The sequence below is a fragment of the Thalassophryne amazonica genome, chromosome 13, assembly GCF_902500255.1.
Source record: "Thalassophryne amazonica chromosome 13, fThaAma1.1, whole genome shotgun sequence".
Lineage (NCBI taxonomy): Eukaryota > Metazoa > Chordata > Actinopteri > Batrachoidiformes > Batrachoididae > Thalassophryne > Thalassophryne amazonica.
Window position 1 is genome coordinate 69821849 of NC_047115.1, and position 72089 is coordinate 69893937.

Here is a 72089-nt window from a genome sequence, read left to right on the forward strand (position 1 = left end):
AACCACACAGTGCAACACAGTGGATCATCCACTTCTGGGTTTTTGATCTTGAGAATTTGTCATGATGCTTGATGAGGTGTAGCACTACTTGAGGTAAGCATTACATGCCAATGTAAATCTTGTGTTCTGATGGTGCAATAGAAGCAAGCCCACTTCAGTTTAGTATAGTGATGGGACAACTGAAAGATGAAGTTAGCCACCATGGATGATAATGTATGCAGATGATGTTGGACCGGCACTTGAGAGAAGTGAACAAGTGGAAATGGTCCGAGGATACAGTAACTGAGTAAGAGACTCCACTACAGATGCAGTGTTTGCTCTAACAGTGCTGATGGGGAAGTATAGAGAAGGCCAGAAGGAGATGCAATGTGTGTTTGTAAATTGAGAGAAAACTTATAACAGGGTGCCAAGACACGAGTTATTGTAATTAATTTCAACAATCATAAAATGAAAGAGACACACACACACACACTGTCAGCATGCTGTAGGTCTGTCATATGAAGTGATGCTTACACCCACAGTCAGTCATCACAGGAACCCTGAAACAAAGGGAACATTGCTTAAATCAGTAAGCTTTAAATTAAAAAAACCCTCTAATAATATGAAGAGTTCAGATGCAAAACCCAGTACATATCTCCAAAACCATAACTTTTTAGTTGAGGCCAACATGTACTTGACTGTCAAGGGGACCATCAGTGTGCAAAATATGAAATAATTTGAACAAACTGCTTTCATGTTATTGATGAAAGTCTATGCATTTCCGCTTAGGGTTTCCTTTTAATCTCCATTTTCAACTGCATTTTTCTCCATTTGAAAAAAAAGGACTTACTGGGTTTTGCATCTCAACTCTTCATATGTTTCACTGCTGCTGAAAGGCGGCCTGCTGTGAGAACCAGTGACAGACTGATATCTACCCAGGTGTCTCGATCATGATCATGTGATGACGTGGTGTGTCCTGTGTATACAAACCTCGCCGAGTCAGTTTGGAGTTAAGTCTTCATATGTTTTAAAAAATATGATGTGCATCTGGAGATTGTGCTTGGACGATGAGTAACCACAAGAGCTTCAATTGGTTCTAATATAAGTGATAAAAATGATAAAATTCTTTTTCTATTATTCTGGATTTCTATTAAAGCCTGGATCTTAGTCTTGATCCAGGACAATCACGAACCCAGATGCTCTGACTCCACACTCGACTTCTCAAGTGCTTCAATCAAGCCAGCTGCCGATTCCACGAAGATCACACGATTGTCTGCAAAGTTGAGATCAGCAAACTTTTCCAAACTAGCAGAGCCACCCACGCCGCTGAACTCCACAACTGTGCCTAGAATCCAGCCCACGTAAGCACTGAACAAAGTCGTAGGCAAAACACATCCACTCTCAGTACCTGTGTGTAGACCAGCTACGATGCCTAGCAGTTTATTGGAGATCCCACAAATTGTCAGGAGAGCAGCCAAATTAATCCAATCAAACCTTTTGGGAAAAACAAAAACATAAAATGCCACAAAAAAAAAGCCCTGTTAATATTGTTGCTTGCGTTCAGTGAGTACTCACAGAGTTAGGTTGATAATTGATTTCTAAGGAGTGAAACCAGACTGTTGCCGTCTGTGAGCAGAGCAGCTGTCCTGTGAACAATGACCCTTGTCTGGCACAGAGAGCAGTGTCACCATTTCCTTCTCAATTTTGGGACAACAAGTCCTTTCTGCCAGTCTGCTGGGATGATACCAGTCTCGCAGATGGATGGAAAGATCACTTTCAGTGAAAGAAGAACAGCATCTCCACCTACACGAGATCCCTGCAGCTTTTACCAACCTTTTCACCACCTTTATCATTTCACTGAGAGTCAGTAGTTTGCAGCTGACTGGGAGATCAGCCACCACAACCCTGGCTCCAGAGATATCCAACATTCATTCATTTTCTGTTCCTGCTTATTCCATTTAAGGGTACTGCAGAAACAGAAATACTAAAAATAAGCCAAACATTCTTAAATTTGATTTATTTATTTATTTTTTTGAATTCAAGTCAAGTTTGAGAAAAAAAGCAAGAAGGTCATGGGGTTGCTTCCTATTTGGTTCTTTCTGTGCTGAGTTTTCCTGGTCTTCCTGTGTGTGCTTGTGTAGGTTCCCTCTGGGTGCTCCGGCTTACATTTCCAAAGACATGCAGGTGAATTAGAAGCTTTAAATTGACCATAGGTGTGCATGTGAATCTGTCTGTCTGTCTATATGTGTCTGTCTACATAGGGAGCAAGCGGTTATACAAAATGATTTGATTAGTTTTAAATGTATCTTAAATTATTTTGTAGCTTTGTTGTTTTTATGGCGTTTTTTATGTTCTTTTATATCTTTTATTGTTTGTGTATGTCTTGCTAGTGCACTTTTGAGCTCCTTGCACCCTTTTTCCAATGTGGTTTTAATACTGCAAATGGCAAATAAACTTGAACTTGAGTCTTAGTCCCCTTCTGGGATTTCATGCAAACTTCTGCTGTAACATGAAATTAGTGCAATCTAACTCAATATTAGCAGTATTATCTTAAGACACAGTTAGATATTAGGGTTAGCTAAACAAAGGAAAAAAGTCCCAAACTCACAAATCATTGAGAAAAAGTGGATGAATGAGCCTGGACTTCTCCCATTACCGAAAAGTCTGCGAGTGCAGCGCATATAAAAGACTGAAATGAAACCGAAACTAGCAAAAGAAAAACGAAGCAAACGGCAACCCTGACGCTTTAAAACAAAATCAAAAAGAAGCACCACTGTGTGACCATTTCTGCAGCGAGCCTGTGCTGTCCACAGACTCGCTGCAGCTGTGTTGTCTTAACATGTGCGCACACGCACTTCAGAGCCAGAGACGAGAGGCTGGAGGTTGGATGAAATTGGACAACAATCAAACGGAACCCTGACGGTACATGAACTATGCAAAGCAAACGATGAGGAACCGTCAATACAGAAAGCAAAATGGAATACGGACATATTGGGGTTGTCGTTGGGATTTGTTCACATTTTTCAACAGTTTGAAAATTCTGACGATGCGCCAACTACAGAAATGAAGCTGGATGATGGTTAAATAATGTCTCCGAAAGTCAACGTAAGTCCGGATTTTTTGTTTTGTTTTGACTTCGGTGTCCTGTGTTAGTGCCGTGTGACCGGGGCTTCAGTTATTTGAGATTATTTTACAAGTGTAAAACTTGGTTGCTAAGATTAAAACAAGGCTTTTTTTTACTTTATTGAACATCCTTTTCTTAGAGTGGGAACAGTCTGAGAAAGTGAGCAGATTGTGGACCTTCAGCTGAATCTTTAGTAAAGCCTGTTGTCATAGTTCACAGACTAGGACACCTCTGAGGTGGTCGTCAGTCACCATGTTGTGTTTATGAAGCAGTATTGTGCATGTTATCTTATGAATGAGAATGCACATACATACATCTTCAACTGCTTATCCAGAATCGGGTTGCGGGGGTAACAGCTCCAGCAGGGAACCCCAAACTTCCCTTTCTTGGAACATATAAACCACCTCTGACTGGGGGATATCAAGGTGTTCCCAGGCTAGTGTGGAGACATAATCTCTCCACCTAGTCCTGGGTCTTCCCTGGGGTCTCCTCCCAGCTCGATGTGCCTGGAACACCTCCCTATGGAGGCGCCCATAGGGCATCCTTACCAGATGCCCAAACCACCTCTGCTGGGTCCTTTCAATGTGAAGGAGCAGCGGCTCTACTCCGAACCCTCATGAATGACCGAGCTTCTCACCCTATCTCTAAGAGAGACACCCATTTTGTACCCACAATCTAGTTCTTTTGGTCATGACCCAACTTTCATGACCATAGGTAAGAGCAGGAACAAAGAATGAACAGTAGATTGAGAGCTTCATCTTTGGCTCAACTCCCTTTTTGTCACAATACGGTAAAGCGAATGCAACACGACCCCTGCTGTACCGAATCTCCTGGCAATCTCATGCTTCATTTCCCCCTCACTTGTGAACAAGACCCTGACGTACTTGAACTCCTTTACTTGGGGCAAGACTTCATTCCCTACCCGGAGTTGAATGAGGATGTATATTAAGACATTTCACAGCAGACTAATGATCAATATATTAGTCAAACTGCTCCTCTCTGTTTGCATTTGAATTTACAGGAAGTCAAGAGAAAAGCAGGAAATGGGGTGTGGGCAGAATGGAGTTCATAAGTCTCTTCATGAAGTTGGCCGTCACTGACAGAAGTCTAGGTGGCTTCGACACAGCAATAACAATACCACCAACAACAACACGTTGCGCCACATATGCCAAACAGAACGAGACAGAATGCTTAGTCTGTTTGGAAGGGTGCTGGGATTGAGGTCAGGGGTGAGCCGCAGGGAGTGTTTGTGTTATGGGAAGGTCTGGTTGGGGTCAAAGGGTAAACCGCAGGCTAAAGACAGAGGGTTCAACCAGCACTAGGTGTTGTTTGATGTCTGACGATATGTGTATTTTAGGGCATGGGTTTTCAGGGATACTGATACTCAAATCCCAGACAAAAGCAGTAGGTGTACTGTGGCAGAACAAAAAGCACATAGATCACCAAAGCAGCACGACACCCATTTGTATTCAAGACCTGTTTCACTCATACCGAGAAAGATCAGAAATTCAGTGACCCCTTTTCCTCACATTGTTAATAAATTTTAAACGACAATCATAAACTCACAGATTAAGCTATGACCCACAGACACAATCAGAGGTGGTGTGTGCACACACACACGCCAGGAACGAGTTCACAAAATGCAAAGCACATACTATATTTTGTGGAGTATGTTGTGTTTTTGTTTATGTATTTATTTATTTTTGCTTGCTTGAGAGCTCCTGCAACTTATAGACTGATGCAACTTATACACTGAAAACTCACAATTCCATACATTTTCATTTCAGTGGAAACAAGAAACAACATTAAACTGCCTTTTTTTTGTTTTAAATAAATGAGAGAGAGAAATCTAGGGTCCCTTTATTCAGAGAGTAGCATCAACTGAGAACATGGCGGCATTTTGGTTCCAACTGTGCTGAAATACAATGAACCTTTTATGTTTTCAACTTTTTATCAGTTAACCATATACAGCAACACATCCAGGTACAGGTGCTATCAAAATAAATATAAAAATAGTTAAGATATCAAATTTACAATTTATGAAGATTTATTTACAACCCCAATTCCAATGAAGTTAGGACATTGTGTAAAATATAAATAAAAACAGAATACAATAATTTGTAAATCCTCTTCAACCTATATTCAATTGAATACACCACAAAGACAAGATATTTAATGTTCAAACTGATCAACTTTTTTGTATATATATATATATATATATATATATATATATATATATATATATATATATATATATACATATATATATATATATATATATATATATATATACATATATATATATATATATATATATATATATATATATATATATATATATATATTATTGTTAAAGAAATATTTATAATGTAAAGAAAACACTAAAAGAAGATATGATAATCTCACTGGGGTAGCAATCCACAGTTTGAAGATGTATTTAAGAATTTAAGAAAGTATAAAGAATTTAATGTGGATTATTCTTTTCTACGCCACATTGTACTGCCCTCAGTGACGCTTTAACTATGTACATGTGGCAGTAGACCCCATATTTAACTACAAGCAATATATAGAAGTAGGGAACAATGATATGACCAAATGAGTCACGAGAATACTGGACAAACTTTTGTTAAAATACAAGACTGGGGCGGGCAACAGTGGGCCATGAAAGGTGAGAGATGTTGCAAGTTTCCCTTTGCAAGTGATGGCCTCAGCATGTGGTTTTCCAGATGAGCTCCTCCCCTCAACTTAAAGTCCTTCATCTGTGAAACCACCTGCTGAGGTGATCATAGCACAGAATACCTGTAGTGTCTTGGCCCTTCATGTTCACTGCTGCTCCAGACCAAATATCCTCCCAACAAAATTTGGTGATTTTGCTTAACTTAGCCACTATGAAGCTTGGTACTTTTCTAAACCTGCCAGTATTAGGCAGAACACAACGTTCCACACTGCAAAATCGCCAGTGTTAAAGTAACACCAGTGCTAAATGTTTACTATTTTTACTGTTAAATTAACATTTTTGAAGTGTGATAGTGTAAAATTAATGCTGTCAGTGTTATATGCAGACTGTCACTGTTAATTTAACACTGTAAACGTGCCCTGACACTTTCACGCATTTTGAGTTCGCCCTCTCACGCACTTCGTCATGACAATCCCTCCCACTGTGTTCCGCTGGCTGCCATGATTTGTGCACTGGACATTGCATATATAACATAATTTTTTCATAACGAATTAATCATTTTCTCTCAGAGTTGGATGTTGAAAATGCTTGTAATTGCTTCCAGAATAACAGAGGACCATTTCAGCTGGAGCTTTTTTTTTCTCTCTCTCTCTCTGTCTCTTTCTCCTGTGCTTCATGAGGTGGAGAACGCATTTGGAAGAGTCTAAAAGGTAATTATTTGTAATGTTTATATTGTAATGGCTTGATACAACAGTTGCATGTTCATTCCTTCTTATTAGTAGCTGTAAAAGTACGTTTATGAGAGATTTACACCTCATTATAATTGTTCAGATGAGCTGCACTGTGATGTGGTGTGCTGACACACACATCAGCCCAATGTTCACGTGTAGTTCATGTAAATAATGCATGACGGAGGTTTTGAACATTTCAAAACTTTCTTTGCGCACTTGCACAAAGCCACACACAACGTGGCTTTGTGCAACAGCTTATGAATTTACTCTCCTGCACAACAGAGTGCATGCAAGTGCGCGGATCAAAGTCGTGCAAGTGTCAGGGTGCATGCAACACTGACAATTTAACTGCAAAAGTGTTAATTTAACACTGAAAAGAATAGACAGATATAGAAACTTTCTAGTTTAAATTTAACACGGGTGATTTTGCTGTGCACCCTTTCACAATAAAAGTGTAATCTGCAGCTTCTACCAATGCTGATATGCTTTTATTGTGAAGCGTTCAGACAAAAATCAGGAGTAGCATTGCACATTTTTTTTTCCTGCTTGCAGCAGGGAAACAGGAGCTCTGATCATCAAATTCATGCTGGATATGCCAAAGTCATAGTACTCATCAGTTCTGCAAAATAAAAAACTTCAGTGACATCAGCAATATTGCACAAAATGTGTGTACACAATAACAAAAACACACATGGTCTGTTTGTCACTTGCAGGAGGTCGGTGACATATTGTGTGTCCTCCTGTCAGACCCCGCTGAGTGTATGACCTGTCACTCTGACCTGCAGGCCCCGCCTACCCCTATCAGTGCCACAGGCTTAGCGTGTTGAGTTGTCAGGCATCTGGACAATATCACCCACACCTACATCAAACCCTGCCTCTCCACAGGGATCCTGCTGGTCCAAAGGTACCACACTGCATTTTCATAGAGGGAAACAGCCACTGCATGCTTTTTTTTCCCCTCAGCAGACGTTAACCTGGAACATTTTAGTCACCAAGCACTCAGACATCACATCCAAATGTGAATCAGGATCAGCTTTATTCCAGCTCTTTATCCTCCTCAGATATCACGTGTGTTTTTGATTAGATCCTGCGCACTTCTTTGACGTCAGCCTCCCTCAGAATACACTAAAGCACCTGTTGGATATCCAGGACACATATTTCTCTGCAGATGGCTCATAAATCAGCTCCACGGGAGGATCTGTGGAGCTTAGTGCTTTGCTCAATAGAACCTTGTCATGCTGGGTGGGTGCCAGGCACCCGAAGCAGCTGGACCTGCAATGCAGACTCCCAGACTAGGCTTAGGTGTAAAAGAAATCGTAGTCTTTAATCCAGTCTCAGGTAGTGTACACAGGTGGTCAATCAGTGGAGTAGAGGTACAAACAGGGTGTGGCAAAAACGCAGTCATAATAAAGCAGGGTTCAGTGGAATGAGCAAACACAGTATTCAGGGATGAGGCAAAAGGCGCAGTCAAAAAACATAGAGCAGGTATTGGAAACATGGCAAGGCAAAAACAAGACAGAATTCAACAGCTGGAATGTGTACAAAGACAACAAACTGGCAGAGGTGTGGTGGCTGGGAGGAGTTTAAATAGACTGGAGTTAACTAAGTGCATGTGCAGGTGAATGATCTAGAAAGAGTCGTGGCTGAGGACAAAGGTTGTGCACTGTGCAAGATGGTTAGGTGGAGACAACACAACATGGAGTGATGAAAAGACAAAGATACGTGAACAGGTGCCAAGAGCGTGAGTGAATAGAAACACAAAGCAGAAAGAATCAGCGTGAGAGACGAAGACACAATGGCAGGTGCAGGGGCGTGGAGTGAAAATAGACAATTGGAATGAGACTAAAGAGAACACAGAAATCAAAACCCAAGGAGAACTATGACCCGGAACTAACCTGGAACTGACTAAGAAATAAACTATAAGTAGACCTGAGACTAAGTGATTAACATAACCCGATACTAAAGCACAACAGATAATATCAGAAAAGAGAACAGCAAAATAAACAAATGATAACTAAATGATAAACAATGAAAACACAGACTGACGGCATAAAACAAGAATGGAACTGAACCACTGCCAAAGTATGAAAAGTAACAAAGAAATAAAGTCGCAAAGCAAAACAGAACAGAGAATAAACAACTGATAAATCAACGCTGGGGCAGAGAGTGAGAAAAAGAAAGAGAGAAAAACAGAATCGAAGCCCTGATCAGGGCCAAAACCAGCCCAGTCTCACTTTTTTTTTGTGCTCCCTTGACGAAATGAGTCAAATTTTCGTGATGGGGCTTTTTTTTTTTAACTCACTATTACTAACCCTACACCTACCCCCAACCCTAACCTTAACCATAATCTAATCCTACTCCTTCCCCCCACTCTAACCATAACCACCCCCAACTCATCCCCCGCTTCACTTTTAATTTCGTGCAGCCATCACGGAATGAATTAGAATGAATTTGTGCTGCCGTGACGAAAATGAGGCACTTTTTGTCACAATAGATTAATAGATTAACATATATTTTGTGCTGCTTAATCACGACTTGCTGTGAGACTGGGTTGGCCAAATTCTGACACAAGTAGTTGGGAGGTGGTATCCTGAGGTGTGAGCTTTAACTCAGGGTTTCCTTTAATTGTCACTCCAGTGGGATCACATTTTGTCTTGATGCTTGACATCAGCTTTCTGACTGTTTGTTTTTATGTAAAGAGAGTTTATGTGATTATGGAACCAGTGACTGTGGAGGAAGCCTACACAGGCCCGGGGAAGGAAGCAGGGGATGAGGCCTCCACATACCTGCTGTCAGATGTTTTCATGCTGAACTCCTCTAATACATACACACACACACACACACACACACACACACACACACACACACACACACACACACACACACACACACACACACACACACACACACACACACACACACACACACACACTGACAGGCTTTGGCTGAGGACTTTTTGTATGAGAAACGTATTTTCTTTTGCTTCTGTTAACGTCATCACCTACAAAATATCCTCCAGTCTGACACAGTAAAGGCTGCCTCTGTGTGTTTGGTTCAGTTTCTTCTTGGGTCACAAAGGTAAACTAGGGATGTGAAACAACTAGGTGACAGGACAAAATCCCAACAGACAAAATCCCAATGGATATAATCCCAGCGGACATAATCCCAACTCCTTGTTACAAAAGAGGACAAACTCCTAGTCTGATGAATAAATATAAATATAAAATATATTAGGGTTAGGGTTCAAGTGAGATGGGACTTTGGAATGAGACTGGGATTTTGTCCATTTTTGTAATAAGGGATTGGGATTCTGTCCACTGGGATATTGTCTGTTGGGATTTTGTCATGGATCCATGAAACTGATGGATTTCAGGTTTTCATTCAAAACAAATTGATGCTCAACAGTGAAATTATCTGATGTTCAACTGGAACAAAAACCTACAGCTACTGCTGACCCTTCACACTTTCTGTTTGTTCCCCTACTCCATTCCCAGCATTCTATCTATCACATAGTCTGAGCCACCATAGAGTGAACACTATTACTGCCATATTTTTCTGAGATTTACAGTCAGTCATATTTGCGGTTGCAGTGTCACTGGTGCGAATACATCAAATAAGTGTAAACCAGACTGGACAAATCAAATAAATAATAAATACATACCTTGCAACACAACCGCATCCCACTGATGTGACTGCTCCTGAAGCAGCACACAGTACTCACGGAGGATATCATCCTGCTGTCTGACAATGCTTCTGGCTTCACAGGGGTTCATATGCATTGATATATCCAAGTTCCACAAGTTCTACATGCTGGTCATTAAACGTCCGATTTCCATCCTCACATTTGTGTTTCTTGATTTTTTTTTTTTCATTTTTTTCATTGGAGGCGTCAGCGCAGTTCCACTGGCACGGCTTTACCGTGGCCCGAGGCGTCAGCGCAGTTCCACCGGTGCGGCTTTACCGAGGCCCGAGGCGTCAGCGCACATCCACCGGCGCGGCTCCACCTGAAGCCCGAGGCATCAGCGCAGTTCCACCGGCGCGGCTTTACCGAGGCCCGAGGCGTCGGCACAGTTCCACCGGCGCGGCTTTACCGAGGCCCGAGGCGTCGGCACAGTTCCACCGGCGCGGCTTTACCGAGGCCCGAGGCATCAGCGCACATCCACCGGCGCGGCTCCACCTGAAGCCCGAGGCGTCAGCGCACATCCACCGGCGCGGCTGCACCTGGGGCCCGAGGCGTCAGCGCACATCCACCGGCACGGCTCCACCTGAAGCCCGAGGCGTCAGCGCACATCCACCGGCGCGGCTACACCTGAAGCCCGAGGCGTCAGCGCAGTTCCACCGGCGCGGCTTTACCGAGGCCCGAGGTGCCAGCGCGGAGTTATCTGACCATGGGTCCGAAGAAGGCACTGACGGCGGAGGAGGGAGACGATATCAAAAAGTCCCTGGACTTTTTGTCTGAGGAAATCTCTGTTGTTAAAATGCAGCAGAAATCCATTATGGAGCTGGTGGAAGAAGTGAAGGCTCTCCGGATCCAGAATGCCGAGAAAGACCGGCGTCTGGTGTACCTGGAGAACCGTGTTGCGGAGTTGGAACAGTACACAAGAATGAACGACGTTATTATTACAGGAATTCATATTAAACCTCGATCCTACGCACGGGCGGTGTCAGAAGACAGCGGAGGGGAGGGCAGTGAGCAGGAGGCCAGCTCAGTGGAACAACAGGTGGCTGACTTCCTGCAATCTAAAGGTATTCAAATGGACTGTAATAACATTGAAGCGTGCCACCCCCTGCCCAGGAGAGAGGATGGAGACAAGCGAGCAGTTATAATCAATCAATCAATCAATCAACTTTTTTCTTATATAGCGCCAAATCACAACAAACAGTTGCCCCAAGGCGCTCCACATTGCAAGGCAAGGCCATACAATAATTATGAAAAACCCCAACGGTCAAAACGACCCCCTATGAGCAAGCACTTGGCCACAGTGGGAAGGAAAAACTCCCTTTTAACAGGAAGAAACCTCCAGCAGAACCAGGCTCAGGGAGGGGCAGTCTTCTGCTGAGACTGGTTGGGGCTGAGGGAAAGAACCAGGAAAAAGAGATCGATCACTAATGATTAAATGCAGAGTGATGCATACGGAGCAAAAAGAGAAAGAAACAGTGCATCATGGGAACCCCCCCACAGTCTACGTCTAAAGCAACATAACCAAGGGATGGTCCAGGGTCACCCGATCCAGCCCTAACTATAAGCCTTAGCGAAAAGGAAAGTTTTAAGCCTAATCTTAAAAGTAGAGAGGGTATCTGTCTCCCTGATCTGAATTGGGAGCTGGTTCCACAGGAGAGGAGCCTGAAAGCTGAAGGCTCTGCCTCCCATTCTACTCTTACAAACCCTAGGAACTACAAGTAAGCCCGCAGTCTGAGAGCGAAGCGCTCTAATGGGGTAATATGGTACTACGAGGTCCCTAAGATAAGATGGGACCTGATTATTCAAAACCTTATAAGTAAGAAGAAGAATTTTAAATTCTATTCTAGCATTAACAGGAAGCCAATGAAGGGAGGCCAACACGGGTGAGATATACTCTCTCCTGCTAGTCCCCGTCAGTACTCTAGCTGCAGCATTCTGAACCAATTGAAGGCTTTTTAGGGAACTTTTAGGACAACCTGATAATAATGAATTACAATAGTCCAGCCTAGAGGAAATAAATGCATGAATTAGTTTTTCAGCATCACTCTGAGACAAGACCTTTCTGATTTTAGAGATATTGCGTAAATGCAAAAGGCAGTCCTACATATTTGTTTAATATGCGCTTTGAATGACATATCCTGATCAAAAATAACTCCAAGATTTCTCACAGTATTACTAGAGATCAGGGAAATGCCATCCAGAGTAACGATCTGGTTAGACACCATGCTTCTAAGATTTGTGGGGCCAAGTACAATAACTTCAGTTTTATCTGAGTTTAAAAGCAGGAAATTAGAGGTCATCCATGTCTTTATGTCTGTAAGACAATCCTGCAGTTTAGCTAATTGGTGTGTATCCTCTGGCTTCATGGATAGATAAAGCTGGGTATCATCTGCGTAACAATGAAAATTTAAGCAATACCGTCTAATAATACTGCCCAAGGGAAGCATGTATAAAGTGAATAAAATTGGTCCTAGCCCAGAACCTTGTGGAACTCCATAATTAACTTTAGTCTGTGAAGAAGATTCCCCATTTACATGAACAAACTGTAATCTATTAGACAAATATGATTCAAACCACCGCAGCGCAATGCCTTTAATACCTATGACATGCTCTAATCTCTGTAATAAAATTTTATGGTCAACAGTATCAAAAGCAGCACTGAGGTCCAACAGAACAAGCACAGAGATAAGTCCACTGTCCGAAGCCATAAGAAGATCATTTGTAACCTTCACTAATGCTGTTTCTGTACTATGATGAATTCTAAAACCTGACTGAAACTCTTCAAATAGACCATTCCTCTGCAGGTGATCAGTTAGCTGTTTTACAACTACCCTCTCAAGAATCTTTGAGAGAAAAGGAAGGTTGGAGATTGGCCTATAATTAGCTAAGATAGCTGGGTCAAGTGATGGCTTTTTAAGTAATGGTTTAATTACTGCCACCTTAAAGGCCTGTGGTACATAACCAACTAACAAAGATAGATTGATCATATTTAAGATTGAAGCATTAAATAATGGTAGGACTTCCTTGAGCAGCCTGGCAGGAATGGGGTCTAATAAGCATGTTGATGGTTTGGATGAAGTAACTAATGAAAATAACTCAGACAGAACAATCGGAGAGAAAGAGTCTAACCAAATACCGGCATCACTGAAAGCAGCCAAAGATAACGATACATCTTTGGGATGGTTATGACTAATTTTTTCTCTAATAGTCAAAATTTTGTTAGCAAAGAAAGTCATGAAGTCATTACTAGTTAAAGTTAATGGAATACTCAGCTCAATAGAGCTCTGACTCTTTGTCAGCCTGGCTACAGTGCTGAAAAGAAACCTGGGGTTGTTCTTATTTTCTTCAATTAGTGATGAGTAGAAAGACGTCCTAGCTTCACGAAGGGCTTTCTTATAGAGCAACAAACTCTTTTTCCAGGCTAAGTGAAGATCTTCTAAATTAGTGAGACGCCATTTCCTCTCCAACTTACGGGTTATCTGCTTTAAGCTACAAGTTTGTGAGTTATACCACGGAGTCAGACACTTCTGATTTAAAGCTCTCTTTTTCAGAGGAGCTACAGCATCCAAAGTTGTCTTCAATGAGGATGTAAAACTATTGACAAGATACTCTAACTCCCTTACAGAGTTTAGGTAGCTACTCTGCTCTGTGTTGGTATATGACATTAGAGAACATAAAGAAGGAATCATATCCTTAAACCTAGTTACAGCACTTTCTGAAAGACTTCTAGTGTAATGAAACTTATTCCCCACTGCAGGGTAGTCCATCAGGGTAAATGTAAATGTTATTAAAAAATGATCAGACAAAAGGGAGTTTTCAGGGAATACTGTTAAGTCTTCTATTTCCATACCATAAGTCAGAACAAGATCTAAAATATGATTAAAGTGGTGGGTGGACTCATTTACTTTTTGAGCAAAGCCGATAGAGTCTAATAATAGATTAAATGCAGTGTTGAGGCTGTCATTCTCAGCATCTGTGTGGATGTTAAAATCGCCCACTATAATTATCTTATCTGAGCTAAGCACTAAGTCAGACAAAAGGTCTGAAAATTCACAGAGAAACTCACAGTAACGACCAGGTGGACGATAGATAATAACAAATAAACTGGTTTTTGGGACTTCCAATTTGGATGGATAAGACTAAGAGACAAGCTTTCAAATGAATTAAAGCTCTGTCTAGGTTTTGATTAATTAATAAGCTGGAATGGAAGATTGCTGCTAATCCTCCGCCCCGGCCCGTGCTACGAGCATTCTGACAGTTAGTGTGACTCGGGGGTGTTGACTCATTTAAACTAACATATTCATCCTGCTGTAACCAAGTTTCTGTTAGGCAGAATAAATCAATACGTTGATCAATTATTATATCATTTACCAACAGGGACTTAGAAGAAAGAGACCTAATGTTTAATAGACCACATTTAACTGTTTTAGTCTGTGGTGCAATTGAAGGTGCTATATTATTTTTTCTTTTTGAATTTTATGCTTAAATAGATTTTTGCTAGTTATTGGTGGTCTGGGAGCAGGCACCGTCTCTACGGGGATGGGGTAATAAGGGGATGGCAGGGGGAGAGAAGCTGCAGAGAGGTGTATAAGACCACAGCTCTGCCTCCTGGTCCCAACGCTAGACAGTCACAGTTTGGAGGATCCCAAAAAATTGGCCAGATTTCTAGAAATGAGAGCTGCTCCCTCTAAAGTGGGATGGATGCCGTCTCTCCTAACAAGACCAGGTTTTCCCCAGAAGCTTTGCCAATTATCAATGAAGCCCACCTCATTTTTTGGACACCACTCAGACAGCCAGCAATTCAAGGAGAACATGCGGCTAAACATGTCACTCCCGGTCCGATTGGGGAGGGGCCCAGAGAAAACTACAGAGTCCGACATTGTTTTTGCAAAGTTACACACTGATTCAATGTTAATTTTAGTGACCTCCGATTGGCGTAACCGAGTGTCATTACTGCCGACGTGAATTACAATCTTACCAAATTTACGCTTAGCCTTAGCCAGCAATTTCAAATGTCCTTCGATGTCGCCTACTCTGGCCCCCGGAAGACAATTGACAATGGTTGCTGGTGTCGCTAACTTCACATTTCTCAAAACAGAGTCGCCAATAACCAGAGTTTGATCCTCGGCGAGTGTATCGTCGAGTGGGGAAAACGGTTAGAGATGTGAACGGGTTGACGGTGTACACGGGGCTTCTGTTTAGGGCTACGCTTCCTCCTCACAGTCACCCAGTCAGCCTGCCTTCCCGACTGCACGGGGTCTGCCAGGGGGGAACTAACGGCGGCTAAGCTACCTTGGTCCGCACCGACTACAGGGGCCTGGCTAGCTGTAGAATTTTCCACGGTGCGGAGCCGAGCCTCCAATTCGCCCAGCCTGGCCTCCAAAGCTACGAATAAGCTGCACTTATTACAAGTACCGTTAGTGCTAAAAGAGGCCGAGGAATAACTAAACATTTCACACCCAGAGCAGAAAAGTACGGGAGAGACAGGAGAAGCCGCCATGCTAAAACGGCTAAGAGCTAGTAGCTACGCTAAGCTAGCGGATTCCCAAACAGGGAATCCGACACTAGACAGGCTGTGGAGCAGCACAGGTAACGCACGACAACAGTGCTAAAATAAAATAAAAATCCACTAGACAGGCTGTGGAGCAGCACAGGTAACGCACAACAACAGTGCTAAATAAAAATCCACTGGACAGGCTGTGGAGCAGCACAGGTAACGCACGACAACAGTGCTAAAAAAAATAAAATAAAAATCAAAATCCACTGGACAGGCTGTGGAGCAGCACAGGTAACGCACGACAACAGTGGTAAAAAATAAAATAAAAATCCACTGGACAGGCTGTGGAGCAGCACAGGTAACGCACGACAACAGTGCTAAAAAAAATAAAATAAAAATCCACTGGACAGGCTGTGGAGCAGCACAGGTAACACACGACAACAGTGGTAAAAAATAAAATAGAAATCCACTGGACAGGCTGTGGAGCAGCACAGATAACACACGACAACAGTGCTAAAAAATAAAATAAAAATCCACTGGACAGGCTGTGGAGCAGCACAGGTAACACACGACAACAGTGGTAAAAAATAAAATAAAAATCCACTGGACAGGCTGTGGAACAGCACAGACACACGACAACAGTGGTAAAAAATAAAAATCCACTAGACAGGCTGTGGAGCAGCACAGGTAACACACGACAACAGTGCTAAAAAAATAAAATCAAAATCCACTGGACAGGCTGTGGAGCAGCACAGGTAAAAATCCACTGAACAGGCTGTGGAGCAGCACAGGTAACACACGACAACAGTGCTAAAAAATAAAATAAAAATCCACTGGACAGGCTGTGGAGCAGCACAGGTAACACACGACAACAGTGCCAAAAAACAACAAAAATCCACTGAACAGGCTGTGGAGCAGCACAGGTAACGCACGACAACAGTGCTAAAAAATAAAATAAAAATCCACTGAACAGGCTGTGGAGCAGCACAGGTAACGCACGACAACAGTGCTAAAAAATAAAATAAAAATCCACTGAACAGGCTGTGGAGCAGCACAGGTAACGCACGACAACAGTGCTAAAAAATAAAATAAAAATCCACTGGACAGGCTGTGGAGCAGCACAGGTAACACACGACAACAGTGCTAAAATAAAATAAAAATCCACTAGGCAGGCTGTGGAGCAGCACGACAACAGTGCTAAAAAATAAAATAAAAATAAAAACGAAAGCGTTAGCAAGCTAGTTAGCTTGCCAACGCTGATGAAGGTTAGCTGATAAAAGTGCTCCATCGCGATGCTTCGACCGTTAGAGGTCTTCTTTAGGCGGGACGGAAACTTAAAGGAACAAACGTATTCATCAATGAACATCTGACCAAAAGAAATGCAGACATCGCCAGGAAAGCTCGTTTCTTAAAAAAGCAGGGAAAAATTCAACAGATATGGACATCCAACTGCAAAACATTTATCAAATTGAATGGAACACCAGAACAAGCAAAGGTTATGGTAATCAGGAACATCGAGGATCTGGACAAATATGACCAATAAGGTATGAGGACACAAACACATCACAACACCATGACACAGACCAGAGGAACCTATTCATCTACTGCATCATCTACATTGAGAGACAAGAAGGATATAACTCAAAGGATTGCTGATCATGGAAAAGTAGAACTGAGAACATTTAAATACACAGACCACAATGTACTGGACTTGGAGCACGAGATAGACCCGGACAATAATTTCTTCTCAAATATCATTGACAGTTGTTGCTATTATACAGATGAACAGTTTAATCGGATCATTAAAACGGATAACAAATTATCAATAATCCATTTCAACAGCAGAAGTCTGTATGCAAACTTTAACAACATTAAAGAATATTTAAGTCAATTTAAAAAAAATATTTAACATAATTGCTATATCAGAAACATGGATCAATGAAGATAAAGGAATGGATTTTGAACTGGATGGATATGAATTTAATTGTGTAAACAGAAAGAATAAGAGTGGAGGAGGAGTGGCTGTGTATGTGGATAAGAACATGGATTATAAAATAGTAGACAATATGACAACTGTGATTGATAACTTATTAGAATGCATAACTATTGAAATATGTGAAGAAAAAAGCAAAAATGTATTAGTCAGCTGTATATATAGAGCACCAGGATCTAGTATTGAAACATTCACTGACTGTATGGGAAAAATGTTCTCAAAAACTAATCAAAAAACTGTGTTCATTTGTGGTGACTTAAATATTGATCTGCTCAATCCAAATAAGCATAAAATAACAGATGAATTTATCAGTATAATGTACAGTATGAGTTTATATCCAAAAATCACCAGGCCAAGCAGAATTACATCCCATAGTGCCACCTTAATTGATAATATATTCAGCAATGATATTGAGAATAACACTGTGAGTGGATTATTAATCAATGACATTAGTGATCATCTACCAGTTTTCATCGTTTATAATAGAAACCATCGGCGGAATCAGCCAGAGGAGAAAATAAAATACAGGCGAGTGCGGACAGAGGAAAACATGAACACACTAAAGAAGGATTTACAGGAGCAAAACTGGGAAAAGGTATACAGTGAAAGTGATGTTGATAGTGCATATGAAACTTTTTTACAAATATTTACATCATTATATGATAAAAATTGTCCAATTAAACAAGACTACAGAAAACAAAAAATCCAAGATCGACCATGGGTGACGAAAGGGTTACGAAATGCATGTAATAAGAAAAATACACTGTATAGAGAATTCATAAAACTAAAGACTAAAGAGGCAGAAAATAGATATAAGAAATACAAAAATAGATTAACTAATATTATACGGGTATGTAGGAAGGAATATTATAGTAACATATTATATAATAACAAAAACAATATTAAAGGAATATGGGATATATTAAATAGCATTATCAAAAATGGTAATAAAAAACAGAGTTACCCTCAGTATTTCATTGATAATAATGTCAAGAAGGAAAATAAGGATGAGGTAGTCAACGGTTTTTTTGTAAATATTTTGTAAATATTTTGTAAATATTGGACCAAGCTTGGCAGAAAAAATTCCCGATTCCCAACCTGAGGATTGGGATAATAATCTCATAGAAAGAAATCCCTGTTCAATGTTCCTCACAGCAGTGGATGGAAAAGAAATTATAGACATTGTGAATAATTGTAAATATAAAACATCTACCGATTTAAATGAAATTGATATGGTGGTGGTAAAACAGGTCACTGAATGGATTGTAGAACCATTAACATACATCTGTAACTTATCATTTCAAACCGGTAAATTTCCCAATCAAATGAAAATAGCTAAGGTTGTGCCGCTGTATAAGACTGGGGATAGACACCACTTCACAAATTATAGACCTGTTTCTTTGCTTCCACAATTTTCCAAATTATTAGAAAAGTTATTCAATAATAGATTAGACAAATTCATAAATAAACATAAATTACTTACTGATAGTCAATATGGATTCAGAGCACATAGTTCAACATCACTTGCATTAATAGAATCAGTTGAGGAGATTACAAACGCCATAGACCACAAATTACATTCAGTTGGAATATTTATAGACCTTAAAAAGGCTTTTGATACAATCAATCATGACATATTAATCAGTAAACTTGAACAGTATGGGATTATGGGGTTGGTGTTGCACTGGGTGAGAAGCTACTTAAGTAACAGAAAACAGTTTGTGAAGTTGGGGGAATATACATCATCATGCTTGGACAATGCTTGTGGCGTCCCACAGGGGTCAGTATTGGGTCCAAAACTGTTTCTAATTTATATAAATGATATTGTCAATGTTTCCAAAATATTAAAATTAGTATTATTTGCAGATGACACAAGCATTTTTTGTTCAGGGGGGGATTTGCAGGAGTTACTGAGGAGGATCAGTATAGAAATGGGAAAATTGAAAATATGGTTTGACAGAAACAAATTATCATTAAACTTAAGTTGTTGTGTGTTGGGGGGTGTGGCTGGACATTTTGGTGTTCTTTTCTTTTCTTTGCTCTCCAGGTGGCATGAAAACTGATTTGTCTGTGGAGAAGGTGCTGGCTGAAGAGTCCTTCACCCTCATCAACATCATGTGCAGCACCTGTGAATGGTGCTCACGTGCAGCCTTAAAGACTTTCAGCTGAAGCAGATAATTGGATGGCGTTCTGCATTTAAGTCATGTGTGATTCAAGCAGAATTGCCGGGAACTCAACCTTGTGATGTTCGTTTGTGAGACACTGAGGACCGCGCCTGGGTTTGACACATCGAGCCTGTGAAGCAGGAAGGGTGAGGGACACATGCTGTCAGCACACATCAGAGGTGATTAATTGTTTGACTACTTGTTGATAGTAACTTGGTATTTTGTTACGCAGTATATTTGAATTGTGATGAGAATTGTGCAGCTTGCTTCTCACTGCTGTGGCGTGCGGACAAGTGATCCTCCACCTGTTGTGAGAAGCTGCTCATTCATTTGCATAAAGCTTAAAATACAGACCTGAATGTGTTGCTGATAGTGTGTGTTTTTTAAAGGATATTAGTTGTAACTGCTGACTTACCTCACCTCTTCTATCCTTCGCAGAGAGTCGGTTTGTCGTGTCCACCTGGGGGGTGTTTGGTGGTAATAGTGAGTCCAGAAGCGCCGGGCTTCGATCCTTTTGGGCGCTGGAGAGCGTGCCAGCCTTCACTCCACCAGAATGACGCTGTTTAGTTTCTACACTTTATTATGCACCAGAGGGTGAAAAATAAATTGTTTTTGTTATTAGAACCGCTTTCTGGTTATTTTAGCGCTGGGTTCCGTCAGACGCAGGTTCGCTCCTCAACCCGCGTCGACTCATAACATAAGTAAAACAAAATACATGTTATTTGGCTATTGTAATACAGACATACAGGTTCAGTTACAAGTCGAGGGGGTAGATATCGAAAGGGTACATGAAAATAAGTTTCTGGGGATGATAATAGATGATAAGATAAACTGGAAGACTCATATAAAACATATACAAAGTAAACTGTCAAGAAGCATTTCAGTTCTAAACTAAGCAAAACATATTCTGGACCACAACTCACTCCGCATTCTTTACTGCTCACTGGTTTTACCATATTTACAGTACTGTGCAGAGGTATGGGGTAATACTTATAAAGGTACAACACAATCACTATCAGTAATGCAGAAAAGAGCTATAAGAATTATTCATAATACTGGCTATAGAGATTATACAAATCCACTATTTTTACGATCCAAATTCTTAAAATTCACAGACTTGGTTCATTTTCAAACAGTACAAATCGTGTATAAAGCAATAAACAATTTACTTCCAGCAAATATTAAAAATATGTTTTTTAACAGATCAGGGGATTGCAGTCTGAGGGGGAAATTTAATTTAAAGCATCAGTGGGCACGAACAACATTAAAAGGTTTCTGTATTTCTGTCTGTGGGGTGAGGATGTGGAACAGATTGGGAGTGGGGCTCAAGCAATGTCCAAGCATGAACCAGTTCAAACAGCGGTACAAAAATATGTTTTTTTCTAGGTATAGGGAGGAGGAAGGGTAATGAGGGTTAGGGTGTTTTTGTTTTTTGCTCCGGCTTGTAAATATATAGTATTTTGTATGTAAGTAGGTATGTGTAGGTGTATATTTATGTTTGTGTATATATGTGTGTATATGTGTATATATATATATATATATATATATATATGTGTATGTATAAATATGTATATGTGTGTGTATATGTGTGTATATATGTATATATATGTGTATGTATGTTGATATATATATATATATATATATATATATATATATATATATATATATATATATATATATATATATATATATATATATTGATATCGGTTTAGGTGTGTAGGAATCTATGTGTATATGTGGCAAAGGGTATTACTGGTTGTGGGGAAGAAGGGGTAGGGATAAATAAGCTGATGCTTCACCCTACCCCTTTTCGGACATGTTGGGTACACAGTAGGAACTTTTTTGTTGTTGTCTTTACTGATCTATCTTGTAATTGTTGTTGTATCAAATGTTCGAAATAAATAGTTTTCATTCATTCATTCATTCATTCATTCATTCATTCATTCATTCATTCATTCATTCATTTGTCCAAATGCTGTCCCACAATAGAAGGTACATACAGTACTTATACTCCACCTTTTGCATTTTACAGCATGGCTGGAAAAGCAAAGAGGAGGAATCAATGGTTGTTCCCTTAGAAGAAGAGGCTCATACAATCAGGAAACAAACCCGGATTGCCGGCGTCACAGTCCAGCATGCAAACCATTACACCATCACCTCCCTGTAGCTATCTGCTGGTTTATAATACAGGTTAACAAGTTTGAGAACCCTCCTTTTGGCAAAATGGAGGTTCATACACCTTTCTTGTAACACGCATGAGTGTCCGTGTCAATAAAGAAACAAAATTGTGACTGGTGACAGTGAAATACAATCTGCACTCTCACCACTGGATGATAATTAATCCTACAAACTAAAGCTTTAATACAGTTAGTACTTTCTTGAATGCAATAGATACTTGTGTGTTTTCTTCTTCCTTTTCTTTGGTCTTTATAAGCACTACTCATCCATGTCTTTATGGCAGAACATTCTGCAGGAGGTTGAGGCTCCTTTCACAGTGGAGCAGATATCACAGGCGCTGGATTTCTCAGTATGGGTGCTGAAAACAGTGCAATTTGATTTGATCTGGCCTTGTGCTACCACATCAAGTGATTAAAGCAACAAACTTTCTTATCTTGTCCTTCTGCATATTAGGTTTTTGTTCCACAGAGGCAGCCAGCTGTGGTTTGGTCAGTAACCCTTCTGGATACAAGGCCAGTGTTACCTGTGTTTGCTGAGCACTTAGAGCCATCGGCGGCTTGCAGACACGCTTATCTTTGGAGTGAGTGATGTGTGTTTCTGTGTGACTGTGGCTGCAACATGGCCCTGGCTGAAGTCATCAGTCACCACAGCCCTGGGACTCATTGCCTCACCGTGGCCTGGGATCACTGACGGTCCTTGGTCGTACACTATGTGTTACAGAGATACACGCAACATTAGGAATGTGTCTCTGAGATGTAGAGATGAAGTCAGGGGAGTCTGCCTCATTTGTTTCGCCAATGTTGTGGCTGAACTCCACTTAGTGTTCAAACTGGCTGAGATTTGCAATAATGTAACTGCTGACAACAGTGATTGTCCAGTACAACAACAAGCAAACAGAGCAGATGGAAGGTCCTCAAACGCACCTTGATCTGATGATTTTTGTGTAAGTATTCTCTCTGTGATCAACAACCATGCTGCTTTTCTGGTATAAGAACTGTAACATGTCAACAATAATGAACAAGTCTGAAGTGGAAAATAAAGTCATGTAAATTTTGTTTTTTAGCTGTGGAAAAGAGAGTAGCACAGTGACACAAGGAGAAGGTCCCTAGTTTGACCCCACCCCTGTCTCACTCTAAAAATGCACTGACACTAGCTGCACGGATGTCATTGTGACAATCCCACCCGCTGTGTTCCCAGCTGGACGCCGTGCTTTGCTCCACCATCTGCCACGTTCTCTGTGCTGGACGTTGCGTATATAAAATAATTATTTTGTAGCAGATTAATCATTTTCTCTGCAAGTTGTCTGTTGAAAACAGCTCTAATCACTTCCTGAATCACAGAGGACCGCTCCAGCAGCGGCATTCACACGCTGTAGAACGCATTTGGAGCTGTCTAAAAAGGTACAATAATTATTTGTGTTTACATTGTCATGGCTCGGTAAAACAGTTGCATGTTCTTTCCTTCTTGTCTGCAGCTGTTAAAGTATTTTTATGACAGATTCAACATCTCGTTATAATCATTCAGACGAGCTGCGCTCTGATGCGATCCGCTGACACAACCACTTGCTCTGTTCACTTCTTCTTTATTCCACTTGACGAGCTGCATGTCTTGTTGGCGAGCAGATCGCACCACGTAGCACGACATTTATGTGTGAAGGATTTTTTTTTTCAAAATTATCTTTGCGCGATTGCACGTGCTGGCGCCCCTCTCCAGTCTACACAGTTAAAGACGAGTTTACTCTCCTGCACAACACAGGTTGTGCAAGTGCATGATCAGCGTCAGTACACCTTAACTGTACATCGAGAGTTGTGTTCAGAAGGGTATCTGGTGTAAAACCTGTGTCAAGCCAACATGTGGATCCATACCAGAAATTAGAGTAAATGGTCCAATTTACTGTCCTTCAATTTCCAATATTTACATCAAAACAGTGGGTGATGATGGTCTGGATGTTAAGGTAGTGGGCTTAAAGCCGGAGGATCCTTGATTCAATTCACTATAAGACACTAAAATCAAAAACACATTAATGTGCTTTCTGTGCATTTATGCATGGGTTTTATTTACCCAAACATTGTTTGTATAAAATAGTAATTTCCTTTACTGTACATACATGTAATTTCTCCCCAATTCTTTTATGTAATTTACTGCCCCTTTCAAAGAATGAAACCATTATTTTCCTCATTTTTAGTTTATTAAAGGTTAAGATAAAACCAGGCCTGGGCCCCTCACAGACAGCATCCATCTTATGAAGAGATCACAAAGTAGCTTGTACAACACTTTTATACTATGTGGGCGTTACCGTGGGTGTGGTTTAGTCTCACATTTCTAATGTTACTAGCTCTCACCAACAGGGGGACGTCTCCTTGTTTCTGAAACTTGCACCTGTCTGCTGGAAGTGAAACTTAACTCTTCAACAGATAACACAGACAAACACTTGATAACTAACATAAAATAAGGAATTAGCACAGATATTTTCCAACATAAATACATACAACAAAATTTGTTATCTGCATTTAACCCATTCTAATTAGACACAAAGCACCCAGTTGCACCACTGAGCTCCAGTGGCATAATCGTTAGTGCACCATACTTATATGACAGTACTCTGCAATGCTGAGGGTGTGAGTTGAAGCCCCACCTGGGGCAGACTTTTGGTGGCACGGTGGCTTAGTGGTTAGCATTGGTGTCTCACAGCAAGAAGGTTGTGTGATCGCTTCCTGCCATTTCTGTGTGGAGTCTGCATGTTCTCCCCGTGTCTTTGTGGGTTTCCTCCCACAATCAAAAACATGCTTATTTAGGTTCTGCTCCTTTCTCTGCACCTGACCAAGGCAGCGTCTCTACATCTGGAGCTGGGCGCCAGACTGTGGCTGCTCACTGCTCCTAGTGGTTGGATTGTGTCTAACTGTAATTAGGATGGGTTAAATGCAGAGGACAAATTTCATTGTATGTATTATGTACAATGACAACAAAGGCTCCATTCTATTCTGTTCTTTTCTAGGACCATGTGGGCAGCCAGAGTCCAGCGCCCGGGGACCAACTCCAGACAGAGACACTGCCTCGATCAGGGACAGAGAAAGGAGCAGACCCTAATTAGAGACCTTCTTGCTGTGAGGCACCAGTGCTAACCACTAAGCCAACATTCTTGTTGTTATTACTCCATAACTCCAAAACATTTTGTCACAGATACTCCAATCTATACTTTTTTGGAATATATATGATCAGACAAATAATGTAGTATAGTTTTCAATATGATTGGAGCATCTTTTAATTTTGACCCTTGTGTAATTCTTCAATTGACCCCCACCTGGCTGCCTATTGAAAAGTGAAGTGGCTATTTGTTTTTGTTTTTTTTTTTTTCAAAAACATAATGTTTAAGGGGTATATGTGCCAAATTTGGTGCTTCTAGAGGTGGGAGCAAGTCACCATCAAGTCAGTCTCAAGTCATGAATCAGCATGTCCCAATTCAAGTCTCAAGTTATAATGACCACCAATTGTTTGCTGACTTGAGACTTGACTTGGGACCAGCAGATTGATGACTTGGATATGACTTGACAGTGACTTCGTCCCACCTCTGGGTGCTTCTATCACCATTTGCAGGATTCCTCTGTAAATATTCTGTTTTCTGCTGCTCTACAAGTCCAGTCATTGAATTTACTCTGTTGTGAAAGTGTAGTGACACGGACCCACAACAGGGGGCGGTAATGAACGGACAGTGGATTAAGCCAAAAAGTAACAATTTAATGTTGTGAATTGCACAACAGAATACAGACAATTGCAGTTGAGGAGTAGGGCGCCCTGCTTGAAGCCCGCACTTCAAGCAGGGCGCCCTCTGGTGGTGGTGGGCCAGCAGTACCTCCTCTTCAGCGGCCCACACAACATACTCAATGAAGCTGTAGAAACATCTCAAGGATGATCAGTGGAAACAGGATGCACCTGAGCTCAAAATAAAATAACATTTTAAAAAACTAAGAAATCAAATGTACATATACGAACGTGCGATTTTTTTTTTTTACATCTGCCAAGGACATAATAAAATCATTGGCATTTCTTTATTTATTTGTCTGACTGTTTGCAGGATTACGTTTAAATTACTGCACGGATTAAGTTTCACTTGATATAGGCTTTGAAGGATTATGTAAGAATTACTTCACAGACTCTCACCAAATTTTCACCACAGTCCACGGACACATATTAGTGCATGAAGACTCCAATGAATTTTGGAGATGATCCAGATCTGGATTGGTGGACATGAGAAAGCTCGAATGCCCTTGTTTTGTTTGTCATTTTTAATAATTTGCAAAAAATCTGAAAAAAAAAAAAAAAGAAAAAAAATTCATCCATTTTGGAATAAGGCTGTAGCATAACAAAATGTGGGAGAAGTGAAGCTGTGAATACTTTCTGGATGCACCGTAACTATGGCTTTCACAAGAGTTGATACTTGGAGCAGACCTCTTGGACTGTGAACTTGGAGTATATGAACAATTTGTTGAGCTGGAATTCCGACTTCATTGGGGAGCATTACTGTTAAATTCCCAGCTCCGAGTACATCTGGAACACACCATCCCAGACATACAGCTTCATGGTGAAGTGAAAGAGAGAAGGACTTCCTGAAAAAGATGATGTGGGAAAAATATCACCTACAGCTTTCCAGAAGGCACATGAGAGACTCAAGCTAAGACGATGTGTTTTCTTATTTTCAAATACTTCTCTGCTCCACTCCACCATGAAACTGTGACATGTGGTGCAGCAGACAAAAGTTGGACTATTTTCTTAATATCCTTTTTTTTTCCCTGAAAAAGTGCATCAGATTTTTCTTTTTTCAAACAAGATGACAGGTTTCTTTCATTAAAGTCTGTGGTATTAAATGTTCTTTCACCAAGGGATCAACAGTTTTTGGAGCTCCTCCACCCAATCACCATCCCTCACATCTCCTTCATCCCCTCCCTGCACAACAGACCTGAGCGCACTGATGAAAGAAGTGTCCACAGCAGGCTCTGGCTCCAGCCCCCCTCCATCCATCACAATCAACGCCAGCAGTCAGCCCAATTAACCCCCCCGGAACACTCAGAGCCACGGTTTGATTGTTAACACTGTGAAAACACCGAAAGGAGAAGGGTGGCTGTGGAGGTGATGACGAGATGCTGAGAGCTGAGGGGGAGAGGGGGAGGGAGGGGAGGAAGGTCAGATAGCTGTCGGTCCCATTTCCTCCCTAATGGCCTCCAAATGAGGGAATGTCACCTAGTAAAGGAGGTGACCCAGGGAAAAGGGGAGGGGAGGACAGCCACGCCCACCTCACAATGTACATTTGACTTGGACAGTGCACACACACACACACATAAATCACACACAGGGAATGCACAAGCCCGGACATAGTGCACAAAAGGGTCCAAAGGAATGGCTGATTCAAAAGAATACGCTGGAAAACACATGCACGCAAACATGGGTGTCATTTCCAGGTAATCCCACACTTCTTGTCAGACTCGTTCCACACACGCCCCCACGACCACTAATCGCCGATCCGCCTCAGTTCCTTCACTGAAAAGCTATTTAAGAGCAGCGGTGAAGTCCGCTGCTCACGTCAGTGTGATCAACTTTCCGACACTCGCTGTAAACAGCACCTGAAGCTGCCGTGGCTACAAGAACCACTCAGACCCACAGCTCACATCTTCAGGATTATAATGTCTGAGCATTATTCCAAACTAGTGAAGCAGATAAAAGAATATTTCAGGGGAATCTTCAGATGTGGTGCAAGCACATAATTTACTCTGTTGAGGTCAATCAAATTTTCCAAATGGAAGCCATTTTGGAACATGGTCAACATGTTTGATACTGAATTTTTTCTTTCTGTGATAAATATGTGTAGACTTTCCCAATATTGAAACAGCTTAGCATCAAATCTATTCTATAGATATTCGCAATGTACATGCTTTTCACTAGGGCTTTCAGGCGATTAACAAATAATGAACTTCATTACATGCTTTCACAGCACGGTGGTTTAGTGGTTAGCACTGTTTCAAGAAGGTTCTGGGATCACTTCCCACATGGTCCATTTTGTATAGAGTTTGCATGGGGTTCCATCTGGGTGCTCCGGTTTCCTCCCACATTTAAAGATGTGCAGGTTATGTGAATTGGAAGCTCTATAATTGTCCGGTCTCCCTTGCAAAAGAGGTCTCGATCTTAATGAGACTAAGCTGATTAAATAAAGGTTAAATTAAATATGGAGCCATTTGAGAGTTGGTGAGTTCGGTTTTTGGATTAGGAGTTGGACTACCAACATGTAATTCTGTGTTCAAACCCGGTCACACGGCTTGTCTGGGTCCTTGAAAAAAAAACAAACACTTCATCTGCATCACTGCAGTCCAACCACCTGTGAATGGGTACTGATCTTGGCTGGGAAGTAACCTATGGATGGACTGCTGTCCCATTTATGACATGATTTGGGGATAAGCAGCAGCCCAGTGAGGTTAAAGGCCTGTATTGGACTTACAACTTGATGTTGAAAAACCTACTTTTGGTCACCAAAGTAACACAACTGTATCCATGTGGCAGGGTCCTGTACACTTCAATATGCCAGAGTGGCGGCCATTTTTCAAGATCAAGGCTTTTTTCAAAAGAAAAGTCTCAGGAGGGTTTTTTGTTCTTTTAAACAAATGTGGTGCTGTACCACCATTTGAAATATTATATTGGTTACCACTGCACCCCAGAACTGTAGCCAACAGCTAAAACTCATAGAGTTAAAAAAAACAATAACTGAGTCAGGCACTTAACTCTCATAAAAACACATGTAGCGTGACTTTTTCTTTCAGCCCATTGTGCGGCAGCTCTTGCAGATTAGGATGATTGTGAAGAAATGGAGTGTCTGAGTTGTGACACGCTGTTCTCTGGTTTAGCTCATTGACTGAGTCAAGGTCTGTTTGAACAGTTTTTCTCCGCCGTCCTTGCTGAGCGCGCCAAGCTCTAAGCAAAACCTGCTGTTCTACCATTTCTGGTAATATAATCTCACTTCATTTGGCTTAATAAGTGAAGACCAACTGCAATTCTATTCTCTCTTTCTTTCTTTGCTGCTTTGTGTGGGTGAGTCAGTGCCTAAAGCACAAAGACCAAAAATAAATAAATAAATCCTCTGCGTGTTTGCGGTGATTTGTTGTGTTCGCATGCAAGAACTTCTCACGACTGAATACCCAACGAGGGGCTCCCCGTTTCAAGAGCAGCCAACCCGCGTAAAAGAACCTTTTAACTTGGATTTAACTGAGGAGTATCAGTGGTTCCATGATGGTCCAAATGCTGTTTTAAGGCTTTTCCAAAGCTCTGGAAGAAACGTGACATGAATGGTTTATGTGTCCCTGCGTGTGCGTGCGTGTTGTGAATATGCCAGTGTGGTTATTAAGTAATAAATGCCAAGCAGATGTCCTATTTTTAGCTGGCTTTGTTTTTTTTCCAGGTCCGGAAGAGGGGTGGTGGAATTGGACCGCATTTGGTTTGTGTGTAACCTAAATCCCTGTCTCTGCGTTGGTCTCTTCCTCTGTAACTCACCGCCCCTCCGTCCTCTTCTGCGGCTGAAAGTCCTGTTTTCTTCTCCGATGGGGGAATAGGGTTTGGGCCTGTGTCTTGAGAAGGGTGGTACGGATGAAAGAGAGCATGTTTGGTGGAATGGTGAATGGACGTGCAGGTGTAGATTATACCCCTGATCCCCTACACAATGCCCTGTAATCGGGCCCTGCCCTGCCTGTATCTACAGACAGCGTGTCTGATGTGCCTGACAACACTAAAGGTGTGGAATTGCAATTGTGCAGGGGGTTTTCTGTGCCTTCGTGCTTTTCTTGCACAATCTGGCGGCCAGCAGTCTGTACGTGTTCAAAACAAATGTTAGAAAGCCCACATGTGTCCTCACATGTGATTTAATGGGACCTCAGAGAGGAATCTGCACTTAAAGGTTTGTGCATGTTGTACAATTAAACAGATGTATGAGTCTATTTGGCTGCATGCCATACAATTATGGGAACCCCTTCCACCAATCCACCACATGCACAACACTGTACTGTGTTCTGTGCACTTAAAACAATGACACTGGATTAAGTGGGGCAAACGTTTGTATTCCTGGTTGTAACTACATGAATTCCTTAACATTTGCAAGGATCCATGGAAGCCAAGTACAAGCTGTTTTCAGCTGGCTGTTTAGGTCAAAGATGAGATAAAATCCACTTTCAAACATTAAAGTGGGAGTTGATAAATATTGTAGCTTTCCAATAGCTGAGTCTGCAGTAGCATCAGTGGGAAGTTTCATATTGAATGTGCAGTTCGTCTGTCAGTGTAAGCATGCATGAGACACCCATACATTGCATCCTGAAAGTATTCACAGCGCTTCACTTTTACCACATTTTATTATGTTACAGCCTTATTCCAAAATAGGTGAATTCATTGTTTCCTCAAAATTCTACACAGAACATCCCATAATGACAAGGTAGAAAAAATCCACCTGGGGTAAATGCTCCCCATCCAACCTGATGGAGCTTGAGAGGTGCTGCAAGAGGATGGGCAAAACTTCCCAAAGATAGGTGCTTCACAATTCCAAACCTTATTAAAAAATTGGCTAGTTTTAAGTATTTTATGTAAATAGTTTTTGAGTAATGTTGAATAATGATGTTGTTCATGTACTTGACATTCAGCAAGGTGGCCTACTTGTTTTGCATAGTTAATTTTTTGTAAATTCATGATTTTTCATTGTTTTTATGAGGTCTCCTCTTTATGCCATGTCTAAAATTAATATATAACTAGCGCATTGCCTTAGGGATCCATGGGCTCTCGATTGGGCAGTGTTTATAAACAAGTAACTGACATTTTTCAAAGGGTAGCATAACTATGCAAAGTTTCTATAGTGAGTTGGAATGGCGTGTGATGTTTTAGAACCTTAGACCCTCAAATTTTTAGAATTCATCCTTTAATTTCCTGTTGATTACGTCTTTTTATTGTTAATTTACTCTGTTTAGGTTCATGTTATCATATACACGCTATCATTATTATATTATTATTATTATTATTATTATTTTATGTCACTTGATTTTAAATGAACCACAATGGAAATAGGTGTTTACACTTTCTTGTGTCATCCATGTATTTTTATTGTATTTACAATTATCTTACTAGTACTTACATCGAACTTACTGAATAAAATTCACACATGCACGCATGCTTTTAAAATATAGATGATTTACTGCCCCCTGGTGGAATAGCGTGTGAGTCCAGATGTAATGATCAACTTCTGTTGTTCAGTATTGTTAGATAATATCTGTAGTTTCACCAAAAATATTAGTCCTATCAATGTTCCATTTTGGCAGTGTTCATCCTTGACCCAAAATACATAAGCATACCAACAACAAATAGCAGCTCTCCCCAGGTTGTCTGTGATTGAAGTTATACACAAGCATGCACCACACACAAGTATGCATGTGCACAGAAGGCCACTTCACTTTAATATATTTTGGCAAGTTCACAGAAGACTGAATACCTAGCCATAGCTTTGTCTTTTTTGCGTTTCTATTGCAAGCTGGGTGTTTTAATTTTAAACACACCCACAAACAGAAGTGGCATCAAATGCACAACACGTCCCACTCATGGTAACGGCAACATGACACTTAACTAAAACGGACTAAACCAAATGAACTACAAAAACACAATTATTCAATACACAAAACTGTTAAACTAACATGAACCACAATAACATTTATAACTCCAAAACCCTGAACTCCCATGGTGCATTGCAGCACAATGTCCACTGTTCACTGCTGTTAGCTAGTATGGCCAATTTCTCCAACATATTAGTCTTATCAACTTTCCATTTTGCAGCATTCATCCTTGACCCAAATGCATAAGAATGCCAAATGCCAAATGTCAGCTCTTCCCAGAAGCCACACACACACACACACCCACACACACACACACACACACACACACACACACACACAAACACACACACACACACACACACACACACACACACACACACACCACACCACCACACAATGCATGCATACCACGCACACATAGGCCACTTGGATATTATAATATTTATAATGCACTTGTATCGAAAGCATACTAAGCTGTGTGAAACCCAGACATGGCTTCAGACAGCAGGACTGTTTCCTCTGGGACTGCTGTGTTGCTGCTTCAGGAGAAGTAACGTGCAGCATGGTAGCTTAGTGGTTAGCAAACTGGGGGGGTTGTCCTCTTTGGCTGGGAGTGGTTAGCACCGTTGCCTCACAGCAAGAAGGACATGGGTTTTGATTTCATTCCACCTGTGGCCTTGCGGTGTGGAGTTTGCATGTTCTACCCCTGTTGTTGCATGGGTTCCGGGTGCTCTAGGTGTTCCACATTTAAAGACATGCAGGTTAGGTGGATTGTAAACTTTATAATTTTGTCTCACCTTGCACTGGTTCTAGCTATTTGTAACTTGGATTGGTAAATAAAGGTTATATTAAAAGTAAAACCAGCGGGGTGTGGTAAGGGTATGTACAGTATTTATTATTTTTACTGAGATGGTCCAATATTGGTTTATTTATGTAGTTTTCAAAGGCAAATAATAATAGTGTGCCCCTACGGTGGCCTTGTATAAATGACAAATGCAGTACGGAGAATTGGAAAAGGCCAAAGATGCCCATGTTTGACCTGGCTTGCAGGAGGTGAAACGCTTTCAAGAAGTGGCTCTCTGACTATGTGGTTGCTATCCAGGTCGCAGGCCGCTTCCATGGTATGTTGGATTTGTCAACAGCATCCCAGACCTGACTTGTAACTGTTTTCCCGCGCATGAGTCCAGATTTCATGTGTTCATTGATGGCAATCCCCAGAAAGATTACACTTCAAGTCCACAGCTATAACTGGTGCATTATAGTGCAAAGTTCTTTTAAAAATCACCCACAATTAAAGGAAAAAAAAAACAACTAAAAACAAAAACCTGGTACTTCTTCTGGTCCTGTGCCAGTCCACTTATCAAAGTGGCTCTTCACCTTGCTTTTCTCTTCATCTCAGACAGACGTACTCACTCTGTAACCCTCACAAATGAAAATAAAGAGATTTTCTTGGCACATCCCTGAAAAATGTGAACGTTCACCTCCGCTGGACAGTCCATCCAAGCGAATGCGACGTCGAGTCGGTCCACAGTCAATGCAGCTGCCTTCACACAAGCTGGCACATTAGGTCAAATCAGGTCAACGCAGCTGAAATGCTGCCTGGTGTAAATGAACACACACACACACACAACTGTGTGTCGGATGTGATCAGCGTTGTGTGCAGGTGTTCCTGTAGAAAGCTCGCAGTTCTGCCTAATGTGGGGGATTTATTGTATCTCTTATGTAATATTGCCTACTTTTCCACAATAACGCGGCTGCAGTCTTGTTTTTGTTGTTTTTTTTTTTGGAATGTCGAAATCCTGTGGGACTTTGTGAAACAGTGGGCTCAAACACTTTTCATCCCGAGGTTGAAACGGGTGATTTTCCAGATTTTCGTGCAGAACCAAGATACTTTTAAACTCTGACTCAAAGAGACTTCAGCAGGATATACGTTCAATAATGACACTTTTGTGTGGCAGATAATTGAAGTGATTTAGATCTATTTTTCTGTCTTGGGGCTGTCGCTCTGTGTGTGGGCAAGCAATTATGCAAGAACATAATGCAACAAATCACAGAGGAGAACCAATGCATAATGAGTGGGATAACGTAGACGAAAGCAAAAACCAAAAACCATCTCATCCATCTTCTTCTTACCTGAGGTGTGAATTTTTCATGCATACAAGCTATGAGTGAATGGCATACTAATTATTGTTGGGATTTAGATAATTGAGGGTTCTGCAATTGGTGGCTACATTATGGCAGTAAGCTTTGGCCCGCAGGCTTATTCCTCTGGAGGAGAGGGGGCTCCACATGCACTTTCAACCGGGGAAATCCACCCTGTAAAGACGTTCTGTATTATTGACTGGATGCCAGTGAGTTGGTACAATTCTGTTGAAGCTTGTGAGCAGAACAAGCAAAGCCACATATGCTTGAAGACACCATAACGCTGTCAATATATACAAGCAACAATTCAGCTTTTCAGCTTTAACCAGACAAAGACTCACTTTGTTACAATACATGTGGGCTGAAATTTGCTTAGGGTGCCAAAATGGTGGCCACCTACCACTCCAAATTAATCTGAGTTAGCCTCATGGAAATACCTTAATTTTGTAGGTAAGATAATTAGTTAACTGGAAAAAAGCAGTGAAAACATAATGGAATTTCATTTTCTCATAAAAACGTGGTAAAATATTGAACATATTGTAAAATATGAGGTCTGTGATAAAAGTAACGGACCTTATTATTTTTTTCAAAACCATATGGATTTGAATCACGTGTGATTACATCAGACCTGCTTGAACCCTCGTGGGCATGTGAGAGTTTTTTCACGCCTGTCGGTTACGTCATTCGCCTGTGGGCAGTCTTTGAGTGAGGAGTGGCCCACCCTCTCGTCGTTTTTTCGTTGTTTAGGAATGGCTCAGAGACTGCTGCTTTGTTTGATAAAATTTTTTTCAAAGCTGTAAGGCACAACTGAGTGGACACCATTCGATAAATTCAGCTGGTTTTCGGTAAAAATTTTAACGGCTGATGAGAGATTTTGGTCTGTAGTGTTGCTTTAAGGACGGCCCACGGCGCCTGACGGCGGATCTGCGCTTCGAAGGTGGCAGCGTCTACCGTTTCAAGTTGAAAACTTCCACATTTCAGGCTCTGTTGACCCAGGAAGTCGTCGAGAACAGAGCACTTTCAGAAGAAGTCAGCATGAGGAGTTTATTCGGACATTCCATTGTTAACGGACATTTGTAATGAAAGAACGTGCGGGCAGAGTCGCATGTCGGGCCAGACCCGTCCGCGGGGGGGTCGCAACAGGAAAAACACCTCCATTGGAAACCTTAACGGGCAAGTTGGAACATGCCCAAGCTGTAAACAATTTCTCAGTTACTCACTTGTTGAAAGCCATCAAAAGCCGCCTGAATTTTACAAATAGTTTTCAACACGGAGGTGTTTTTCCTGTCACGGCGCACGCAGATTTGCCGAGTCGTCAAGGATACGACTCGGCGAATTTGCGCGCACGTCTTTCATTACAAAATGTCCTTAAACAGTGGAATGTCCACTAAAGTCTCATGCCGGCCTCTTCTGAATCTTCTCTGTTCTCTCACGATGTCCTGGGTGAATTAAGCCTTAAATTAGGATGTTTTCAGGTTGAAACAGGCCGACGACGGCGCCTGGAAGCGCTGCGCGATGTCCCGCTCCGTGGGAAGTCCTTACAGCGATCAACCTACGAGGTTGGACACATAAGAAATTATTAATAGTGACTGACCAGTATTTCAGAGGTCCTCTGATCGCACCTCTTCGTCCTGGCGCCGCTCCGCTGTCGTGTCTTTTTCCACTGAGTGACAGCTCAGTGCAGGTGTCTTTTTCCGAGTGAAGAACACAGTTATGGGTAGTTGTTGGCGCTCTTTTTTCTTCTGGGCAAAAAGATTCTTATAAACAGACACGCAGAACACAATGCACGTACTCTCCCTTCGTGGTGCCGTGACCGGCCTGCTTGATGAGGACGCAGAACATAATGCGCTGTAAAAATAAATAAATTAATTAAAAAACCATGCAAAATTGGACTAAAAAAATCCACGAAACTGTGAGGCCCCAAAAGGCGAACCGCATTATAGCGAGGGACCACTGTATCTGTAAACAATAAATATCCTGTGAAAAATAGATGGCACTGAATTATTAAAAACATACATTTGGAGCTTGAAACAGCTGTTTCAAAGTGGCATGTTTTCTCAACCATTGAACTGTGACATATATGATTGACTTGTACACATGAATATACTAATGAAGAAATTATTGCCAGACTTGTGATTTATGTGTATGTTATTCGGTGGAACCCATGGAAATAAAAACCACAAAAAGTGTCTCTGAATCAACAACAACAGACATATTTTAGTGACAGTTGTGCACATTAAATGTGATGTGGCCAATTGTGACATGCAATTTTGGGTGAAATTCCCTAAATTAGACTTTCCAGTTGTCTTGATTTATGAAACTGTGCTAGGTATCCAAAGTAAACTGGTACGTTATAGGTACCCGGACTTGTACCTAACATAAATTAACTAATACTGACCAGCAGAACATTTTTATGCTTATTTTTCCACCAAGCACTATTATTTTGGTACCCGAAGTGAATTTCAGCACATGTACACTGCAGTTTGTGATACATGGTGGTGTTTTCAATCAGAAACATTTAGAAATGCATCTAGTAAACACAAGGTTCCTGATGATTTTTGATTAGTCAGTTAAACTTGATTCACTAAAAAGTGCCTGTCCTTTCACTTTGTCTGCGAGGTGGAGCAAGCAGCCAGTGTTTGTTGCAGGGATCAACACACCGCGTTGTGTGTTTCTAAACAATAGACAAACACACCGCTTTGCTTTAAATACATAATAAGTCTCTTTTTGATTATCAAATTTGTCTCTTGATGCAAGAAGTGATGCAAATTATTGGTTGAGGTAATAGGATTTTAAAAAGAAATAGATTTCACTATTTGTCATGCTTAGTTATCACGTTACAGGGTAACATATGTCATATGTTATAGAATCCAACATGTGTTGACCTTATTTGGCCTTTACTTTGGAGACCAAGTATGCAACACAGTCAAAAATATTCCATTTGTTAATGCATTTATTTCAACCAATAATTTGCATAATTGTTTTTACTGAAATTGGAGCAACTTTAACTTTTGACCCCTGTACAAACTGAAACTGGTCTTTGTCACAATTTTTGCTGTATTTACCCCATAACCCATAACTCCAGAACATTCAGTCGTCGATAGGCCAAAGTATACCATTTTAGAATGGTTATGACCAGACAAATAATGTGGTATATTTTTCAACATGGTTGACATGATTGGAGCATTTTTAAATTTTGACCTCTGTGTAACTCTTCATTCCTTCTTCATTCAATCCTATATGGCTATTCACTGTTTCACAGTTGTGAATCTCGTGCCGTCTCACTGTCCGTGACTCACGAGAGAGATCAGTTTCAGCAGAGTGAAAGTGGTTCGAGGCACAATGTAAACACACTTTGTGAAGTATGGACAACATGACAACATCCATCATAGGTGCTACACCTCTTCTAGATAAACCTCTCAACTTGGGAGAACGTGTCATCATCATAATCACCTGTGAACTTGCTGGATCATTGCTATCCACATCCTCGCTAGCCATTATTTACATCTTACGCGTAGCCAAGGGTGGGCCTGGATGGGCCTGGGCCCACCCACTTGTCAGCCAGTCGACAGTCTCCTGTTGTTGCCTCATTGTATTCCTATGATATGGTATTGCATTAGCACTGAGCAACAATTAATAAATTTTGTCAAAAAAATCTGATTCATCTTCTGTGATTTTTATTAATCATTTCAGAGTACAGTGGTCCCTCGCTATAACGCAGTTCACCTTTCGCGGCCTCGAAGTTTCGCGGATTGTTTTAGTGCAATTTTGCATGCTTTTTTTTTTTAACGGCGCATTGTGTTCTGCGTCCTTATCAGGTGGGCCGTTCGTGGCACTGGTCGGCATCACCATGATTGCTCTCACTGCCTCCGATGCGTTTTCTGCGGGCTCGGTAAACGCAGCAGCGGGCCACCTCCTCCTGTCTGCTGTGCGGAATTGCGCCAAATCTGGCAACAGGTCCAGAGATACACTCGCTGTTTTGATGCGGATGTTGATCGCAGCCGCAGAGCTCCGTGGCCACCGAGAGAGGACTTGGATTCTTTGCGGGTCCCGCATCCTTACCTCCGGAGGCAGTGAGCGAAGGGAGAGCACGCGCATTGTGTTCTGCGTGTGTCTGTTTATAATCTTCTCGCCCAGAAGAAAAAAGAGAGTGTTTACACAAGAGAGAAAAGTGAGAAAATGTTAATGCCTGTTTGAGAAAAGTGTATAAAGTGTGTAGTGAGGGGTTTTACAGCCTTAAAACATCTATAATAATTGTAAAACCTAACGCTGACTACTTCGCCGGATTTCGTTTATCGCGGGTTATTTTTGAACGTAACTCCCGCGATAAACGAGGGAGCACATTTTTCCTCAAATAGTCTTCTGCAGGCCCTCATCACAATGCCAATAACAACATGCACTGTCGAACGGCTATTTTCTACTGTTAAATGGATAAAAAAAACGTCCACCAGAACATCCATGTTGACTCACAGACTGAATGCACTCTCCGTGCTTTCCCTTGAAAGAAAACTGATTGAATCATTGGACTATGATGACGTGATAAGAGAGTTCAACAAAAAACCCGTCGTCTCCTGCTGTAGCATTAAAAGGATTCGTCAAATGTAAGTGTGAGACCATTAATTACTTTTTTCTTCTAAATAGGCCTAATTGTTAATATTATATTGCAACTGCCACGAATCATGTTGGTGTCCGTTCTGATGGTTTTTAATTTGGCCGCTGAGCCATGGTTTCCACTGTTTATCAATTTCATAATTTGGCCGCTGAGCCAACCTGTTTTCATGTTGTGGATATATTTTGAATTTTTATTTTAAAGGACTTTACATGACTAAGCGTTGCGTTCCTGCTTGCATTGTCCATGGGGTGCTTGTGTCTGACACTTTGTGTCTGTGTAACTGTGCACACAGTGTCTGTGCAGTTGGCTGAGATGTGTTCATCATTAAACTTGGAATTCATTTTTGAAACAATGCCTTATTTAAATGCCTATTGACGTTTTGGGTTTAGGCCGAGCCAAGCAGGCTACCAGACTTGCACTGAATGTGTGTGTGTGTGTGTGTGTGTGTATGGCGCTGCACTGCAGCTTGCATTATCCATGAAGAGTACTTGTGTCTGACGTGTTGCGTCTGTGTGCTCACTTTGCCAGTGCTGTAGGCTAAGTGATAACGTTGCTTGCGATGTCCAAACGAGGCATACTTTTTCAAACGGTGTATTATAATACCTACACCTTACCTACAACCCCAAAGGTTGGGCCCGTCTGATTTTTTCTGGTCCCACCCGTTTTATGATTTCTGCCTATGCCCCTGATTTACATGCGCTGTGTGAACTCTGCTGGCGCAACGGTGCATTCTGGGAAGTGCAGGGGGATTATGGGAAACGTTAAGGCACTGAACAGCTACCACACTGGGATGGCTATCAGACATTTTTGGGTAGTTCATGGTACACTGAGGTTGGATTAAGTGTTGTTTAGTTGGAATGCTAGACTACAGAAGTTGATGATGCCACCTTTGATACTCGTGCAATCAATCAATGCAATAAAATTCTTTGAATGCATAAAATACCCTCAAATCAACATAAAATGGTTTGTAATCACAAGATTACACCAAATGTAATGCAAGTCACATTTCACAAACATTTCTGGTATAAACAGTAAACTGAAGTTATGACCACCAGCTCCATCAGAATTGAATCCATTAGCCTGGACTGAAATGGTTACTGGGACAACTCAGTCTGGACAGAGAGGTTGTTGACATCTGACCTTTCACCTTCTTTCTTTGGGTTCAAATGGGGTTGCCTGTGAGTTGTTCTTGGCAAGCTTGACTGTTTTGTTTTGTGTCTGCCACCTACTGCATGATTGGTGCATCCTGGTCATTCAATTTAATTCAGTTTTTATATGCAGCTTTTAATCATAATTTACCTCAAACCATTATACACAAGTAAGATATAGCCCTAATCCACCCCATGAGCAAACACAGTGGTGACAGTGGCAAAGGGAAATCTCCCTCAGTGTTTTTTCATGGCGGTGGCTATCCGTATGGAGCCGTATTTGTACAGTGAACTTCGATTGGTATGTTGCATCTCTGTCATTGGCAAATATAGGTCACGTGATCATGAGGTTACGTACTTGTATATGTATTTGCCATTGATACATGGATTCATAAACTACGTTAACCACAACCACTAATCCTAACCCTAACCATAACATTAACAATAATTCACAACCATAACCCATAACCTCATAGTCATAGCAAGGCTGCCCTAAGTATGAATAGAATTTGGAGTTATTAATATGGCTATGTACGAATAGCCTTCTCCTTTTTCATTATAGGAAGAAACCTCAAGCACTTCAGACTCACTGTGGTGACCATTTGGTAAGGCAATAAGATAAAAAATATGACAAAATAAATCTTACCATAGTGACACAACATGCAATTTCAGTAATATTCCAGTAGTGTTATGTAGTTAGTCAGTGAGACAAACTTTCTGCACAGCCATGATGTTATTTTTCATGATTAAAAACAATCATGTGGTTACATTGTAAAACTCAAGTAGCGTGATCATACTGTCACACAACCATGGAAAATTTGTATGAGTTTAGCAGAGAAAGAGAAAATTATAAGGCCTATGCCAACGGTCATTGTGCGAGAGGCGGGGTACACCCCGGACAGGTTGCCAGTCTAGGGCAGGGTCACGTAGAGATATCACATACACACTCACACCTTCGGTCAATTTGAAGTTACTAATTCACCTAACCTGCATGTCTTTAGAAGTGGGAGGATGCTGGAGCACCCGGAGGGAACCCATGCAAACTCCACACATAAAGGACTATGTGGGAAGTGATCCCAGAACCTTCTTGCAACAGTGCTAACCACTAAACCACCGTGCTGTAAAAGCATGTAATCAAATTCATTATTTGTTAAGCGCCAGACAGCCCTAGTTAAAATGTGAATATCTATAGAATACAACAGAATTTCAAATGTGTCTGATGAAAATCAAGTGTCCTTCAAACAGTTGTTTGCTTGCTAGTCCAAGCTTTTCCCCCACAATTTCTAAGACGAGTAAGCATGAAGAGACAGTAACAAATGACAATAATTCATTAAGAGATGTATTTGCCTCAGGAACATGGAGGCAAATTGCATAATTCAATAGGAACCCGGACATTAGTAAGGAAAATTTCATTTGGATCAATGGAAGGTATTGATGTCCACAATAATGACTTGGGTGAGTGGGGTGGTGGCTGTTGTAACCCAGTTTGTGGTGAGGCGGTGGTGGTGGTGAGGAGGCAGAGAGGGGAGTTGAAAGAAGAGCCAGACCAGTGTGGAGGCTCTTTGTCTGGGATGGACTGCAGAGTTGCGAGGCTTGGCCTGGTTCTGGGAGCTGGATGTTGGCCAGAGCTTGATGGAGAGCCAAGAGTGCAGAAGTGACCGATCGGTCCCATGCTGACACAAAGAGGTCTTTCTGTAGACCACAGGTCTGTGGTGGCCCAGGACTCACACTGGGGACGTAAGACTACAAAAAGGAGGTTGACACACAAAGAGGGTGAACGCACACATACTCTGACAGACAGACAGGCCTCTGAGTACTCAACTCAGCTTTGACAAATGTGTCATATGAGAAAAATCCCATTTTCCACAATTTACTGAAAAGGAAATACATGGATGCAACATGGCACCTGCAGCACAACTCTAAATTAACTCACCATGTGTTTTTTCTGAACCTTAAAATTACAGTAACTGTAGTTATTCTTACATTTTTAATTACTTATAACATATATTGCTGGTGATATATACTTAAATACAGGGGGCGGCATGGTATCTTAGTGCTGAGCGCTGTTGCCTTACTGCAAGAAGGTCTTGGGATTGCTTCTCATCTGTTTCTTTCTGTGTGGAGTTTGCATGTTCTCCCTGTGTTCACATGGGCTCCATCTAGGTGCTCCGGCTTCCTCCCACTTCCAAAGACATGCAGGTTACATAAGTTGGTAACTCTAAATTGACCACAAGTGTACCTGCGAGTGTGATTGTGTTTGTGGCCATGCGATAGATCAGCATCCGGTCCACATTTGTACCCTGCCTCATGCCCTATGACTGCTGGGATAGGCTGCAGCCTCCATGACCCTTGATTAGAGTAAGCAGTTATAGGAAGTGAATGAATGAATATTAAATATAGGGACTGTTGCTGCATTTACAGCACATCAGATAATTAGGGAATAATCCTGTTGTGTCTGAAGATTTGCGGATGTTCATGCTGGTTATACAGTTGCAAATTGAGCTTTAAAACAGATATTTGCGACCGTAATCCAGCATGAATGTTCACAAAGCATCAGACACAAGTGGGTTATTCCCATTCTAATCCAATTCCATCGTTTGCATGGTTTATTTTTCTGTAGGTAATTTGGCCAGGGAGGCTTACTGTGAGGTAGCGTCATGGCGCGGAGTAATCCATCAAATTTGAAAATCCATCAAATGTGAAACAGTAATTCTATATCAGAATCCACATCAATACTTTCGTATGGTATCTTAAATTCACCCATTTCGGCATCATCGTCGGTACGGCCATTATTGACATCTGCGAAGCAGTGCACCCGCTTGGTCAGGGCACGGAGTAATACATCAAATGTGAAACGGTCGATTATTTTGTGACCTTACACCCAATATTATACGGTCTGAAATCTCACACGATTAACCAATTAGATTTGCGGAAAATATGTAATTGGATTAATTTAATTTAATTTAATTTAATTATCTTATAATGCACGGAATCACAGCAAAAGCCGTCTCAAGGGCCTTACATAAAACAAGTCAACATAAAATTGAATAAATAATTAAAAATGAATAATAATAAAAAATGTTAGATTAGATTAAATGTTAGATTAAAAATGTTAGGATTAGAATGTAAAATTACAAGCTCGTGATTGGAACCCAAGGTTGGGTTGGATTTATTTTTTTTTTTGCTCAAAAACTCATGGTGTTGGTATTGGTGTTGCATTCATGACACATTGGAAAGTGGGGAAATTACAACCTCCAATTCAGACAAAATGACTAGAATGCAAGGACATGTTGGATTGTTTTGCTGGAAAACCCGTGCAGAAATTCACTGCATGCCACAAACTATCTAACTTAATGTCATTACAATTATAATCATGGCAGCCACTGTCATGACTGTTGCACAGTAATATTACAAATGCTATTTAAATACTTTCATCAATCACATACTTTTATATGTTTGCATTCTTCCTTATAAAGATAACAACAAAGCTTGAAAATGTTAACGTTAATTCATATTGTTTTCCAAGTTCATCAGGTGAGTACACACTTTTCAGAACTCAAAAGTTTCCAAATTGTGTCTACATAGTTTCTTATCATCTTGAAGGCACTGGTGATACTTGTACCGTAAACATCCAGTGAAGATTCAGCACCATTTTTATTGATTATTGTTCGGTAAAATTTTGGGAGAAAAGCCATACACTAACTGATTTTGCTCATATTCTTTGTACCACTAATTCTGGATGTATAATACATAATTGTACAATGTGATACTGCCATAGAATAAATGTATCAATATAATGCAGAAATGTAAAAGTCTGAGAGGAATACAATTGGCTTATGATCTCTACCTGACACAAATTCTTTATGGATGTCTGGAGGCAAGGGGGAGGGGGCGTCATTATGTCTGTATCATGTGCAATGTGTGCGTGTGCTCCTGTTTTTGAGTGTTTCTGCCTGTAATAACATGCAGAGCAAAAGGCATTTGTTAGGTCATACAAGAAATGCAGCACCAGTGGCATCGGAGGATTTTTGAACATGCTCCAACTTTTGCATTGCGATATAATCTCACAACACGGACGATTTTAATACCATTTCTCCACACACATTGTAGTACAGCGTGTTTCTCTACCATCGCGGTGCAATGCATGTTTAGATCACTGTGTAGTGTACAACTGCCTTTACAAAGTAGGTTGCTGGATTATTTTGTTGCTATATTGAACAATTTAGAACACATTATATAACAGGTAGGGGTGGTGGCCAAGTGGTTAATGCACTTGGTTTCAGTGCGGAAGGTTCCCGTTTCTAATCCCACCCCTGCCACATTTCTCCATGTAATGTGGAGTTGCGTCAGGAAGGGCATCCGGCGTAAAATTTGTGCCAATTCAACATGCAGCTCTACCTTGGATTTGCTGTGGCGACCCCAAGTACAAAACAAGGGAGCAGCCGAAGGGACTTACTATAACACATTATATAACAAATTTAAAAAATGATTTCTGACAAAAGAAACATTTGTCAAAAGCGAGTCGAGAACACAGAGGCTTGATTGCTAACAATATTCTTATATGACTAAGGTCGTAAAAAGTAAACTTAACCTTGAATACTTACTGTTCTAAAATTTAGTGTACCTGCATCTGTATGTGTATTCAGAACCATCGCCTTGCATATTGTGTCCGCCTCCGCCTCCAACCAGCAAATCTCTGACCCTTGTCTTCCTCCATCATGTAAATAAGTTCCGGTCTGACCTGAGTTAAGCAGATCAAGCCTCCTTACTGTTAATGAAGCTTAATTAGCTTGATTAAAGCCTAATTGGGAACTGGGGTAAAGCGTGAGCGGTCCTTTTAAAGATGACCTTTCACCTTTGAGCTTTGCCTTCTCCCCCCCCCTTAGATCAGCGCAACCTGGCAAAGGCACTAAAAAAGCCAGACGGCCATGCGTGCGTGGGTGCGCAGGCCCAGGGGGCGTTACTGTTGTTGACACAGAGCAGCCGTGGCTCACCCACTGTTTTAACACTTAACAGAGCACAGTCTGACTATTGACTGTTTTTTCTGTAAGTGCATTTTAAAATTTTGGGCCTCACAAGGTGCTGATTACTGGGCTTGTTTCCAAAAATCTAGTGGCTTATGTTGGAATTTTTGTGCAATCAAATAATAATGACCCAACTCTATCGATAAATACGTCCGTCGTCTTCTTTCTACTTTTAGACCTATCACGTCTGACGGCCATTGCCCCAAAAACCCCGACCCTCACTGCACAGGGAGTCAACAGATCCAAACGTATGGCAAACAGTGGTAGAAATGAATCGATGCTTTGAAAGACAGGATAAATCACGATTTATACATGTACGCTATGCTACACAGGAGCACATTCTCTAAATATGTGTTCACAGTCTCAAAAAATAAAAAAAATAATTTATTAAATAAAATAACACTAGCATGTTGCTCATGGGGATCCATGGGCTCTAGATTGGGTAGTGTTTATAAAATAGGTAGCTGACATTTATCAAGGCTGGTAAATTATGCAAAGTTTCTATCATGATTTTAACTGAAAGTGTAAGAAATTAAATGAGAAAGTTTTGTGAATAATTGTATTTATTATTTGGCACATTCAGTTGTCATGTTTTACAACTGGCAACGTTGAGATATTTGCTGTTGTTCAGAGCTTGTCTGGTTACCAGGGACTGATGGTCATATCAACGTCCATTGTTCACTGTTGTTACCTAATATCCCTAATTTCTCCAAAAATATTATTCCTATGAGCATTCCATTTTCGCAGCATTCATCATTGACTCAAAATATATAAACATACCAAACGGCAAATGTCAGCTCTCCCTAGTTTCTCTGTAATCGAAGGTACAGACACATACACACACAGAGGTAATTTCACATTTAATATATACATGACAATTTAAAACTTTGAAGACAAGCAACACATCACACTGGTTTTGTTGACAGTTTCTGTGGATCAGTCACACCTACCACATCTACATTTGACAAACAAATCAAAATACAGCATTTCATAAATGAATACATTGGGGAATTATGTGCATGTAAAAAGCATTTAAAATCAAAAGCTACAACATATTCACATCTAAAGAAATTGATCATTGGTGAAGAAACTTCCAACATTAAACAATTATTGAACAAATATGAGTATAAAAATAAATTACCTTTTTGGATGAAAACACTGAGGCTGTATTTTATTTCTGTGGCTTGTAAAATGAATGTGTAAAATATCAAGTAAAACTGGACTTTGAAAATTTCCCATTATTACATGGTCACAGTACCTGTAACTGCAGTCTAACATTCAACACAAATGACTGACTTCTGCATTTCACATGTGACACGTTTGGTCTAAAATTTAATTCCTCTACATTCCCAAAATAAATTCTTTCAGAGTATTTTTGTGGCCAACCTTCACTGATATACCAAGTTTGATCAAATCAACAAACTGACCTGGGAGGAGCTGACCAAGAAACAGTCAGGCAAACATGACCTTGACCCCAGTGACTGACCTTTGGCAAATTTGACTTTGCTGTGGAATTCTGAAACCCTCCCCCATATATGTGCCACATTTGAGTCCAATCAGAGTGAAAAAACAAATGTTGACCTTTGTTGCCAATGACAATGATCCCAATGACTGACTATTGGCAAATTTTACCTCAGCATGGCAATTTCAGCAGACTAAGCAGCTCATTCCACACTTCCCTATCTTCGCCCCAGTTCTGCAACTCTTCTCAAGGTGTTCACAAGTCATTTGTGAAATATAATCCCTCCAGTGTGTCCCGGGTCTTCACGTTGGCCTCCTGTCAGTTGGATGTGCCTGGAAGACCTCCGTAGGGAGACGACCAGGGGACATCCTCACCAGATGCTCGAACCACTTCAGATAGCTCTTTTTGATGCAAAGAAGCAGTGGCTCTACTCTGAGCCTCTAACGAAAAGGGTGGATTGTTATTGCCCAAGTGGAGGAGTTTAACCCTCTGGGGTCTGAGGGCATTTTTTGGACAGTTCACTCGCCTGGCATAAATGTTTTATTATTGCTTTTAACAGCTCTTCCTGCAACCCACAATCAAGTTTTATGTCTCTTTTTTCAGGACAACCTGTGCTTTCAGAATATATATGTTTTTTTTTGTGTTTTATAAGTGTAATAAAGGTTTACAATGAAAAATAGGCAAGGAAAAAATAAAGTGAAAAATCATTTTCCACACACATTTATTCAAAACACACAGCAAACTATAATAAACAACTGTTTTGACACTTTATTAAGGTAATTTGATGTCTTGTGTGAAAGACTGTAAAACAAATGGTTCAAACAATAAACACAAATGCACATTTTGAACAATATATACAAAATGGTCTATGTGTTTTGTTGTCCATTGATATGGTAAACAGTGCTTTACGCAGAGAAAGCAACAGAGTTATCCAGTAACATTCACATGCAAACTAGTGGAGCAATCCTGATAGTTACACACTCTTTGTTTGAGCACGTGAGATTGTATCAGAGGCTCTCTGTCTGCTCCTGCTTTCACTGATCGCTGTGCGTAATGGCGCAGGGCACACCGAGTATGTACTAATAGTATGTACTCATTGGAGCACCCAGGGGGCTATTCAAACGGGCCAACTAGTAACATATCACTCCTGAAAACGATCTTTGGCTTTTCACGTGAGGTAAATCTGCCCTACGATTGGATTTTGGAAAACCATGTGATGGTGAACCAATTCTGATTGGACAGTCACATTGCGCACGTCATGACGACAACGGCGTCGGCCCCAGGGGGTTAAGTATCTCAGGGTCTTGTTCACGAGTGGGTGGTAAATTGGAGCATCTCATGTTTTATGGACACTGTACTGGAACGTCATGGTGAAGAAGGAGTCCGAAGGGGAGACTCTCAATTTACCAGTTGATTTGTTCTCCTATCCTCACCTTTGGTTATGAAATATGGGTAATGAGCAAAAGAAGGTCGTGGATACAAGTGGTTGAAATGCGATTCCTCCATCTGGGCTTTGGCGCAGATTGGGGTGAAAAAAAAATCATAATTTCAACCTTTGATCCCATTGACCTTGACTTTTGCAGGAATAAACCTTTTAATGCCTGTTCGGGGATTGCCTGTTATCCACAAATGAAGTTTGTTGGAAATTCAAAGGACCTTGGAGGAGTAGGAGAATAAACAGTCAGATAAACCAAAATTTTGACTTTTAATCCCAATGACCTTGACCTTCACCAAAACAAACCCCTTAAAGCAGACCTTAGAAGGCACCTGCCTGGCATAGTTTACAACTCTTTCAACTCCACCCACAGCTAATTGACTCAGTCAGGTGAGCTCAGCCAATCAAGAGCTGAGAAACACTAACGTTAATTGACCAGTTGTGATTTTAGCAGGTAGACATGGAAAATATGGAGGACAGGTGACCTCCAGGAGCAGGGCTGGAGAGGCCTGCCTTAAAGGAAATTCTGGAGTGAACTTACAGTACATGCACACAGCACATTTGGTGGAACTTGACCTACAGAATGCACCGTGGAGAAGAATGGAACAAACACACAAAGAAACAAACAAAGGTTTGGCTTCCTTCTCTTTTCTTATAGTCTTTGAGATTGATTTTATTGGTATGGTCACTTGTTTGTCTGGAGAAATCTGGCAGCTTTACAATAACACATAATGCTGACAAGTTCAGGGTTTTGTTGTGCATGCCAACGAACTGTCCTTGATCACACTACTCAGAAGAGAACATTTAAAGGATCATTCTGTTAAAGAGGTTCCATGTGTAAATGATTTCACACAGCAGTACTCAGTACTTCTGAAGTGACAAAACCCCATCTCTGCAACCACAAACATCTAATCTAGTGCTTAAGTTTCAAGTTTTTGTTTTGTTTTTCTTTCTAAAGATATTTGCTGACATGTTTGGGTGATGATTACTTCTGTACAGTTTATACTTCTGTGTTGCACCAAATGATGTGTTCTGAATTTGATTATTTGGTGGGACAGCAGATATCTTAAACAACATTCATCTAACAGCTCTCTTTATTTTAGTCTTGGATCATATTGGATATTGAATAACATATTGGATAACATTCATTCATTAATTTTCATGGTCTGAGAGTCCTTCAGGTGCCTTCTGGCAAACTCCAGGTGGGCTGCTATGTACCTTTTACTAAGGAGTGGCTTCTGTCTGGCCACTCTACCATACAGGACTGATTGGTGGATTACTGCAGAGATGGTTCTCCTTCTGGAAGGTTCTCCTCTCTCCACAGAGGAATGCTGGAGCTCTGACAGAGTGACCATCAGGTTCTTGCTTGCCAACGCTGACCAAGGCTCTTCTCCCCAATTGCTCAGTTTAAACGGGCGGCCAGCTCTAGGAAGAGTCCTGGTGGATCTGAACTTCTATCATTTACAGATGATGGAGGCGACTGTGTTCATTGGGACCTTCAAAGTAGCAGAAATGTTTCTGTAGCCTTCCCAAAATTTGTGCCTTGGGCTAATCCTATCTCGGAGGTCTACAGACAATTCCTTTGACTTCATGCTTGGTTTTTCCTCTGACATGCTAAATAAGATATTTAGGTGTACCTTTGTATACACTAGTAGAGTTCCACCTTAGATTTGGAATGTATAATAGAAGATATACATGACTGAATTTTCATGCACTGTCAACTGTGGGACCTTATATATAGACAGGTGTGTGTCTTTCCAAATCATGTCCAATCAACTGATTTTACCCCAGGTGGACTCCAGTTAAGTTGTAGAAACATCTCAAGGATGGTCAGTGGAAACATGGTGCACTTGCAAAGGCTGTGAGGCTCTAGACCACCATGTGATTTCTTAGTTTTTATTTTTAACACAGTACTTTCCTGAACTTTTTTCCTTGTCTTCCTTCCACTGTCCAGATGTCACACCTAGTACCTTCCTAGCTACATCTGCAGTTCTTTTCCAATTGTCCCAAATTGCTTCACCTCCATCCAGTGCCTGTCTCACCTTACCCTGAATTTCACACGCCAGTCTTCCTCCTTCAGCGTCCACCATCTAACCCTTTGTTGAACTCACTCTTTTCCTCTTCTTTACCTCTAAAGTCATCATACAAACCACCATCCAATGCTGTGAGAATGACCACCTTAAAGTCTCCATTTTCTTTTAGGTTGCATCTCCTTTAAAGAATGTAGTCCACCTGTGTGCACCTTCCTCCTAATATGTCACCCTGTGCTCTTCCTTTTTCTGAAAGTAAGTATTCACTACAGCCATTTCCATCCTTTTTGCAAAATCTCTGGCAATCTGCCCTTCCACATTCCTGTCCTTGACACCGTATCTACCAATTACTTCCTCATCATCTCTGTTCCCTATACCAGCATGCCCACTGAAGTCTGCGCCAGTCACCACTCTGTGTCATTCTTGGGTACACTTGCTACCATCTCATCTAACTCAGTCAATCCAGAAGTCTTCTTCCTCATTCATCTCACAACCTTCCTGTGGGGCATATGCACTGATGACATCCATCATTGCCCCTTCAATTTCCAACTTCACACTTATCACCCTGTCAGACACTCGCTTAACCTCCAACACTCTCTTGCTATACTCATCCTTTAAAATGACCCCAACACCATTTCTTCTCCCATCCACACCATGATACAACAACTTGAAGCCACATCAGATGCTCCTGACCTTACCTTCCTTCCACTTGGTTTTTCATACGGACAGTGTGTCTGCCTTTTTCCTCTCCATCGTATCAGCCAGCTCTCTCCCTTTACCAGTCATACTGCCAACATTCAAAGTCCTAACTTTCACTTCCACCCTTTTAGTTTTCCTTGTTTCATGTTCTTCTCCTTTTCTTCTTCTTGGACATTTACATTTACATGTACATCTCCTCAGTAATATACACTCCCTGCAGAAATATTAGGCAAGTTGTATTCTGGAGGATTAATTTTATTGTTGAGTCACTGTCATTCAAAAATTTTATAAACATTTAATCTGAATGAGTAACAAAAGTGTTTTTTTTTTCCTTCCTTAGGGAAACATATAACATTTCAAGAGTATTGCCTCCCTGTCAAAGGCATATTACAATTTTTGACTTTTTAGTGTCTGTCAAATAATATTTGCTTTGCTCGCTTCCCACCTGTGGCCTTTCTGTGTGGAGTTTGCATGCTCTCCCTGTGTTTGTGTGAGTTCCCTCCGGGTGCTCCGGCTTCCTCCCACTTCCAAAGACATGCATGTTAGGTGAATTGGAAACTTTAAATTGACCGTAGGGGTGCGTGCCAGTGTGAAAGAGTTTGTCTGTCTATATGTAGCCCTGCGATAGTCTGGCATCCAGTCCAGGGTGTACCCTGCCTCATGCCCTAGAATGACTGGGATAGGCTCCAGCTCCACATGACCCTTGATTGGCGCAATTGTGTATAGGGAATGAAAGAATAAACCCTCAACAGTGTTTACTGTGAGTGACCTTTGCTCTAAGTGACTCATATCGCCCACAGATATACAGTTGGCTAAAACCTTGGCTCTGCGCTGAGAATGCGGCTGTCTAGGGAGTGCATGCACAGTGACTCCTGCTGGCCTCCGTTGTACTCACCCCCACTTGAACCTCACTCCAATGCAGGTCACACCATCAGTGTAGAGGCCGTACTCTCACTCTCTCATCTGTGTTTTGATGTTGTGATGACTCCTCCCACTCGCTCCACTCGGGACGCAAACTCATGATCTCTGGCACGGGAGGCAAATGCTCTATCTGACCAGTCGGCGGACACCCGGGCTTTGGTCAGAGAATCCTTCAGCTGTTGGGGGAGTGAAGCCTGTTAACTACCATATGCACAGCGACTTCTGCTGGCCTCCGTCACATGTGCACAAACCTTTGCTTGTGTTTTTGGATAACTCAGAAAAAAGGTTGAGATATGGTCCTTAAAAACAAAATGTCTTTTTGAAGCTTTAATTAAACATTCACAAATAGTATATACTGACTGTAAACAATAAAACTGTATTACCCAGATGTACGATAGATAAAGAAAATTCTACAACACTTAATTACACTAATTGCCAGTTGATTTGGAGTTGTTTTATTTATATATATATATATATACCTTCGTGCGCATGCGTGAGTTTTTTCACGCCTGTCGGTTGCGTCATTCGCCTGTGAACAGGCTTTGTGTGAGCAGTGGTCCACCCCTCTCGTCGGATTTTTATTGCGAATAAAATGTCTGAACGATTTGGAGCTTTGCTGCATCAATTTTTTCCAGAAACTGTGAGAGACCTCCAGGTGGACACCATTCGGAAAATTCAGATGGCTTCCAGGGACGATTTTATGGGGATTACACAGATTAAGGAGTGCTCCAGCCGGTTTAAAGACCGCCCACAGCTGCTAAGAGCATGCCGCGCTCCGATCGACAGGCTCAAACCCTGCTGAAACAACCAGATCATTTCTAACGTGAAGGCTTTGTTGATCCGGGACGTTGTCTGACTTACACAAAAATGGCAGAAGACGTGGACATCAAGACTTCTTTGGCACATTCCACTGTTACAGGAGTTTTTGTCATGGAAAGAGGAGCGGAGGAATTCCGCGTGTCGCGGCAGAGCCGCATGGCGCAAAGCAACGCCGTGATGAAGCCTCACAGGACATGTTCCGGCATGTCCAGCTCATGCACAATTTCTCGGATAGTCACACGACTGAAAAGCCACCGAAAGCCATCTGAAAGCCATCTCAAAGCCATCCTGTGAGACCAACACGGAGGTGGTTTTGTGCCGCGCCAAGGACGGCACGGTGGCGCATTCCTCCGCTCCTCTTTCCATGAAAAAAACTCCTGTAACAGTGGAATGTGCAAAAAAGTCTTGATGTCCACGTCTTCTGCCATTTTTGTGTAAGTCAGACGACGTCCCGGATCAACAAAGCCTTCACGTTGGAAATGATCTGGTTGTTTCAGCGGGGTTTGAGCCTGTCAATCGGTGCTCGGAGTGCGGCGCGCTCTCAGCAGCTGTGGGCGGTCTTTAAACCAGCTGGAGCACTCCTTAATCTGTGTAATCCCCATAAAATCGTCCCTGAAAGCCATCTGAATTTTCCGAATGGTGTCCACCTGGAGGTCTCTCACAGTTTCTGGAAAAATTTGATGCAGCAAAGCTCCAAATCATTCAGACATTTTATTCGCAATAAAAATCCGATGAGAGGGGTGGACCACTGCTCACACAAAGCCTGCTCACAGGCGAATGACGCAACCGACAGGCGTGAAAAAACCCACGCATGCGCACGAAGGTTCAAGCTTGGCTGATGCAATCACACGTGATTCAAATCCATATGGTTTTTGCAAAAAATAAAAAGATCGGATACTTTTCTAACAGACCTCGTATATAGTCAGTTATAACTAAAATATTACTTGCTGGTGAAGCCATGATAAGTTTTAATCATCTAGTAGATGTGCAACAATTTATTTGACCAGTAGATGTCAGGATGACACTGAGCCGTTGTAGTGACACCTAATGGGAAGACATCACTATGACACTTCAAGAAACCCTAGACACAGTTTCATCTTGTTATAGCTAGCACCACTCTGTGACTTTTGTCTTTGGCCAACTTTCATTTTGAGTTCCAGCGATAACATTATGTATCGCAGTTAGCTGTCCCTAAATCTCCTGCATCCACATTTGGGCTCAGTGAATCAAAGCTTCAAACATCGTACCGAGTTGAGGTTCATTCAAACCAGTAGTTGCTGGTCAAGTTTGATGTGCTTCTGCAAACTGGATATATTTATTTGAAGCTCAACAACAGGACACAGAACAGTTAGGATGGTAATGCAAGGAATGTTTTATTCCGTTAGCCTACACGGCTAAATATTAGTGCTTAGCTGATTCAGTACAGCATGCTCGCTGTATTTGGAGATGTAACTCAGTTGGAGTGTGTGGTTGCTTACACTGGTAAAGACCAAAGTGTTGTTGAATTAATGAATAGTCTGTGCTTTGACAACATTCTGAGGCAATCACTGGACCCAGTTTGACTGGGATTTTCAGAGTGATGTGGCAATACAGATTTGGTGACTGTTGTCCTGCGTTTGAGTGCAAACAGCATACTCAACAAACATTGCTGCATGATGTGGTCCTACTTTGTCGTTTACATTATAAATAATTGTGCATGAACATCTGAGTTGATCAAGTACTGGCACCCCCTACCTTGCCCGCCTGGCTGAGCCCTATGTACCGGCTCAGGCCCTGCGTTCACAGGGTGCAGACCTACTGTGTGTCCCTAGAGTGAATAAAAAGTCAGCGGGGTACAGAGCCTTTTCCCACCGCGCCCCAGCTCTGTGGAATGATCTGCCTGCGCAGATCCGACAATCAGACTCTGGAGACTTTTAAGGCTAGATTGAAGATGCACTTTTTTCCCTGTTTTATCATTAGCATTTTATACGATTGTGTGTCTTCTTTTATTCCTTTTATTATTTTATTCCTTTTACTTATTTGTTTTTAATTTTTTTTATTGTTTTTTATCTTTATTTCATTTTATTCTGCCTTTTAAATGATGTCTGTGAAGTGCCTTGAGGCGACTTGTAGTGATTTGGCGCTATATAAATGAATAAATTTGATTTTGATCTGATCAAGTGAAATCGGTAAAAAGGTTTAACATTTTCAACAGCATCACATGAGCACATCTTTGGTGCTGCTACTTTCTCTAAAACAGCAGATGCCAGGCTCCCAGGCTTAAAGGTGACCTCTGAAGGGACAGTGGAACCCTCCACCTGGTGTGTTTGAGTATGGGTTTGCTTTATAGCCTGTCAAATGAAGACGTGGTGTAAGGTGATGCTGAGAGGGGAAAGGGTCACGAGATAATCAACCCCTGATGAACCTCACCGGCACAAGGCACAACACACAGTCTCTCTTGGGTCTGAGATAACAGAGTCAAGGATCCAGGGGTCAAAGGTTAGGACCCTGAGTCATAGGGAACACATGGAAGGGATAAAGGGGCTTTGGATTCCATAAAGCATGCGTAGGGATGGACTTATTTATGGCTGAACGGAAAACATTAGCTGGGGGTGGACAGGAGAACTGTGGGAAAAACTATACATGGTGCCAAATAATGATAATGGAAAGATAATAGTAAGAACCTTGTGGAAAAGTTAACACTTGATGAAAATATTTACAACACTGATGCTGCTAATCGATGAAGGCTCTTGGTCATCCAGGTAAAGGATCTAGAAGATTACTCATATCATTTAGAAATTTAACCTACAATCTCTATTATAATAACCAAGTGCCATCTTTGTGTGTGTTTGTACATGTGTTTGTATGGCTTCGATCACGCAGAAAAAGGGGAAAGCTGACATTTGCCATTTGGTATGCTTATGTATTTTGGGTTAATGATGAGTTTTTTGGGTCAAAAACGGAAAGTTGAAAGAACAAATATTTTTGGAGAAATTAGTAATTTTACCAAACCAGTAAATAATGGACATTGTGCTGGAATGCACCATGGGAGTTTGGGATTTTAGATGTTATTGTGGTTTATGTTCCATTAAAAGTGTTGTTAGTGTTATTGATTTCTTGTGTTTTTGTAATTCAATTGCTTTAGTCAGTTCAGTTAAGTCTCCTGTTGCTGTTACCATCAGTGAGTTAAGTTTCATACCATAAGTGAGAAGTGTATTGTGTTTGATGTCTTCTTCCACCATCTCTGTTTTGCATATCTAAAATTAGAACAACCTGCTTGCAGCAGAATGTGGAAAAGACAAAAACCTCTCCGTGCATGCGTGCATCCGTGCACGTGTGCATGTAACTTTGATCATGGAGAAACAAGGGAGAGCTGACATTTTTCATTTGGTTAGTTAGTTAGTTTATTAAGATCCCCATTAGCCACTGAAAATCAGTAGCTATTCTTCCTGGGGTCCTTTAAAATTCATTACATTCATTTTTCAATACATACACATACACACACGCACACACACTTTAATGTGTGCTTTGATGTGTGACTATTAAGATGTTGACCACGCTGTGTGCTTATATCTTTTGGGTCAAGGATGAACACCTCCAAAACGGAACACTGATAGGACTAATGTTTTTGGAGACGCTACAGATATTAGCTAATGTTGCTAACTACATTCTGGACTCACACGCCATTCCAGCAGGGGGTGGTAAATCACCTTTATGTTAAAAGCGTTAGTGTGTGTGTGATTTTATTTAGTAAGTTCAATGTAAGTTTATAATATAATTGTAAATACATTAAAAATACATGGATGACACAAGAAAGTGAACACACTTATTTCCACTGTGGTCCATTTAAAAATCAAATGACAAAATAGAAGTAATAATAAAATTAAATAATGATAATCCAGGAAACGGACTGTTTGTACTGCTTCCATCAGGGAACTGGTACAGGAACATAAGAATTCAGACCACAAGACTGAGAGACAGTTTTTTTCCCCAGAGCTGTGAAATCCATCTCCCTCACATCATTCTCCTGCAGTCACCAAGCACTCCCACACCCCTGCACACAGCCATACGCATATCACTCTCCTGTAGTCAGAGCTCTTTGCCCCTCTACAACACACACATACACACACACACACACACATAATTTTTCTACAGTCACCCCCCCCCCCCCCCCGCAGATGCTCTTGGTGCTGCACTGTAGTATACTTTGCCAATGCCTATGTGCAATGCAATACTTAATTTGTTGTATTTGCACTTGTTGAGCTTCCTAAAGGAACTTTGTTATGCGTAGACATAATGACAATAAAGAACTATCTATCTATCTATCTATCTATCTATCTATCTATCTATCTATCTATCTATCTATCTATCTATCTATCTATCTATCTATCTATCTATCTATCTATCTATCTATCTATCTATCTATCTATCTATCTATCTATCTATCTATCTATCTATCTATCTATCTATCTATCTATCTATCTATCTATCTATCATAATACTGACATGAATAATGATAACAATACTGTGTATATGATAACAAATTAAAATATATGATAAACAAATTTATAAATACATTAAGACAGTAAATTAACATTAAAAAATACATAATTAATAGGAAATAAAAGGGTTAAGTTCCTCTTCTAAAAATTGTTGCTGTCTACCATCCTAAAAACAATTTGGACTCACACGCCATTCCAACTCATTATACAACCCCTGGCAAAAATTATGGAATCACCGGCCTCGGAGGATGTTCATTCAGTTGTTTAATTTTGTAGAAAAAAAGCAGATCACAGACATGACACAAAACTAAAGTCATTTCAAATGGCAACTTTCTGGCTTTAAGAAACGCTATAAGAAATCAGGAAAAAAAATTAGGACAGTCAGTAACAGTTACTTTTTTACACCAAGTAGAGGGAAAAAAATATGGACTCACTCAATTCTGAGGAAAAAATTATGGAATCATAAAAAACAAAAGAACGCTCCAACACATCACTAGTATTTTGTTGCACCACCTCTGGCTTTTATAACAGCTTGCAGTCTCTGAGGCATGGACTTAATGAGTGACAAACAGTACTCTTCATCAATCTGGCTCCAACTTGCTGTTGCCAGATCAGCTTTGCAGGTTGGAGCCTTGTCATGGACCATTTTCTTCAACTTCCACCAAAGATTTTCAATTGGATTAAGATCCGGACTATTTGCAGGCCATGACATTGACCCTGTGTGTCTTTTTGCAAGGAATGTTTTCACAGTTTTTGCTTAATTGCAAGATGCATTATCATCTTGAAAAATGATTTCATCATCCCCAAACATCCTTTCAATTGATGGGATAAGAAAAGTGTCCAAAATATCAACGTAAACTTGTGCATTTATTGATGATGTAATGACAGCCATCTCCCCAGTGCCTTTACCTGACATGCAGCCCCATATCATCAATGACTGTGGAAATTTACATGTTCTCTTCAGGCAGTCATCTTTATAAATCTCATTGGAACGGCACCAAACAAAAGTTCCAGCATCATCACCTTGCCCAATGCAGATTCAAGATTCATCACTGAATATGACTTTCATCCAGTCATCCACAGTCCACGATTGCTTTTCCTTAGCCCATTGTAACCTTGTTTTTTTCTTTTTAGGTGTTAATGATGGCTTTCGTTTAGCTTTTCTGTATGTAAATCCCATTTCCTTTAGGCGGTTTCTTACAGTTCGGTCACAGACGTTGACTCCAGTTTCCTCCCATTTGTTCCTCATTTGTTTTGTTGCGCATTTTTGATTTTTGAGACATATTGCTTTAAGTTTTCTGTCTTGATGCTTTGATGTCTTCCTTGGTCTACCAGTATGTTTGCCTTTAACAACCTTCCCATGTTGTTTGTATTTGGTCCAGAGTTTAGACACAGCTGACTGTGAACAACCAACATCTTTTGCAACATTGCGTGATGATTTACCCTCTTTTAAGAGTTTGATAATCCTCTCCTTTGTTTCAATTGACATCTCTCATGTTGGAGCCATGATTCATGTCAGTCCACTTGGTGCAAGGTGTGATCACTCCTGTTTAGATGCAGACTAACGAGCAGATCTGATTTGATACAGGTGTTAGTTTTGGGGATGAAAATTTACAGGGTGATTCCATAATTTATTCCTCAGAATTGAGTGATTCCTTATTTTGTTTCCCTCTGCTTGGTCTAAAAAAGTAACCGTTACTGACTGCCACAATTTTTTTTCCTGATTTCTTATAGTGTTTCTTAAAGCCAGAAAGTTACCATTTGAAATTACTTTAGTTTTGTGTCATGTCTGTGATCTGCTTTTTTTCTACAAAATTAAACAACTGAATGAACATCCTCCAAGGCCGGTGATTCCATAATTTTTGCCACGGGTTGTACAAGCTTTGTTTATTACCACGCTTGAAAAATATCAGCTACCTAATTTATAAACACTACCCAATCCACGGGCAATGCGCTACTTTTTCTTTATTTTCCATATTTTGGGTCCTAACTTCAGCACTTGTCATTTTAAATAAAATATAAAGAATATAAAAATATAAATATATAAAATATATAAAAATATAAATATAAAGAATGTGTTTTCACAGGATACAGGGATGAAGTGGAGGTGTGAAAGTGACTAGCATGCTCACAGGAAATCAATATTTATTTCTTTATTTTTGTTATTGTTAGTTGGTTTTATGTTCTTTTTTGTCTTTGTCTTTTTGTAAAATTGTATTGTAGCAAAAAAGGTGCGCGCTCATGGCTCAAAACACCCGAGGATCCCTTATTAGCTGCCCAAAGTGCCTGATGAAAAAAAACACTAAATTCAGCGTCTGATTAATAAGGTGGTGAACCATTTAAAAAGGTAATTATTTGTAATGTTTATATTATAATAGCTTGGTAAAACAGTTGCATGTTAATTCCTTCTTATACGTAGCTGTAAAAGTACGTTTATGATAGCATTAACATCTTGTTATTATCGATCAGATGAGCTGCGCTCTGATGAGGTGTGCTGATGCAATCACTTGCACTCACACGGTCTTTTTGACGTGTTTGTGCATTGTTCACTTGAAGTTCAGGTGATTAATGTGTGATGGAGATTTTGAACATTTCTAAATTTTCTTTGTGCACGTGCATGAAGCCGCGCACAGTTTACAATGGTTTACAACGAGTTTGAGACGGGTTTACTCTCTTGCATGGCAGAAGGCGTACAAGTGCGCGGATCGAAGTCATGCAAGTGTCAGGGGGCCTTTAGAAGTGTGTAAATATACTCATGGCTCGAAATACACCCATATGTATGCGCACAGCATCTAGTGGTAAAACAGAGAAACTGCAACTGCTGTCACAACATACAACTTTATCCACATGATATTTTCTGAAATTGATAAGTACATGCATAGTAATTATGTCAAGTTAGAAACAGACATGTAGCCTCATTGGTGTAAAATCTACAAATGACACTTGTGTGAAATAAACAGCAGCTTTTGACTTCAGCATTTTAAAAATAAATAAAAACCTTTACCTTTACCATCAAAAAACAACTCAATCCCTACCTGTGAAAACAACAAGTAGTTTCCCTCCTGCAATTTCATATTAAAAATGAGCTAATGTGTTTTTTGTTCTGCTCAAATGTCAGAAGGAGATGTTAATAAAAACAGCAGCACATGATTCTGGGAGAATTGTAACAATAAATAATTGTCCATTTTTTCTGTTATTTGGAATGTTTTTATAGCTAAAGCACACCCTTGACTAATTAAGTAACTAATTAAGCCCCTTGACTTTATACTCGGATTATTCACTGTATAAATGTGCTATGCACTTTGGACTATGCAGTAGAGATCTTCACAACAAAGCCTTTAACTTTACAGCAGAACAGAAAAGAGAACAAATTAGGTTTAGCGCTAATAGTAATGTTAAAACAAAAACAAATCCAAATTATCGTTAATATTATTATTATATCCCCTCAAAAAAATTAATTAAAACTTTATTCAGCAATAAATAAATAAATAAATAAATACAAAAATAATATTTCCATTCACAAATATTTTTTTTCTGTAATGAACAACACTTTTGTCAAACTGTACAAATTGATTACTCTAAATTTGACTCATAAAGTAAACAGTCCAGATCTGAAAGAAAATATCTACATTCAGTGTCAATCAATCAGTCAAATCAAAATACTTTATTGTCCTCGCAAGGAAATTTTGCTTGGATGATGTGAATAAAAATAACAGAGTGAGTTGGATTAAAGGAAACAAATACTGGAGAGCAAAACAAAGATCTGCACCATGACAAGAACGACTTGAGGGTAGCCATCTGTCCTCCTTCAGACTTTTAGCTCGATCAAAACCACACATATTTCATGGTCATTACTTCTTGGTTCTATTTTCAGTCTGCTTTCCCCGCCTCACCTGCCCGCCTGCCGTGTTCATGGGGTCATCAAGTCGTTGGGCTCATTGAACTCGTGGCTGAAAGCTCTTGAGACAATGGTGCCAAGATAATGAAGGAGGCTGACGGGAACAATGCCGCAGTAATAGCTCCAGCTCTGTGGACTTTACTAGTCCTCACTGCAAAACTTCCTTCCTGACTTGCTTTATCAAGACACAGGAAAGAAAACAACAAAGCTTCCTCCTCCTTTTTCTCCTCTCAGTGAGCAAAGCGTTGTCTTTGTCTATCTTCCTCACCCTCACTTTTATCTGTCACTTCTTGTTTTACATCATGGTTACCCCACTAGTTCACGTTCTCTCCTGTTTTCTCCTCTCACCTACGTTTCTTTACACCCTACACTTGTCATGCTTTATTTCTACTTTCTCATGTCTCTTCTTCTTGTTTGCCCACCTTTGCTTTGAGAAAAAACAATGTGTTCTTGTCTTCTGTATGCCTCCCCTTCAGTTCCTCCTGCTTTGTCTTCATCTCACCTGTCTTTAGACTGATGCATACATCTGCATCGTTGACAGCTGTTGCTAGCAGCAGTATGTTCTCATCCCAAGGTTTCATTTTGTCATGCAGAAAACATCCTTTAGCATTTCTGACAGCTGGGTGCTACTGGGATTTATCTTAACAGTCCAAATGGAAGAGGCACATCCTCAAGTATCTCTGTACATCATTGGCCTCGGTGGACACAATGTCGGTTCAGGTCTAGGACAAAATGAGCATTCATACATGTGCCCTAATGACCCTATACCAGTTTGGGAGAAGACAAACACTAACAAGCTAAACACATAAACAATAGAGATGTTTGTTTCAACATGTTAAACTGTATCACTGTTGGTTCTTCTACAGCCTGCAGATAATGTGTTTTTAGCCATTAGTGGCAGAATTTGAACTCCAGCCACCTTAAAATACCTAGCAAAGCTTCACACCAGAAGACAAGATCTCTTGTTTTAAAATGTGAGAGGTGACTGGTGCGTTGCTGAGAGGTCATCCACAGTACGGCGGTGCCCAGGTACAAACTGAAGGTGGACCTTGCAGGTGGACATCTCACAAGGATGAACAAATCTGAACGTCTTCCACTGCTGTTATCTAAACTGGAAAAGGTCTGCACTGCATTGATAGCCCTCTGTAATGTCCACCGACCTGCAAGTGGCACTTACACTTGGTTACTCTATTGGTCAGCCAACAGAGGGAGTGACAGTTCTTGTGGGACACAAGGTCCTTCTGATGGTGTCAGATATCACCCCAGTAATGAAGTTCTGACTTTGGCACTCTTTGGGTGTTTTGTCTGTTTCAGTATAAGGATCAACCATGGTGAGTGAACACTTGATGATTGATACTTTGTACTTACAGCTTTAGGTGGTTGTTGATGACTATTAAGATGTTGACCATGCTGTAGTCATGGATGCTTTTAGACTATAGATACTGACAGGGCATTTTACGAGGACTGTATTTGTCCATATGGATATGGTAACCATGGTCAAGATGTTTTAGTGCATCTTCACTTTGCAAAATGTTGAGGGCTACATGTTTCAGCATCCAGAGCAGCACCATTGGGCAGGGTTCTCAAAAACTGGTGAGGAGATCAGCTGTATTTTCATGAGAAGGAGCTGGACATTCCTGCAGAAATACAGGGTCTACACTGTAAACACCCAATCCACATAGAGCAAATACATGTTCATTACCAAGTGGCCACCGTGACTGTCTTTCACCGCTGTATTCAACTTCAGATCAATTTATTTCTACAGCACCAACTCATAAGTCACCTCAAGGTGCTATACACAAATAAGGTCAAGACCAGGTTGGGCAACAGTGTGCCACGAAGGGCCAAGAGATTGTAGGCTTTCCTTGCAAACAGTTGGCTCAGTGGGTGGTTTCCTAAACTTAAAGCCCGGATCATCCGTCAAATCACCTGCTTAGGTGATTGGAAGCATGGAAAACTTGCTGTCTGCACAGAGTTGGATATCTTCACTAAACGTATCATGTGTAAGTACTTAACATTCATGCTGCTACCATTGTCCTTGATCAAGTTGTTTCTGTACACCTGGAGATGGTTCCAGGATGTTGTACTATGGCTTTGCACCAGGACCAGTTGATCTACAAATAGACAGCCAACCCCTGATGACAAAATAGAACCTGAAGGCATCTATCAAATTGACAATTTTGGGTGTAGACATCCACCTCAGGTAGGTTTTACCTCTACAGTGTCATCTGTCAACTTCTGAAAAGTAATTTAACCACAGTTTCAATTTGTTTCATCTATGTAGTGCCAAATCACAACGAAGTTGCTTCACGCAAGTAAAAACCACAAACTTTAAAGTGTACAAACTTTGGTACATGTTTTCTCACAGCACAACACTCACACAGTGGTCAGAAAAAACTGAAAAAAGAAGAAGCCATCTGCTGAATATAATGAACTGTAGCTGTCTGTTTGGGGAGGTGGATGTCAGCTACACAGTTTGTTCCCGGTTGGTCTACTCCCATTTCGTCTACTTTAAAATTCCCAGTTCATCTACAGCTAGGTTCCCGGTTGGTCTACTCTTAGGAAAGTGCATGAATCCCATTTCGTCTACTCCCTAACCCTAACCCCTAACCCAACCTCTTATAATTCACAATCTTGTAAATAATTAAGGAAAAATCAGGAACATACGAGAGTAGACAAAATGGTACTACTATACATTTTTGAGAGTAGACCAAATGGGAGTAGACCAAAAGGGACGTTACGAGCTACACTGGGACCTTTTGACGGCTGTCACGCTGACATCTCAGGCGTAAGTACAAAAGCATCAAATACTAAAGTTTGAATCAGGCTTTCTTCTCTGTTTTCCATCTTTCATAAGAGCACACAGGAGAAGACAGCATTGTCTCCTCACTCCTTTTTCTTATCTCCATATATTTATTCTACAAGGGGAAGTCCTCAATATGGGATGCTGCGTGCTGTTTGTCCACCCACTCCCTCCTTTCTTCTTCTCCTTCCTCATCCATTGTTTATCTGCGCCTCCCTCTCTCATTTCAAAGCGTCCTTAGGAGGGCTTGGAAGGGAGTAAAAGGAGGAAGATATCGTCTGGGTTAACATAATAATGTCGCTCCTAAATATTGAGCCCTTCTGCTTATTTTGCACAGAGCTCACAGTGTGTCTGAGCGCAGCGCTGACCTGCTCAGCAGTTACAAAACGCAGTTAGACACTTCAAAGAGCAGGAGGACTGACAAAGTCAGAGTCAGAGAGACATGGGTAAACACAGTGACATTATTTACGAGAGCATCCTGTGTGTGCACTGATCCTTTCCAATGCTTGGATAACAAACAAGACAGACCTTCTGCTTCAGACAATCTGAGCAAAGCATGTGTTCTTAAAAATAATGAAATATGCTAAAAGCGTTTATTTAAAAAAAAAAAAGAGGTAAAAGCTTAAACATAGGACACATGCTACCATTTATAACCTATATGCCGCGTTCACACCGCACGACACGCGACGCCACAAATTCGCGTCTCTCACCTGCTGATGGACGCGCCACTGTCGCCCGGTGTGTTGCTCTGCTTTCACTGTGAAAATTCGTCCCAATCTGTTATCAAATAGGAGCTTCCATTCCGCTCGCCGTCAAGTCAACATGGTGGACCTTGATCACAAAGAAAGTTGCTGTGCTCTATTTGTTGTGGAAAGCTGACAAACGCCGCCAGCGGAGCCGTCCCTGGGTTCACAACATCCTCATGAGACGTTCCCAATTCGGGGAGGTTCATTATTTGCTGCAGGAGCTGCATCTGGATGACGGCCGCTTTCAGCGGTACTTCCGCCTCTCCAGGACCCAGTTTTAGGACTTCCTGTCCCATTCGCACGTGCACATTTGAACAATAAAAAAAAACTGGCTGCTGTGGTGCTGCTGCTCAAGCTCCCCTCAGACTCTGTCATAACTGTGTTATAAACCAGTCACCATTTGTTTTATTAAACATCTGTGTAGTTAAGAAATAAAATAATCTTCACGGATGATTCGTTCGCGCGTGCACATGAAAAAAAAGGCTGCTGCAATGCTGCTGCTCACTCTCCCCTCAAACTCTGTCATAATTGTGAAATAAAGGGCAAAGAGGACATAAGTCCTTCTCACAGGCTGGCTGCCAGATACAGGACATGTCCACACCAAGTATAAACTCCAGACATCTCCTCGTCACTACATATCCAGTCCCTGATTGGTCATCGTGACGCGACAAGACAAAAAAGTTCAGATTTTTCAACTTGGGGAGGAGGACAACGCTACGCGATATCGCGTCACAAACGCGGCAATCGCTTCACTCTTGTCTATCGCTTTGCATTGCGTGGTTTGAACTTTGGTGGCACCACAACGAAGTATACAGTTCTTTGATAAAACTGCATCATTTGCTTTAGGTAGGTTCTTGCAAATTCTAAAAACAGTTTTAAATCTTATTTTCAATATTAACAATTTATAAATTGTCAACTGAAACAGGAATTCTTAGACAGTTCAAAACACATTTCCTGTTGGTGTACACAAATGAGTAGGAGGTGAGGACACTTACTCCAATTAAAGCCCCTTTCACATTGGTGTATTTGTAGAGCTGCTCATTGCGGCGTATCGTCTTTGCTGAGTTGAGCAGTTTTACGCCTGCTTTTAGCAGCTCTACATCAAGTTTTTTCTCCCTACGCAGCAGTATGTTGAGGGCTACATGCGTAGGAAGAAATTAAACGGAAGAAATTAAACGGAAGAAATGAAACATGTTTAATTTTCTTCGGCGTAGAGCACTGGACACAGTTTTAAGCAGGTCTGTGCAGCACAACTTTACTGCATGCAAGTCTGTGCAACACTGCGCTCCTGTACACAACCAAAAACTGAGTGCGTCAGCTGGAGAACATGAGAACATGATCACACAGCCCACAGCACCTGTGTGTTCAGAACAGGGAATTGAAACTCAGAAATCCAAACACAACAGAAACAGCAGGTCGGTCGTGCGCTCTCCCTCACTCTCTGTGTGTCTGATCAAACCTGTGACGTTAAAATAAAAGCGCACTCACTGCATGTCGGTGCGCTCATCAAACGGCCTGATCGATCAGGTCTGATCAAACCTGAAAAGAGCTGTGACTCTTTAAAATAAAAGCCTTGTCGCTGCATGTCGGTGCGATCACTAAACACCCTAATCGATCAGGTCTGATCAAATCAGCAGACCTGATCGGAGCAACCGGAGGTTTAAAAGTTTAACGAGCAGCGTTTCATTCAGGGCAGCCTTTACCACAGCCAGACTCAGCAGCATCTGGACACAATGAAAGTGATCCACCAAGACAATAAATAAATAAATTAATAATAATAATAATAATAATGTTAAATGACTCTGGTTTTAAGCCGCACCGCACCTACAGTAGAGAACAGAGCGCACTTCCACAGAGGCAGAAAATAGCACTGAACTGGTTTAATAGCGGCAAGGTACACACGACTGTGTGGACACATTAAAAAGTGACCACACGCAGCTGCAAGTATGAAACGAACACGGAAAAAGGCTGAGTACGCACGCATTTCAGGCGTATTTAAATGAAACACAACGCTGCAATACGCAGCTCTACGAATACGCCATTGTGAAAGGGACTTAAGGGTCACAGTGGGGGGTGCTGGAGCCTATCCCAGCAGTCCATAGGATGAGACGCAGGGTACACAGTAACTTTTGCAGCATAAAATATACTCTGCCAGGACAACATTTGGTCACAGTGCTAAATCAATTCTATTATAATTTAAAATCAGCTTCATCATGCTGCAGATGACTCCTCTTGGAGTCAAAAAACTTGATTTGTGAAGACGGTAAAGCTGATTTCACTATAATAGAGTGTATTTAACTTTATTTGGACTGGGACCAAATTGTCCCGGCAGAGTATATTTTACTCTGTAAAATTTACTGTGTAGACCCTGTGCAGGATGCTAGTCTGTTGTGGGGCCATAAATAGACAAACACATGCACACGCACACATACAATTAAAATTTTTATCCAATCAGTCTCAATCTCAATTTTTATCAATCAGTCAATTTCAAGTTCCCAATACACCTAACCTGCATGTCTTTGGATGTGGGAGGACGTGGAGCACCTGGAGAACATGCAATCTCCACACAGACAGGCCGCACACAATCACACGATCACACGATCTTGTTTCTGTGAGGCAACAGTGCTAACTGCTAAGTCACCGTGCTGGCCAGGTGAGGACGTTTAAGGATATTGTTATTTGTCCCAGTATCTCCTGTACGTATAATAATGGCACTGACAAAGAGAATGGAAAGGCTTATTATTTTCTTTGCTTTTCTGGTTCCCTGCCTACTTTGTCTTGCCAAAGTTTTGACATCAGAGTCTGTCTCTCCCTATAGGTGATATTGACTCAGAATGCAATGTGTCATCAGCATCCAGTGTTTTCTGTCAGACAGCCAAACTTCCAGTCACTTTCACACAGAGAATAGTTTTGCTTTGAATGCCATGCGAGTTTAATCAGTTTTGGAAGAGTGTGAACATGAAAGCTCAGAGAGAAAACAGCAATGGGTGACTACAGCAACCTCAACAAGACAGCTGTGGTGTGGACACAGGACTTTGAAACAGCATTGCTAAGTGTTGTGTGCTTAGCTGCTTATTATCTTGATCAAATGATGGACTCACGAAACACTGATATGATGATACTAATCGGATGTTTAATGACCATCATGAGCAAACCCGTAGAACTTTGAAGTATCGAAGCTTGAAAAGCTACAAATTCATGTGAAGCCCAAAGCAGCTGTGTGTCACTTCTTCTGAAGCTGACGGCTCCATTCGCAATCTAAATCAAGAAGCACAAATGTGATGATGGCAATCAGGTGTCTAATGACCATCATGAACAAATTCATGGAACTTGTGTGTATCGAAGCATACAAAGCCAGGTGAAGCCATGTGAAGCCCGAGCAGTGCTGGACAGGATTACGATGAATGTGTGCCATGTTGAGCTAAATATGGTTTGTTTTGCTGACGGACGAAGATGTGAATGAGCTAATTGGTGGTGCTAATTCTTCTAACACACACAAACACACTACGTTGTAAGCCATCTGGAGGCATGATGAGCTGTTAGGATGAAAACCTGGACAAATTTCTGATGCAATTTGTCGTTAGACCGAGGAAGTACATGGATTTTATTTATTTATTTATTTATTTATTTTTTGGAAGTATCACACACTACATCATCACAATTATTTTTGAACTATCTAACTGTTTTTCCAAGCTGACTGAAAACAATTTTGGACTCCTATTTTTGAATTTAATGAATTTAAAGTTAAATGTAAAGTTCGTGTTGGACTGGTGATGTCAAAACATCAGTGACAAACACCAAAATGTAAGTCCCTTTTCTGTTGCTTATAAATCAATAAAATATCAAATAACAAGGCTCTATTTTAGCCATTATATAAAACAAACAATGAATGTTTTTACATTCTTTCAATGGAACAAATATTTAATTCGGTGAAAGCTGGAATAAACCATTCGTCTTTTTGAATATGGAACATTCCATCTTTCACCTCATGAAATATTCATACCATTGAACTCATAAACATCCATTATTTGAATATTAATTCCATTGTCCAGTCTGGGTATTTGATCTATTTTTAATGCTCTTTTTATGAACACTGTGTGTGTTACAATGCCACTAACCTCACATCTCTGCAAAATAAAGCAATATTAGTGCAGCCCCTACGCTGGGTCGTAGGTGACTATATGGAATAGGAAGAACTGCCTAAAACACAAAATTCATAGAGAAACAAAGCAATTTCCATTGGTTCATTGGTTGTCTGGCTTGCGGTCTTACTCATAAACTAGCAAGCCAGCAATAACAAAACTTATTGAAAAATTTGGTGTTGGCCTTCAATACTGTATGTACCATGTAGGGGTTTCAAACATTTTCTTTTTGTTTTGTTTTTTCCTTTGGTCTTAATAGAATAGATTTCCAGAAAACCTGGTGAAAAATGTTAAGTCTGGCTTGAAGTATGTACCACTTCATTTTGGGAAATGTTGCTATGGAGTGTTTTGTCTTTTTGTTTGGGTTTTTTTCATAGAAAGCAGAACTGATCTGCTAGTTGTGTGTATTGTTCACTTTATTCATGGAAATGTGTGAGGATAATTCTCCTGGGTGGTGGAAATCTTTGAATTATGTTGGCACAATTCCCTGAAGATTGAGGTGCATACTTGTAAATACATGGAATCACGGTGGACACAAATGTCAGTCGTGTAGCAGCTGAGTCAGTAAATGAAACTGAAGACAAGGACATTCTGTCTGTCTCTCACACTTTTTACTTTGAGCAATGAGTTGATTGACACCACAAAAACAATTTGTTTCACATTTAAACTACAACCCTAATTCCAATGAAGTTAGGACGTAGTGTAAAATGTAAATTAAAACAGAATACAATGATTTGCAAATCCTTTTCAACCTATATTCAATTGAATACACCACAAAGACAAGATAGTTAATGTTCAAACTGATAAACTTTGTTGTTTTTGTGCAAATATTTGGTCGTTTTGAAATGGATGCCTGCAACATGTTTCAAAAAAGTTGGAACGGGGCAACAAAAGACTGGGAAAGTTGATGAATGCTCAAAGAACACCTAATTGGAAACAGGTGAATGTCATGATTGGGTATAAAAGGAGCATCCCCAAAAGGCTCAGCCGTTCACATGCAAAGATGGGGCGGGGATCACCACTTTCTGGACAACTGCATGAAAAAATTGTCCAACAGTTTAAGAACAATGTTTCTCAGTGGTCGATTGCAAGGAATTTAGGGATTCCATTATCTACAGTCAAGATTCGGAGAATATGGAGAACTTTATACACGTAAGCGGCAAGACCGAAAACCAACATTGAATGCCTGTGACCTTTGATCCCTTAGGCGGCACTGCATTAAAAACCGACATCGTGTAAAGGATCTTACTGCGTGGGCTGAGGAACGCTTCAGAAAACCATTGTCAGTTAACACAGTCGTTGCTACAAGTGCAAGTTAAACTCTACCATGCAAAGCGAAAGCCATACATCAACAACATCCAGAAATGCCACCGCCTTCTCTGGGCCTGAGCTCATTTAAAATGGACAGGCGCAAAGTGGAAAAGTGTGCTGTGGTCTGATGAGTCCACATTTCAAATTGTTTTTGGAAATCGTGGACATCGTGTCCTCCGGACAAAAAAGGAAAAAGACCATCTAGATTGTTACCAGTGCAAAGTTCAAAAGCCAGCATCTGTCATGGTATGGGGATGTGTTAGTGCCCATGGCATGGGCAACTTACACATCTGTGATGGCACCATCAATGCTGAAAGGTACATCCAGGTTTTGGAGCAACACATGCTGCCATCCAAGCAACGTCTTTTTCAGGGATGTCCCTGCTTATTTCAGCAAGACAATGCCAAGCCACATTCTGCACGTTACATCAGCGTGGCTTTGTTGTAAAAGAGTGTGGGTACTAGACTGGCCTGCCTGCAGTCCAGACCTGTCGCCCATTGAAAATGTGTGGCGCATTATGAAGCGCAAAAACGACAACAGAGACCCCGGACTGTTGAACAACTGAAGTCGTACATCAAGCAAGAATGGGAAAGAATTCCACCTACAAAGCTTCAACAATTAGTGTCCTCAGTTCCCAAATGCTTATTGAGTGTTGTTAGAAGGAAAGGTGATGTAACACAGTGGTAAACATACTACTGTCCCAACTTTTTTGAAACGTGTTGCAGGCATCAATTTCAAAATGAGCAAATATTTGCACAAAAACAATAAAGTTTATCAGTTTGAACATTAAATATCTTGTCCTTGTGGTGTATTCAATTGAATACAGATTGAAGAGGATTTGAAAATCATTGTACTCTGTTTTTATTTACATTTTTCACAACGTCCCAACTTCATTGGAATTGGGGTTGTAACATGCAGAGTGTCCACTAGTCTAATCATGTATAATACACACACACACACACACACACACACACACACACACACACACACACACACACACACACACACACACACACACACACACACACACACACACACACACACACAGAGAAGGACACACTGTTGTAATGTCTTTAGCAACGCCATGGAGACGTTCGTGAGGGAGCACCATGAGGTTCACTCTCCTCTAAACACTGAGGCTGAATCATTGAGCCAGAGCGAGGCACAGGGCCGCGAAAGTGCACCACTGTGTGTGCATGTTTGCGTGTATATATGTGTGTGTGTGTGTGTGTGTGTGTGTGTGAGAGAGAGAGCATGCATTTGTGCCTGCTTGCCCTTTTGCATTTTCATGAAGTTAATCCTGGCTCGTGAAAGCGAGTCTGGCTGTGCATAAATAATCACTTTAGGAGAAGTTCATACAGCATCAGTATGCATGACCGTCAGTCTCTCTGACACTCACGACCAGGACAACAGCTCTGTGGGCCAGTTTGATGCTCGGGACCAGCACATCAGCCCGGTGGTACTCTGCTGGAGGAGGAGAGGAGGAAAGACAACAAATGCTTTAAGGAACTGGCTTATGCTAAATACAGTAAATACAGCAGAGCATGATATGTCCTCACAAAACATTAGTGATCCAAGGCACAGTGGAGCCAACATGAAACAGATACTGCAGAAGAGACAAATTGGCAATGCAGCTAATTAATGTTTGTCCGGTAGCTAACAAAGCAATTATTAAAGCCACTTTTCCACTACAAAGCACCAGCACTACTCGGCTCTACTCTACTCGGCTCTACTCGGTTTGGTTCCAAGCGGGAGCTTTTCTACTGCAAATAGTACCTCTTCAACGTGGGCGGGGTCAGCAGAGCAAACTGCAGTGACGTCGTTTTATACGTACACAAACATAAACAATGGCGAACTCGGTGTGTTTACTGCTGAGAGTTTTTAAGAGAAAGTTGCTGGCGGCGAGAAAAACACGCTTGAGACGTACAGAAGACTTTGGGAATTCATATGAAGATGAAGACGAGAAGATACAAGCTGCTAGAAATGAAGAGGCAAAGCATGACGGTAAGCTAATCGTTAGCTTCCTAAGCTCGTAAATAATTAATAACTGCAGGCTCTCGCTATTAACTATTAAAATTGTGGCTGTCAAAATAAAGCATTAATTTTGATTAATTACAATACCTATCAGGCCTTCAGTCACACTTTGCTCCATTTTGTTTTGACGTCAGTGACTTGGTCTGTAAATAAAGACGCGTTTCTGAGCAATAAACGTGTTAATGTCAATACTTTTTTTTTAAATCAAAGTAACTTGCTTTGATAAGGCCTCTACTGGTGGTTGGCTCTCACTGCGGTATTGTATCACTTCCTGTTCCGGAGCACAGCGGTGTTTTACTGTATCTGTTAGCTGTTTAATCTGCGCAGTTAGATTGATCTAGTTAACTAGATAATGATTTGTTTCACAGTGTAATCTTCACGTGCCTTAACTAAAGCACTCCCTCTGCTGAATCACCTCTAAATTATTTACACATTATTCACTTTGTGTGTTTTTAGGAATCCGCTAGCTTAGCGCAGCTACTAGCTCTTAGCCAATTTAGCATGGCGGCTTCTCCTGTCTCTCCTGCACTTTTCTGCTCTGGGTGTGAAATGTTTAGTTATTCCTCGGCCTCCTTTAGCAGTAATGGTACTTGTAATAAGTGTAGCTTATTCGTAGCTTTGGAGGCCAGGCTGGGCGAATTGGAGACTCGGCTCCGCACCGTGGAAAATTCTACAGCTAGCCAGGCCCCTGTAGTCGGTGCGGACCAAGGTAGCTTAGCCGCCGTTAGTTTCCCTC